Below are 72,089 nucleotides of genomic sequence, written 5' to 3' on the forward strand. Positions count from 1 at the left end.
CGGTGCAACCATGCTCCCCACCTATGGGGCAGAATGGGGATCGGGAGCCCAGCCATACCGGCACCCGCGAATGGGCAATTACCGGCACATTCAACTCGTAATGGGCCGGTAATGGCCCATTCGCGGGTACCGGTAGCGAGTTTGGATGTAGCCTTGCCCTTAGTAAGGGCACGGCTACCGCCAAACTTGTAATGAGGCCCATTGTCTCTTGAAAATGGTTCTCTCCCAGAGTCTTCTAGGTATTCCAGGCCTAAGAGACCTTGCATGCCTAAGGAAGCTGTGAGTATGTATGAGGTGAAGCTTGATATTTTGGATTGGTTGGATGCTTTTGAGTATAACTATGGGATACAGGGTTTTACAGGGAATCAGTTGATTCCTTGGCTTTAATCTAGTTTCCCTCAGGTTGCAAGTGATGCTGTAACGGATGTGGGGGAGCTTGATAGATTGGAGTATGAAAATGCGAAGCTAGCATTGATAGCTTATTTGGAAAAACTCCTTCCCAGTACCTTAAGAGGTTTAGGACACTCAAAAAGACTGATGGTACCCCTTGGGCTACCTGGGTGTGTGAATGTTTGAAGAACCTAGATGGTTGGGTAAAGGGTTACAGAGTTAACACTTTTGAAGGAATGAGAAATCTGTTTTTATTGGAAAGTATTTTTGATGCCCGCTCTCCTGAGCTGAGACAGAACTTGGTTGACTCTAAGGAACTTGATCCCAAAAAGTTAGCAAGAGCAGCTGACTCATGGGGAGCCAACAGGCCCACTTATAAGGATTCTGGGGCTGCTCACAAAAAGGATGAGGGGAAGCAGAACATAGATGAGAATAAAGATAATTCTAATTACAACCAACCAGAAGAGGCCCCCAAACCACATAAGGGTAGGTCTCATAGGAAACCTGGTAGGTCTAGTGAATCCTCTGGTGCCCAACCAGAGGGAGGTCAGCAGAAACCCCCATTCCAGAGAGCATTTGGTAAATGCTATGTCTGTGGGTCTGTAGACCACTTAAAAGGAGATCCCAGATACCAGGGTAAACCTGCAGGGGTCAGCACTTCCTCCTTAACCTTCATTCCTGAGGGAGAAGTACAAATGGCTAGTGCCCATTTTCACCTATTGGCTGAAGAACCCTCGGGTGTTCAAGCCAATGTATCCTTAGAGCCCGTGGGTCTGGGTAAGAAGCAGAATATGGATGTGCTCCATTCCAGAAAACTCTAAAGGGTATTATATGGACAGTGTTCTTGTCAATGGCCAGGACACTCCTGCCATGAGAGACACTGAGGCCAGCAGAACAGTTGTAGATGAAAGCTTTTTCAAGCATGAGGATATTGCTAAGTCACCCAAAGGTCCCACTAGATTTGCTGGAGGCCCCTTCCAATCGGATCCAATTATACCAGCTCTCATTCAGTGTGACGCTATGGCAGTGAGGATTCCTGTCAGTATTCAGAGTGAGGTGCCTGGGAAAGTCCTGCTGGGGAATGACTTAACAACTCTAGTAGTGTGCAGTACCCCCAGGCCTCCCAATATGCAGAAACAGAACCAAACCAAATTGGGTAGAGAGGTAACCTTAAGAGACCCCTCTGAGCCTGTGGGACCCTCTACAGATACCCCCACTGTAAGCCCATGTGTTAGTAAGTTGACCTCTAACCAAGGCAAATCTGAGGCTAGAATACTAGGGAAATGGGAGTCCCAACCAAGCTACATCATTGCCCATCCAATTGTAAAGTCTCTGACCCACCCTGCTTCTGAGGAAGAGGTGGATAGACATATTGGAACCCACTCTAGGCCTGTGAGAACTGAACATTCTCAAAGCTGGTAGAAAACCAGGAAAGATAGGTCTAAGGCTAAACACCTTAAGACTGTTGGATCTTCTACTGAAGACTCCAGTGTAAATACTAGTGTTATGAGGGAAACTTCTAAGCCAGGTAAACTGAGATCTCAGAGGGAGTGGAAACATGTACCTTGCTTGACCACAGCCCCTCCAACCAAGATACCCGAGACCCAACCTGCTCTTGTGAGAGAGGTGGTGAGGAACCATGGAGGCCCCTCTAGGTCTAAGGGATTCCTATCTAAGGACCCCTTGAAAAGCCTATTGTAGGTTCAGAGGTTGTCACAGCTTCTGAGGGACTGTTAGATCAGATCCCCTATACCTTAAATAAGAGAGATGTACCAAACAGGGTGTGTAGGTCATATAGCTTACAATTGAAACCAACTGATAAAAAGTGTCATAGCAAAGGTTACAAAAGGGTGCTGGTATACTCAGCAGGCCATTTAACCGACTTGCAACGGGAGATCCATCCTGGTGGGGATTAGATCCTCGTGTCCCTTAGTCTGGAGGGGGCAATGTGTTAGGGAGAATTCTCAAAATGTGCTAATTCCTCTCTACCTTAGAGACCCCCAGCTCTTTTGCTGATCTTTGGGGCTTTGTACTTTTAAATCAATGTGTTTTCTGTGTTTGTTTCTTTTTGATTATGGAGTTTAAGACAACTCCATAGGCGTCATCTTTTCATTTGTGTCACACATCATCCTCAGTGCAATGACACAGGGGAAGCCTTTTTAGGCTGCCCCAAGGTTTAGATACCTTCTCTGGGATAAACTACTGTTTCCCAGAGAAAGTAAAGTGAAATAGACTTTACTAGTCTTTCCAAATTCCTAGACCCAGCACACACTATCTTACAATAGAGTGCTGGAGGGGTCACCTAGTATCACCTATGTCTAGAAACTCATGTAGCAGTCAAATATGGCCCCTTCCTCTCAAAATGGCTGGTGGCAGTGGTTTAACAACGAACTACCATGATTTTCCCGACCGCGAACACCGGTAGCGTTAAATTGCAGCAGCCATATTTTTCATGATGGCGTCTCAGCCTCCTTTGTTTAAACGGGTTCCGGTCTTCTTTTTTCGCCACTTCGTTTTGGAAAGGTCCTTCAAGAGTTTGTCTCTGTGCGCCAAACCAGGTTTGGTCCCTTTGTTCCTACGCCTTTGGCGGGCTTCAGGACTGAAGACCGCCTCTGGCGCTAGAGTGTCTGGGGTGGGCAGGAAGTGAGGGAGGTGCCTGAAACGTCCTGTGCTTAGAGTCCTAGGAGACCCAAATGCACTTTGGCGTGATTGGCTGGCTGACTGTCCGGCAAGCATAGCCACCCTAATGGGTGAGTGGCAGCTAGGCTGGAATGAATGGGAGAAAACTGCTTAAAAGTTGAGTCTCTTGACTTGGAAGGCAGAGTCGACCACTGGAATGAAAGCCCGGAAGATGAGCTGGAAGAGGACAGCTGCTGCAACTCCTGGACCGTTGGTTTGCCCGGTGAAGTCCTGCTGCAGGTCCGATTTGCCAAGTTCATCTCGACAGAGAAGCCCTTCAAGGACGACTTCTCCCTTTGAGTTGGTGGGACTATCAACACGTAAGCCATCTGGATACCATTCTCAGAGCTGGTTGTATTTTCCTCAGAGTGCTGCAGGAAACCGAATAGCCAGGGAGAGGAACACCAGTTTGTGTGCTTGACTACAGCTACTGGAATTGAAGATTTGCCTTTGCCAGCTTTTTGACCAGGCCCAGTGCAGAAGTCCCCTGACGTCCTCCCTCTTGTCCCCACGACTGATGCTCAGGAACAGGTTTTGTACAAAAAGACTGTATCTAAACGGTCGCATGTACAAAAAGTTCTAAAAATGCTAGCACCAAAAGTTCAAAAACCAAAAGTTTGACATTTTGGTGCTAGCATTGCAGGTAAGTAAAAAAAAAAAGAAATGCAGTGGCTGTGGGGGTGTCTATACTATGTGGTATAGTGAGCGGGTTGTTGCGGGGGACACCCCCACAGGACACTGTCACGCTCACCTGGTCTCCACGGGGGCGTGCTCGTGGGCGTAGGGTGTTGTCTGTCCTGATGCTGCTCTGCTTGGCTGGTGATGCTAGCTTGTGTCTACCCTTAGTCCTTGCTTCAGGAGATGTTAGCCTGCAAGTCGAAACAAGATATTAGCTACCGAAGGGAGCTGGTCAGTGGTTTCACCTCCTTCCGGTCCATCCTTCACTTCTTCTGGCTCACCTCTGTTTTTTAATGGGCAAGCTCTCCGTCCTGCACACTCTAGGAGGGGCACGGTTCACAGTCTTTCCGGGATCGAGTTACGTCACTGATCCGAAGGAAGTTGCTGAAGTAGAAGGCCCGGGAATAAGCAGGTAAGTCTCTATTCCAAAAACTGCTTGGAATGACTGATTTTAAGTCTTTCTGTTCAAGATAACTAATGTCCGTTATTGTTTTACAGGTGTGGCGTTAAGCGACCTTCGGATGATGGAAGACCCTCCTGACAATGATGCTGAGGCTTTCTGCCGGTAAGTATTGCGCTGTGCTGGGCGCGCGAATGTTCGCCTCTGTAGCTTTCCTTTGCTATGTGCGACTAACCTGTTTTGTCTTTTTCTGTTCAGCAGGTATGGCGCGAGCCCAGGAAGAAGAATAGAAGATCTGTGTAGCAGTGTCGAGCTACGGCACGCTGCTGAGTGAAGAACTGTCCGATGAAGTTCCTGGAGCCGGCCGATCAGGTGACTAGCTACCCGAGAGGGTGCTTTTCGTTCTGTTCTGCAGATGCGGTGCTCCTGGTACTAGGTCGATCTGGCAGTCATACGACCGTGGGAAAGCAGGAGATGAGATCTGGATGCACTGCAGGTAAGGCCTTCGATGCTTAAATAACTCCTATTATTCTCTGTTCGCAGGTGCCGATGGATGGAAGACTCTGGACGGGCGTGGCAGAAGGAAGCAAGAACTGATCTGACACGGTGAGCGTTTCGCTGCAGGATTGCAGAATAACGCAAAGCGTGTTCAGATTGTTGGTTGCGGTTTAAATAGCCTTGCAAGTAGTTCCAAGAAAATAGTCCTCTTCTCTGTATCCATTCTCTCAGGTAAAGTAGTTCCAGGCTATTTTTTCTTTTGGGCCTTGTTTTGAGCGCAAACTCCACAGGTTAGCACAAACTGCTTGATGTCCTTACGCCATGTTGGCCACCAAAATTGTCGTTTGACCTTGGCCTCAGTTTTTGTAATTCCAGGATGACCTTCTACTAATGAGTCATGGTAATGTGAGATGACTTTTCCCTGAAGTTCTCTGCTGGGTAGATAGAGACGTCCTCGAAAATAGGGTAGTTGGTTAGTGACCGAATGGTGAGGACTTTTGGTCGGCCAATCCTTTAGGGTGTTGGAATCCATGAGATGAGAGATACTCTCTTGAACGTCTTCTAATGTTAGAGTCGTAGTAATCCCAAGAATCTTCTCACCAGCGATGATAGGCACTGGGTCGGGATTGGCGTTTTCCTCATCTACTCCTATACGGGACAGTGCGTCTGCTATGCCATTTCAACAGCCAGGTTGGTAGGTAATTACAAAGTCAAACTCTGCAAAAAATAATGCCCATCGGAGTTCACGAGATGATTGGGCTTTTGCCACCTTCAAGTACTGTAAATTGCGATGATCGGTGATTACTGTGATGGTGTGTCTAGCTCCGAGGAGGTAATGTCGCCAGGCTTTGAAGGCCGCCTTGATGGCTAACCGTTCCTTGTCCGTAATCACATAGTTCAGCTCGGGAGCCGTAAATTTCCATGACCAAAAGGCTTCTGGGTGCAGTTGACCAGTTTCGGGATCCGTTTGTGAAAGGACTGCGCCCACTGCCAAACTGAAAGCATCCATTTCGACCACGTACGGTAGATCTGGACGAGGGTGTTTCAAGATCGGGGCTGAGATTAATCTTTGTTTTAGTTCCTGGAAGGCTTTCTCAGCTTCTTCGGACCATTGAAAAGGCTTGTTTTTGCGCAACAGAGTGGTGATGGGGTGCACTAGTTGAGAGAATCCTGGAATGAAGCGCCGATAGAAGTTTGCAAATCCGAGTATACTCTGAACTCCTTTAATCGAGGTTGGCGACGGCCAGTTGAGAATGGCATCCACCTTTTGTGAATCCATGCACACACCAAATGAGGGGTAAGAACAAATCCGAGGAACTCAACCTCAGTAACATGGAAAAAACATTTCTCCAACTTTGCAAATAGCTTGTGTTGTCGAAGTTTGTCCAAAACTGCTCGGACATGTTTCACTTGTTCTTGCTCTGAACGGGAATATACCAGAATGTCGTTGATGTATACTATGACATACACATCAATCATTCCTCGCAAAACATCGTTCATGAAATATTGAACGCCGCTGGGGCGTTGCAAAGGTCAAAAGGCATCACCTGGTATTCAAATAGCCCATATTTAGTGCGGAAAGCGGTCTTCCATTCGTACCCTTTCCTGATCCGCAACAGGTGGTGAGCTCCAGTGTAAATCCGGGAATCTTTAACTTGATCCAATAAGTCAGGAATCAGAGGCAACGGGTAACGGTTTTTAACAGTGACCTGATTCAATGCGCAGTAGTCGATGCAAGTCCTAAGGTTACCTTCCTTTTTAGGCACAAAGAATAATGGTGAAGCCGCCGGGGACTTGGATGGGCAGATGAAACCGTTAGCTAGATACTGGTCTAAATATTTTCTCAAATGCAGGTTCTCTGGTTCTGTGAGAGCATAGATTCGACCGCACGGAATCGGTGCTCCTGGTACCAGGTCGATCTGGCAGTCATACGACCGTGGGAAAGCAGGAGATGAGATCTGGATGCACTGCAGGTAAGGCCTTCGATGCTTAAATAACTCCTCTTATTCTCTGTTCGCAGGTGCTGATGGATGGAAGACTCTGGACGGGCATGGCAGAAGGAAGCAAGAATTGATCTGACATGGTGAGCGTTACGCTGCAGGATTGCAGAATAACGCAAAGCGTGTTCAGATTGTTGGTTGCGGTTTAAATAGCATTGCAAGTAGTTCCAAGAAAATAGTCCTCTTCTCTGTATCCCTTCACTCAGGTAAAGTAGTTGCAGGCTACACCCTGAAATGAATGGCTCAACCTCTCAGAGCCAAGTTAATGGACCATGTAACTAACACCTCCATGAGCCTGGCGCCAGCGGCGCCAGGTCTGAGTCCAGGTGAGCCTGGCTGGGGCCTGATAAGCCCCCAAGGGGGCCAAAGTCCGGGATGGCCCTACCAGTTTCAGGGTTTTGGGTGTCTGCACCATGACACACACCTGTGAAAAAATAAAAATAAACAGGGGCTGCGGGGTTGTCCCCCGCAACGCCCCGCTCACTATACTGTTAAGTATAGTGAGCGGAGCGTTGCGGGGGAAACTCCTGCAGCCCCCCGTAAAAGAAAAGGACCCAGCAGCGCCAGCTCCCGATCACGGAAGTGAAAGGGAACTGGCGCCTCAGGGACCCAGCGTGAAGAGAAGGTGAGTGGGGTTTGTTTATGTTGGGGGTGTGGGTGGGGGTGTGTGGAGGGTGTGGGAGTTGGGTGTGTCATGGGTGTGTTGTGGGTGGGGGTGTGGGTATGTATGCATGTTCACATGAGAATGATGCAAACTTTTGGTAGTTTGCACCTTTCTCATGCGAACATTCCAGCCGCTGTAAATTCAACTGCGGTCGGATCACATGGATTCTCAGGAACAGCGAGATCTACAGGAACTGCCAGGAACAGACGTCTTCAGCTGCATCTTTTTCTTCATTGTAAGGTACTGTGAAAACCCGACCGAGAGAACTTACCTCTCACTGCAAATGTGCGTGAAACTTTGGCAACTTGCAGGCCTAGTCAGCTTGTGACCCGACATGAATCTTTCTTTAATGAACTACTTCTGAGAACTTTGGCAAAGACTTTTCCGTTCAACTTTCAGAACTGCTTTATCCTGTACAAGACTTTAGCCCATTGACTTTGGCCTACCCTATTGCATTGACTCAACTCCTCTGGTGAACTCAAACTATTTGCACTGTTTTCGAGTAACTGTAATATTTGTTTTTTTAAGTTATGCCTTTTTGCTCCTACTTCAAATGCTCTGAATGCCATTTTGCACCACCTCCTTCAAAGTAGTTTAAATGCCTCAGAACCTGATCTTGTGAAGTATTGAAGTATATTTTTGTGTGATATAAATTGCCTCCTTCTAGTGAATGTTTTGTAAATGACTGTGAAATAAATTAATAAGTGTTTTACCAAGAAACCTTGAGTATAAGAGTCTATTTGAATACTTGTAATTATAGACCTCTGTGTAACACCCTTATAGCTCAAATTCCCTCTTGAGATAAGCCTGACTGCTCAGCAGTGCTACCACAAAACTGTGCAGTACAGACTTGTACCAAAGGTTGGTTTTGCTTACACCTGTAGTCCTAGTGGTGTGTAGTGGTCCCAAAGGGTACTGCACACAAACTTTGCCTAACAGGCTCTCGCAAAAAACAGGGAAGAACATAGACTTCCGAAGATGTGGGATGGCATGTTACGAGCGGGGAGACTAGCCATAGCCCAATGTTGGAAAAACGGAATGCTCCCCACGAAAGGGATATGGGAAGGAAAAGTGCAAAACATGATGGTAATGGAGAATCTTACTGCAGTGGTGAATGATAGAATGGAGGGATTTCATGCTGCGTGGTCTGCCCTACTGCTCAAATGGGGGCGGAGGAAGACAGCTATGTAGATTATTCCAGTATGTGTGTGAAGTGGAACAGGGAAGAGTGGAAAGGGGGGTAGGGGAGGGCCCAGGAAGGGGGCCAATAAGGGATATATACAGACAATATGAGAACCTTCACATCTGAGACATTAATAGTGAGAACTTGCACCATTGAACAATAGTTGATTTGGACGAAGGGTTGCGGGTTGGGGGATTGAGGGGGTTGGGGAGGGGAGGGAGAGCGGGGGTTGGGAGAGCTAGATTATTCTTGCCAAAGTGGGTTACACGTTTCTTGTTATACTGAAAATGTTTGATTCTCTTTATAAATGCTAGTAAAATCAAGTTTTTTAAAAAAAAGAAAGGCATTTGCAGTTAATGCCGTCATATGCCTCAATGTTTCAGCCGTTGCCATCTTTTCGCAAGGTAATGCCATTATATTAGTGCCTATCCCATACTTGCACAAAAGCCCAAACTCTCGGCTTTGCCAGTGCTTGTTTATTATTCCAGGCAATGTCTAGTTTAGACACAAAGCAACAAGAGACATTGTAGATGGCAAACCAAAGGCCAAACCCCATCCGACAAAGTCCGCTCCTCCCCCATCTCCCACCATCCCACTCCCACCTTTTCGGATGCAGAGTACCACAAGTTCCTTTTTTCCACTTCCACCAGTGTTCTGCATACAGCACTTTTAACACGAATAAACAACTTTCTTGGCACAGGATGCAACGTTGTCTCTACTTGAAATTGTCTCCCTTGCAAGCTGTTTTTATTAGAAGAAGGTGTGGTTTTGCAATCTAATGTAAGCTTTGGAATTTAAAGGCATTGTGACGTGCATCAGGAGTGAAGGTGCTGACAGGCGGGTGCAGATCAAAAGCACCCGAGGCTTGAGCGATGATCTTCTTCAATGGGTTTGGGGATATGTTATGAAATGCGGAAAACCCGAGGTCTGATCCCTTGAAGTGCTTTGTGGAACCCTTAGTTATGTAAAGCATTTCATAGTTGGCACCTGCATTCATATGCATACATTTTTTGGCAATTGAAATCGTGATGTGGGGTTAGTACTTACATGCCAGGAGAGTGATTGGAAGGTTAGGGACGACAGGGGACAGCTCATTCTCTCAGCAGTCCTTAAGTGGGTATTTTCAGACTTAACGGAGAGAGTTAACTGCTTATCACATTGAAGCAGCACTGGAATAGTCTCCTTACAATGCGTAAAGAAGATAGATGCCCCAACCCAAGTAAGTTTGCCACTCCCCCACCGTCACCGAAGTTAGCCCCTCTCCCAACATTTGAAGGGTTAGCCTCTGCCCAAATTTTAACCCAGGTGCACCCCTGGATGTGTGCACTTGCATTCTGTTAAGCAGAGGGGTGAGGGAAGCCTTTCCCGAAACTGGCGATGTTAAAGTTTTCCTGTGTTTGTGCAGAAAAACGTACTTGAACAAACACAGTAAAACCTTAAATCTGCAACTGTCAAGAAAGACTTCCATCGCCTCTTTGCATATTGCCTTTAAAATGTACTATTTGATAGGAACAGTGGGGGTGGAGCCTCCAAGTTTGCCACGCCTATTTTCTGAAGTGGCCCCTCACCACTTAATGCCACAGCCCCCGAAGTATAGGTTATGTTTCGCCCCAGACCCAGTCTGTTTGTCCACACTTCATATGCCAGTTCCTTAGTTGCCTGTGCTTTGTAAACCATGAAGCCCTGTGGTCTTTAGGGGAACCAGTGGTCGAAGTGAGCGGGAGCGGTTGGGAGTCGTGCTCCTCTACTTTTTTAAACTACGTTTTACAGCTCCTATAATTTTATTTGAAAAAGAAACCATTCTGGAATGGTTTCGTTATAAAATAAAAGTGTAAGAAGAAGTTGAAACTAGCGATTTCAATGCACTGTACTGAACGTTCCCTTAAACAGCAGGCGCATGTGTTTGGGGGGTTTGTATTGTGCGTGGGGGGGCGTAATGAAGGGGTGTGTGGGGAGTGGGTGCAGACCAGCATGGAACATAGTTCCACTACTTCTTTTCGTACACTTCGACCACTGAGGGGAACACCTCCTGGATTTCAGATAGCACTTAAAGCGCTGACGTTTCGTAAAGTCATCGGCTTGTTCAGTCATGTCCTGGTTCATATGAATGGTCGCTTATGTTAGTGTGTATGCAGAAACACTGCAGCATATTAAACCGTAAGTGAGGCCGTGTTTACATAACGGACACAGTCAACTGATTCACCTTATATGGGCTCTCCATTTTGTCAAAGGTAACATGCTAAGATTTCCTGAGAATCGCACACCTTAGGTAAGTGGTAAAGTTGACATTTGGGCACTTGACAACATATCTTCGCTGCGCCAGTTGGTTATATTTGTGTACCGGTTTGACTTTCAAGAGCTGAGGTAATGCTCGATTTTACAGACAGGACATGGAAACACAAATCACCCAATGAGGGCAATCCAGATGTGGAGTCCTTGCTCGCAGTGGCTAAAGAAGCGCTGTACCTCAGCCACGCCTCACTGACATAAGGCGCTATAAAAAAAATGCAAATACAAAATACTGATGCAAGACAAAAAGGCTGTTATGTTCCTGTTCCCGCATTCAGAAAATTACGGCCCCAACCTGCTCTGAAATCGACGGACACGCTACTGTTTGCACATGGGTGCAAGACTCCACTGCCCATAGTAGGCAGATTCCGAACCACACTTAGCAAGGGTGGAAAATCCCTGCAGTCGAAAATCTACGTGGTAAACGCAGGCATTGAATGTCTTCTGAGCTGAGACGCAGCAGAGGACCTGGGGAGAAACACGTGTCTATGGTTGCTGGTGGTCCTCTTGTTCAAAGGAGCATTGCCTGGCATTTTGGCACTGAACTGTCGTCGTGGGCAGGGCCAGACGACTATACAAATAACTATTTCTATTCTGATATGGCAGAGAGTGAGAATGTGAGTGCCAGCCCCCATGAGTGCGCGGCATCCCATTGATCAGACTCTTTGTGTGTGTTCGTTATTGGGGGTTTTGATATTTTTGGCAACTTTCCACATTCAATGTCCTCACACTCCTCTATGGCACACCTTTGTGAACATTCCTCTCTGCCCCTGTGTTCAAGCTATGAGAGGAGTAAGCCCACAGCTAGGCAACAGGGTTACCCCCAAGTCCACCTGACACACCTGGTGGTACTAAACATTGGGGAGCAGTGAAGAGAAACTCTCAGAAGGCAAGCAGGGCCAAAGACATAGTAAAAATGCTATAACGTTCAGAAAGGTCATGATCACACAATATATTACTGAAAATATATATGTGCCTTGTTTCTTGTGCAAGAGAAAAGGAAATGTAGTGTTACAGGTGAGAAACTTCAAAAATGGGTCTTTGCGGTTCATAAATCGGGACACTGCCAATTTAGGTTCACAAGGAGAGTTCAGAAACCAGCGCCTAGACCAGAGATATTCAAACTGTGGGGTGCGCCCCTACAGGGGGGTGCGGCCACATCCCAGCGAGAAAGCCCAGCATGAAAATTAAAAAATAATTATTTATTTTCTTTTTAGATTGGAGGAAATAGGCAGGGGCGGCTCCCATGGGCGGACTGGACCATAAAACTGCCTCAGGCATCAATGAAAAAGTGGCGGCAGTTGTAAATGGGAACAGACTGTTTGAATAGTACCCAAGGGGGTGTTTTTTGTGAAAATGTAAGGAAATTGTGATATTTAACAAATATTTATTCAGCAACAATCGTCAAAACTACTAGCTGCATAGTGAAGTAACTCATCAAACTGGCCCACATTGGCCAAAAAAGTGACCCATTTTGACTGGCCTACACTAACATTTTGCATTTTTGGTACAGGCATTGCCCTATTTCCCTAAGTGCAACAATCCGGAAGCTCCAGGATAGGGACAATCGTATCCCTTTCCAATCTATGGACTCTCTCTATTTTTATGACCTAAAATAAGGCCAGTGAATATTTTGAACTGGACCCTGCAGAATTGTTTCTATCTATATCCAGAAAAAGATAATCATTCTACCAGCTAATATATTTAGTTTGACAATATAAGGACATGAAACTCTCTTGAGGATCCGTTTGGATTTTAAAAAAGGGTGAAACACGTGTAGAGAGTAGAAATCATCTGCGAATAAAAAATCTTTGACTATTATCACCAACAGTATGAGACTATATTTCTTTGGCTCTCACCTACTGAAGCCTTAACAACAGACTATTGGATTGGCACAATTGGGACTGTACTTCTCACTAAGCTATTTCCCTATAGGCCAGTCCAAGCCAGGCGGCTCATCCATAATGGGCGAGGGGATGCGTCCACCCAGTGGCCCCCTCACCCATTATGGAGTAGCCGAGGAGCCAGCTGAGTGAATCACCGAGCATTCCCATAGCTGCTTTTTCCAGCTGAGGGAGTGCTCCTGGGCTGGCTGAACTGTTTCGGGAAGTGGTGTGAGGGAAATTTGGTGGCCCTCCCCCGTTCTGAATTTAGTTGGTTGAAGACCTTTTTTCGCCAGGAGTGCGGCTTCGGATCCATTATCCACCAGAGCTGATAATTCACACTGACCCTGCACCTTGACCAGTGCATAAAATTGGCCTTCTTTCTCCTCCAAGGTGCAAAGAAAGTGTGAGCTATTTGACAGCACAGTGGTCATTTTCTTAATATTGAACTCCGACACTTTGTGAGCATGGGCAGTTTTCTGTGTCAGAGTTTGGGAATCTGTAAAAGAAACTTTGCAACTCACCATGGGAGTTGCTGGGGAATTCTCCTTTTCCCCGACACCTTGGCTGTCCACCTTTACCTGGCAACAGTTCTCAGAACCTGTTTGGAGCAAGCACACCCCTTCCGTTTCCATTCTGTCTGGCTCACATGTTTGGGGTTGAATAGTTTCTGGTTCTGGGTCGGTCTCCAAACTTACCCTGTCCCACTCAGGGTCTTTTGGAACCCATTTTTCTTTGGGAGGGAACCCCTCGTTTTTGAAAGAGAAGTGCTGTGCTTACCAGAATCATCCAGGGATTCTTCTCTTTCAAAGGGGATAATCCGGAGTTCCTCCACAAAGTAGGTTCTTCTTTGGCCTCTCCTACTTACCCTTTGCTCTTTGGGTTCTAGAATTTCAGGGATAGAAGGGACACTTTCAGGCTGAGAGGTTTTTAGGGGTTCTGTTTGGTGAGAAAGGAAGCTTCCTCTAGGGCTTGACATCTCCCCTCCACCCGGACCCCCTCCTCAGGAACCTGTGGGTTGTCTGACATTTCCTCCTGTCATTTCCACCCCGAGGCTTCAGCCCTGGGTGTTGGAGAATTCTGGGAAGAAGGGTTAGGCTGAGAGTTAGACTGTAACCTCAGCATGGGCCCAAGATCATCTGTCAGTTGCTGGACCTGTCGCTTCACTTGCAAGACCATGTCTGGGTGGTAGGGAGGTCTCAAGTCAAATCTCTGCTACTCCCGAAAAGGGTAACTGTCCCTTCTCCCGTAGTAGCTCAGCTACTGGAAATTCCCCCCACAATTTTCCACCCTGAATCTCCCTTCTCCCGGGTTCAAGGATCTATTGTCCTGAAATCGGGGACAGAGAGGAGGATTGTTTTGGAAGTTGTGGTTCGGGGGATATCAGGGGACAAACTTCATATTTAGAGGTGGAGTGATACCTCTCTCCTGAGGGAAGTTTGGTGGGAAGTTTTCCAGGGCAGTACTTACCTGATTGGTTCTCCCCCCTTGTGCCAGGGCAGTGTATAGATACCCCAGGAATGGTTTGGTACCCTTGTACCTAGGGCTTATATAGGTGACAGGGCCAGAGGGATCATTGTTCTGGGCCCCTTGCTTTTACAAGGCGTCCTTACAGGGTCCCGCGAGGGGACAGGGTAATATTGCAGAATGTTGTTAACGGGCCCGCCACCATTAGCGGAGCCCGTTAACCCATTCCGCAATTCTCGTAATGAGGCCCATTGTAAATTATATGCAGCCTTACCAGCCTCTTGTGGGTTCAATTGGGTGGAAAAAGGTTTCAATAGGGTCGCCTTATAGGTGGACCATTTAAAATGATCCTGGACCTCCAGTCCTGCAAAGAAACTGGAGTACTCAGGTTAGAAAGTCCATTTAGCAAATTGTAGTGTAGGAGGATGGTGAGAAGACATCAGGAATCAGGTAAGGCACTGGAGACTTGGGTATATAAAAGGAGTAAGTTTATTTATATGTTACAGGGCTAGTTGGTTAGAAAGGCAGGGAGCTAAATAGATGACATCCTTTCAGTAAGGTTCTCCCATCCTGTTTAACTGTAGCTCTTGGAACCCTCAGGTCCCATAACATTCTAGATGACATCGCTGTATTCTACTACCAGCACTGTGTACACCCAGTGCAGATAGATACAATCAATACTACACATCTCCCTCTCTTCAAACGAACACACAAACAAGATATCACAAACCAGGCATTCAGAGACCATCAAGATTTCCACACTCCTGCACATCTGTAAAAACCATACAACATTCACATCCATAAAAGTGTATGCCACATTCACGTAACTAACATTCAACACAATCAAATGCACAATTCACACCTGCCCGGGACTGCCACTCCCGGGCCTCACAGCTGCCACCTGCGAGCACATACATTCCTTGCTACACTTTCATCCATCAAAGCGTATCTCCTCCCATTCCATCTGTCACCTGGAAACAAGGGTCTGCCACACCCAGCACAACCACGTCTTCACGCAACCATCAGGAACTAGCTAACAAACATATGACCCAAATCATTTACAACCTTATCACAACGACATCGCAACCATAACTACAATACACCACCATTCCTCTCAGAAACACCTGTCATTTGCGTCATCCGGTTATTCATTCACATACACACCCCTTCCAAAGGAAAACACTGAAAAGTAGGAAAGGACAGAAAAGAAAACTCACAAAACAAAGATAACATATAAACAACGCAGCTGGGAAAGAACAGCGTGAGAAGAAACTAAACACTGCGACAGAGATTGATCAGATCTGAGTCCAAGTGCAAACTGAGCTTTCATAAAACTGAAATGCAGTCAAAACATGAAAGCATTAAAAGTTTAAAACATGTATGGCCAAAGAAAATGAACCAGTAATATATTATAATATGCATGCCAATTTATAAAATGCCCAAATAGTCGCATGCGTATCATGCAACATTCATGTCACATTTAAACATAGGGCTCACTCTCATTCAATATGGAGATCATTCGAAATATTCACTAATCTGTCACACCTCATTTGAAATATGTAGTGCCAACATCCAAAGCACCATCCATCCGAATCACAACATGACATAAATCATGTATTCCATGGCATCAGAACGATGCTGTGCCACTAATATTATACTTTTATGTGGCATCAGAACGCCCAACATTATTCTGTTGATTTAGGTAATGAAATCATGGGACCAATCCCAAACAACTGTTTCGACATCAGCAATGGTATTCCTTCAGAAAAGATCTTTACTAGGCATGGGTGGAATTTCTTGGTGTACTCTTCCTGCCCCTACGGGGTGGAGGAGGTGACATGTGACATTAGGAGGCAGGAGGTAGTGTTCAGAGTCAAGGACCACTACCTTGAATCCCCTGTCCAGGTCAACACCATCAAAAGAGAGTTCCACCCAACTGGAGGATACCGCTGAAACTGCCATGCTCGAGGTCTTTCCAGGTTTCAAGCAGATGGCTGAGGAAAGGATCAATCTTGCTGATGTCTGTGAGACCGACGAACAAGGACAAAAGCTGAAAAAGGTCTTCCTGGAATTCCGAGATATCTTTTCAGTGGACTCATATGACTGTGGACTCACATCCATTCATTCAACCACCATTCCCACAGACCCCGAGATGGTTCCAGCATTTGTGAAACAATACTGATTACCTCTTACGTCCATGGAATTACTCACAGAGATTATTAAGACTTTAGAAACCTGTGGGATAATTTGTCCTATCCACAGTACCTTCAATTACCCGGTACTGGGGATACCAAACAAAATGGCCAATGGAGATTATGTGCAGACCTGAGGGAGTTAAACAAACGGATCCACATGTCAAGATAGCCCCTTCCCTACATCATTCAGGGACTGGCCCAGATTCAAGGTTCTAAGGTGTACACCGCCATTGACCTGACCAACGTTTACTGGACAGTACCCATGAGTAGGGAAGACCAATACAAGCTTGCCTTTACCTTCGGGGGGCAGAAGTAAATGTGGACCCGAACCCCCTTTGGATACATAAACTCCAGCAATGAGTTCAACATCTTCCTGCATAAGGTCATGCCCAATTTGGGCAAAAGGGGAAACTTGGCCTATATGAATGATGTTTTGATCAAGAGCTCAACTGTGGAGGAACATATAGCAGAAATCTGCTATGTTCTAACCCAGCTGCAGAAAGCCGGAGCAAAACTGTCCTTTCAGAAGGCACAATGGTGTAAGACCCAAGTGAACTTCTTAGGGCACGACATCACCCCTGAGGGTCTTAATGACCAGGTGAAGAAGGTGGAAGAGAATTGTACAGAGGAAGAAATAAGATCTTGAAAATGTCAGGTTTACTCAAAAAACAGAAGCCTATAAAAGTTGGAGAACAGGGTGGCAACAGAAAGGACCAGCACGAGGTCCTACAACGAGAATGGCGACCGTACGGTACACACCCGGCCGTAAGACTGTATACGTATACATTGAATCATAATGCAAATACTACAGTCGGGCTGGAGTTTGAAAGTAGATGTTTGAAGAGTCAAGTTTGTTTGTTTGTTTATTTATTTGTAGGGCGCCCAACCCCTTAGGTGGCTGGGAGCACAAAATACCAAGATTACTTATACCTTAGTTACAGTTACATTTGTTATAGATGAGGCATATACATATATATATATATATATATATATATAAATATATATATATATATTTACAATTTTACAAGAATACAGATATATACAGGATCACAGAGTGATTGCAGTTATTGAATCTTTTGTGCCTAAGATGGAGGTGGCGAGGGCGAGCATGTGTGGCACTGGGTTAGTGACCATTGTGGCATAGCCAGGTGAGGGTATTGCGCCTGAGACTGTCATATGATTGCTCCCTTCTTAGCTCGACTGGTAGAGCATTCCAATGCTGGGCAGCTTTTATAGGGAAGCTGTTGCCGCCTGTTTTTAGTAGGCAGAATATTGGAATTTGGATACAAAAGGAGTTAGCTGCTCTGGTTGGTTGTGAGGATAGTTTCCTAGTAATTCTTTCCTTCAGGTATGGTGGAGCTGCATTATTTAGGCATTTGAAGGTTAACGTAACCGTTTTGAAGAGGATCCGATCTGTGATTTTTAGCCAGGTATGATTTCTTCTGGTATTGGATATGTGCTCTCCAGTGGGGAGGTTCAAAGGCATTCTAAGCGTGTTGCTTTGCAGTGTTTGTAATTTGTTGGTGATGTATTTATTGGCTCCTGCATAGAGTGCGTTGCAGTAGTCCAATTTGGATACGATAAGGGTATTGGCTAGAATAATACAACTCGCTGGTGAGAGGAAGGGTCTGCATGCTTTGATAAGTTTGCCAGTATAGGCGGTGGATGAGGCCAAGTAGTTTTCTTGTTTTTTTAGGGAGAGTGTGGAATCCAGGTAGAAGCCTAGTGTCTTCACTTGTTTGTTTGTTTGTTTGTTTTATTCATTTGTAATGCGCACCAGACCCGATGGTATAAGGGCGCAGCAATATTCAAAATGCGAAGCTTGGGTTACATGGTTGCAGAAGATAAAACATATAATACACATCATGCACAATAATACACAATAAGAGCTAATACACATCTACATGTAGAATACATATACAATGACAGTAGAAAATAATGTACAGGCAGTAATGATGAAATGGAGTATGAAATACAAATAATAATGTACAGGGAGTGGTAAACACAAATAATTAGGGTGAGGATAGGAGGGTATATATATGTGTGGAAGAGGAGGGAATATATACAGGTGGATAGAATAGGGATTGGTAGTGTAAGGAGCATAAGGAGCTGAGCAGTAATGTCTAGTTATTAGAGGAATTCACCTGGTTGATGTAGCTGGCTCAAAATTTCTGGTAGGATTGCTCGATATGTAGAGGATGGGGTAGAGAGTTCCAAACTTGGGCCGCCCGTACGGGGAAGCTGGCACCTCCGGCCGTAGTCAATTTGTATCTGGGGATTATGAAGCTGTTGATATGGGAGGTTCTAGATGGTCTGGAAGAGTTTTTAACTGAAAATCTATCCATCAGGTAACGAGGTACAGCGTTATTCAAAGCTTTATGCATAAGGGAGGCAATTTCCAGGAGTATCTTGTCTTGGGTTATTACGTCTTATCTTTGATATATGTGATCTTTTGGAAATACCTAAAGCTGCTCTCAAGGCATTATTTTGGAGAATTTGGATTCTATGTGGGATGGTCTTATTGGCACCAATGTATAAGGCATTGCAGTAATCGAGCCTAGATAGAATAAGGGTTCTGGCTAAAATAATGCAATTGTCATCGGAGATAAAATGTTTGCCAGCTCTGATAAGCTTACATGTATATGCATTGGATGATGCCAATGAGTTCACCTGTTTATTGAAGGAGAGGGTGGTGTCCAAATAGAAGCCAAGTGTCTTGACCTCCTTGGCCACCTAGATGATGTTCCCATCAATCTTAAAGGACGAGTAGTCTGGGCCTAGTTTTCTCAGGTTGTAGTGTGTGCCCAGGATGATTAGTTCGGTTTTATCATCATTCAGGCATAGACCGTGAGTTGCCATCCATGCCTGGATGATGAGATACACCCTATTTACCAAGGCCAAATCCTCGTTGTAGTCCTCTGTAAGTGGGAGGAGAATCTGAGTATCATCTGCATGATTAGTGTAGGTGATACCAAGAAGGTCCAGATCATCAAAAAGGGGCTTGGTAAATATGTTGTATAAAGTGGGGGATACGCAGGATCCCTGAGGAACGCTGCATAAGATGGGGATTGGGTCAGCTGCATCTGAGGGGGAGAACACCCTCATAGTCCTGTCACTGAGGAATTATTTGACCCATGTAATGGCTTCTGTGGAGAAGTGTGCAGCGGAGTTGAGATGGCTGCAGAGGACCTTGTGATCAACGAGGCCGAAAGCGGCAGAGAGATCTAATAGTAGGAGGAGGGCTGTTTGGCCTTTATCACGAAGCTCATCTATTTTGGCCTTCAAGTCAATGAGGGCTGTCTCGGTGCCATGTTGTGTCATGATCTCTGCTTCCAAAAGATCAGGACTTGCCCGACTCCCTTGGAAGCAGACCCATAACCCCGGTTCAGAGTGCCAGCCAGTCCCAATTGGGACCTTTTGGACCCTGTCCTGGCGCCAGTGGCACCAGGCTCATAAAGATGCCCAGTCCCAGCGCTGGAAGCGCCGGGCTCATAATGCTTGGGTGGACTTACCTGCAGCAGACCATGCTGCTTACTTACCTGCCAGTTGAACCCCTGATCCTCTTCTGTTTGGGACTACTTTTCCTGTTGGGTGGGGCAGGAGCCACTCCCTAGGTTCAGAACACTGGAACTCTTCTGGAAAGCAGGAACTCTTTTCTTACCTAGGCGTGGCTGTGGAAGGAGAGGACCTAAGCACTACAGGAGGCTATTTAAACCACACCCGATGGATGAATCTTGCTTTGCGTTATTCTGCATTCTCTGCAGCAGAACGCTCATCGTGTCTTCTGCTTCTGATCCTGGGCCTAAGGGAACAAAGGCTTACCATCCTGGAATCCAGTCTTCAGAAGCACCTGTAAAGACAAAGAAAGAACAGGTTAGCACTACGGTCTTCAGTGGCAGCGCATCTCTTACCTGGTCCATCGGCTGTCACCAACGCCTCGCGCTGCATTCCGGCATCTGAAAGACAAAGGCTTACCTACTCTTCGCATGCTCCGGAGGTCTTCACACTGCATTCCGGCATCTGAAAGACAAAAGCTTACCAGCTCTTCACACGCTCCGGAGGCCTTCGGCGCTGCATCCCGCATCTGAAAGCCAAAAGAAGGTGCGTTTAAAGACATTGGGCAACTTTATTACTCACGTGCCATTACTCCTTCCCACGCCGAATCCAGTGGGTATTCCAGCACCCTTCAGCTTCTCTAAAGCTCCGAACTTGTACCTGTAAGATAAAAGGGACAGTTAGTGCGCATCGTGAAGCAGGCTACAAGCGCTTACTTACGTGCTTCCAGGCGCTTCTATTCCTCACGCGGGTTCGATCCTCAACTCTCATCAGCCCGCCATCCGCCATCGCCGGAACCCTGCAAAACAAGAGATAGCATTACAAAAGACTTTTAAGACATTTGAAGTGCCCAGAACTTACCGTTCGTGCAGTTAACGACGGACAGCAGTCCTCTGAGGTCAAGAGGCCTGCACCCTTATCCAGTGAAGAAACTGGTTACGGCACCCTGCCCCGAGGCAGATGGAGAGCTCGGCGTTCACTTACCTAAGGTGAGGTCGTTAACCTTTGGGGTTCTACAGGAGAAGAGAAAGGGAAGAGGAGAGAGGCACCCAATAACCCCAGTTCATTAATCCCATATTTTCTATCTGCAGACATCTTACTCTTCGAGTGAGACATACAGTGCACAGAGGTCCAGCCCAAAGAGCCAACCGTGTGTTACACATCACCTTTGAAGATACGGCATTCACCCAGTCAAGACCGGCGCCTCTGCGGGAATCAGGTGAGCGTTACAGAACGCAAAGCCTACCGCAAAACTCCCACCCAGGCGCTATGGAAACCTCGGATACCGACCAGCTAGCCCAGTTACTTGGGGAACTAAGAGCAGAAGTGCATGCAGCCCGTCAGGAAACGAATGCTCTAAGAAGGGAACTGATTATTTCCAAGGAGCGAACAGACGATCTCGCTAGACAATTGCTACAGTCACAAGCCGGACAAACTCCGTTACCCGCATCAGGGGCAAATCTTCCTTCAACATCCTCTACGAACCCAGTGCAGATCAACCTACCTGGGAATGTACCTCTGGCTCCGCCCGAACGATTTTCTGGTGACCCAAAGAGGTTTGCAGTATTTATTAATCAGTGCCGGTTGCACTTCTTATGCCGGCCAGCAGCCTTTCCAACTGATCAAGCTAAGGTAGCTTTCGTGCTTTCATACCTTAGTGGCAATGCGGCAGACTGGTCGATCCCTCTAGTTAATCAAGATGATCCGGTTCTCCATGATTTTCAAGCTTTTCAGCTCAGTATGGAAAAACTGTTTGCAAGACATTCACAGGGGCAGGCCTTGGACAATGAGCTCCTTTCATTGCGACAGGGTAATCAAGACCTTTTGGCTTATATTGCGTCTTTCAACAGACTGATAGTGGAAACTCGATGGCCTGAGGACAAAAGGATTACGCTGTTTTATAGAGGTCTACGTGGAGAGCTCAAAGATGTGTTAGCCCAAGTAGTGAATCCCCCGCAAGACTGTTCGGACTATATTGACTTAGTCGTTCAAATTGACCACAGACTGCAGAACAGGAAGGCCGATCGTTCCAAGTTTGATGCTCGAGTATTTTCCAAACCACCAACTCCTACCAAAGGAGTAGACTCCGGGGAACCCATGCAAATAGGGGGCCTGAAAGGACCACTAACACAAAAGGAGCGGGAAAGGAGAAAACAGCTGCAATTATGCCTCTATTGCGGAAACTCGGGGACTTTCTTCGAGATTGTCCGGTGAAACCAGCCAAGAAGGCAGTAGGAGCTGCAGTTACCAGGGTCACAAACTCTGAGCAGGGAAACGACCTCGCCCGACAAGAATAGAGGTCCTCTTGCCGAGCGTTAAAACCAGTTCCGTGACCTCGCATTTCGTGATACCTATGGTCCTCATTAGCCCTGAACATCCGGATCGATTACATGCGATTGAAGCTTACGTCGACAGCGGTGCCATCGGCAATTATGTGGATCATGAAATGGTTTTGAGGATGAATCTGACTCTTTGTCCAAAGGCTGTAAAGGACGTCATTACTACGGTGGATGGTACGGAGATAGCCTCCGGACCAGTAACGCATACCACCCAAGAAGTGACGCTAGTAAGTCAAGATGGACACCATGAGAAGATCGTGTTCGATGTGATCAAGGCCCCTCAGTTCCAGATTATTCTAGGAATTCCTTGGTTAGAGAAGCACAATCCTCAGATCGATTGGCGAGCAAGAACGGTTCAGTTTCCAGAATGTGTCTCTACTTGTCACCCTCGACCTGGTGTTGCACTGGCAGCAATTTCCTCGGAGGCTCCCCAGTTACCTCCTGAATACCTAGAATTCCAAGATGTTTTCCGGAAGGATCAGGCTAACTCTCTACCTCCTCATAGGTCTTATGACTGCCAGATAGACCTGATACCTGGATCTACTCCTCCTTGTAGTAGAATTTATGCCCTCACCGAGCCTGAGAATCTTCACCTCCGACAATACCTGGATCAATACCTAGCGAATGGGTTTATTCGTCCTTCCAAGTCCCCTGCTTCCTCAGCTTTGTTCTTCGTTCCAAAAAAAGAAGGGGACCTTAGAACCTGTATAGATTATCGCACCCTGAACCAGATCACCGTTAAGAATAGATATCCGTTACCTTTGATCCCTGAACTCCTGGACCAAGTCAGAAAAGCATGCATATATACAAAGCTGGATCTTAGAGGAGCCTACCACTTGGTACGAGTAAAAGAGGGCGATGAATGGAAGACGGCCTTCCGCACCAAGTATGGGCTATTTGAATATCAGGTCATGCCCTTCGGACTTTGCAATGCCAAGGCCGCCTTTCAATATTTTATGAACGATGTCCTCAGAGAGCTCATAGATGTGTGTGTTGTTGTTTACATTGACGACATCCTCGTTTATTCTTCATCGGAAATTGAACATCGGAAACACGTGAAAATGGTCCTCAAGAGATTGCGTCAACACAAACTTTTCGCTAAGTTGGAAAAATGTGTTTTCAACGTGACTGAAGTTGAATTCTTGGGATTCATATTATCACCTAGCGGAGTGCGTATGGATTCAAAGAAGGTCGATGCAATTCTCAAATGGCCATCGCCATCCTCCGTAAAAGGTGTTCAAAGCATGTTAGGCTTCGCTAACTTTTACCGCAGGTTTATCCCCGAATTCTCTCGAATAGTCCAGCCCATCACCGCCTTGTTAAAGAAAAACAAACGTTTTGAATGGTCTACCGAGGCGGAACAAGCTTTCCAGAATTTGAAGACTAGATTTATCTCTGCACCGATCTTAAAACATCCTCGCCCAGAACTCCCCTACATCGTTGAAACTGATGCTTCGAGCCTTGCCATGGGGGCAGTTCTATCACAAAAGGACCCAGTAACCAATCAGGTGCATCCCGTGGCATTTTGGTCCCGCAAATTCTCGCCTCCTGAAATCAATTACACTATTACTGATAAGGAACTTCTAGCTATCAAGTCCGCCTTTAAGGCTTGGAGGCATTATCTTCTGGGGGCCCGACACACTGTTACTGTGATTACAGATCACCGAAACCTGCAATATTTGAAAACCGCAAAAGCTCAATCCTCTAGGCAACTCCGTTGGGCACTATTCTTTGCCGAGTTTGACTTCATAATTACCTATCGACCTGGTACAAAAAACGGTAAAGCTGATGCCCTTTCTCGGATGGGAGAGGAAGAACATTTGATCAATCCTAAACCTGTACCTATCATTCCCGAACAAAGAATTCTAGGTGTAATCGCCACACAATCCATAGAGGAAGTTAAGGATACAGCCAGGCTACTGGTAACTCCAGCAGACATACAGAATTGGCATCTGCAGGGAAAGGACTTTACGGTGAAGGACAACCTATTATATTTCCAAGAACGGTTATACCTGCCCAGCACAGATTTACAGAAAAAGGTAATCTCTTGTTATCACGATTCTTTAATGGAAGGACATCCCGGTATGACCAAGACCTCGGAAAAGATCAAGCGCTACTTCTGGTGGCCGTCTTGGAAAAAAGATATCAGAGACTTTATAATGTCCTGTGGAGTATGCGCCCAAAACAAGAGTCAAAAGGAAAAACCAGCCGGCCTCTTACGCCCTATTGACATCCCGCCTCGCCCTTGGCATACGCTTTCTATGGACTTCATCACCGATCTACCTCCATGCTCCGGATACAATACGATCCTAGTAATCGTGGACCTATTCTCCAAGATGGCGCATTTCATTCCACTCAAAGGCTTACCAACAGCAGCAACTCTGGCCCGAGAATTTCTCGAAAACATCGTCCGACTGCACGGTTTTCCTTCAGTTCTAATTTCGGATCGAGGTAGTCAATTTATTTCTCATTTTTGGCGAAGTTGCTGTCGGTCAGCTCAAATTGATGTGAGACTTTCGACCAGCCACCACCCTCAAACCGACGGACAACCCGAGAGGACCAATCAAACTCTGGAGCAGTATTTGCGCTGCATGCTACAACAAACTGAAAAAACTTGGAAAGATATCCTTTGGATAGCCGAATATGCCTACAATAACTCTGTCCACTCGGGAACTGGGAAGACCCCGTTTTTTCTTTTATACGGTAGTCACCCTCGAACCTCGGAGTTGGATCCACTCCAAGATCTTGGAACACCAGCAGTAGACCACCTGCATTCTACAATCACCCAAGCCTTTAAGGAAGCCGTTTCTCACCTTCAAAGGGCTAAAGAACAATACAAGAAAGGAGCAGACCAACATCGGAAGGAAGCCCCCCAATATCAAGTAGGAGATCAAGTCTGGTTATCCACCAAATATCTACCTCTAAAAGGACCACGCACATTCAACCCAAGATACCTTGGTCCCTATTCCATCACTACCATAGTAAATCCAGTAGCGGTCAAGTTGGACTTGCCCCCTCACATGAAGATACATCCGGTCTTCCACGTCTCTCTATTAAAACCCGTGCAACCTCAAACCCGACTGACTACATCTCCAAAACCTATTCTAGTTGATGGAGAACTCGAGTTTGAAGTCAAAAGCATCCTGGATTCCAAGATCTCCAAATCTAAACTATTTTACCTGATTGACTGGAAAGGCTACGGTCCCCAAGAAAGATCCTGGGAACCTGCAGAATATGTCCACGCGCCTCGTCTAATCAAAAGATTTCATCGAACATTTCCTAACAAGCCCAAACCCCCGGAGAAGCCCGGTTTGGGAGGGGCCTTGAGGGGGGGTGCTGTCATGATCTCTGCTTCCAAAAGATCAGGACTTGCCCGACTCCCTTGGAAGCAGACCCATAACCCCGGTTCCGAGTGCCAGCCAGTCCCAATTGGGACCTTTTGGACCCTGTCCTGGCGCCAGTGGCACCAGGCTCATAAAGATGCCCAGTCCCAGCGCTGGAAGCGCCGGGCTCATAATGCTTGGGTGGACTTACCTGCAGCAGACCATGCTGCTTACTTACCTGCCAGTTGAACCCCTGATCCTCTTCTGTTTGGGACTACTTTTCCTGTTGGGTGGGGCAGGAGCCACTCCCTAGGTTCAGAACACTGGAACTCTTCTGGAAAGCTGGAACTCTTTTCTTACCTAGGCGTGGCTGTGGCAGGAGACACCTAAGCACTACAGGAGGCTATTTAAACCACACCCGATGGATGAATCTTGCTTTGCGTTATTCTGCATTCTCTGCAGCAGAACGCTCATCGTGTCTTCTGCTTCTGATCCTGGGCCTAAGGGAACAAAGGCTTACCATCCTGGAATCCAGTCTTCAGAAGCACCTGTAAAGACAAAGAAAGAACAGGTTAGCACTACGGTCTTCAGTGGCAGCGCATCTCTTACCTGGTCCATCGGCTGTCACCAACGCCTCGCGCTGCATTCCGGCATCTGAAAGACAAAGGCTTACCTACTCTTCGCATGCTCCGGAGGTCTTCACACTGCATTCCGGCATCTGAAAGACAAAAGCTTACCAGTTCTTCGCACGCTCTGGAGGCCTTCGGCGCTGCATCCCGCATCTGAAAGACAAAAGACATTGGGCAACTTTATTACTCAGGTGCCATTACTCCTTCCCACGCCGAATCCAGTGGGTATTCCAGCACCCTTCAGCTTCTCTAAAGCTCCGAACTTGTACCTGCAAGATAAAAGGGACAGTTAGTGCGCATTGTGAAGCAGGCTACAAGCGCTTACTTACGTGCTTCCAGGCGCTTCTATTCCTCACGTGGGTTCGATCCTCAACTCTCATCAGCCCGCCATCCGCCATCGCCGGAACCCTGCAAAACAAGAGATAGCATTACAAAAGACTTTTAAGACATTTGAAGTGCCCAGAACTTACCGTTCGTGCAGTTAACGACGGACAGCAGTCCTCTGAGGTCAAGAGGCCTGCACCCTTATCCAGTGAAGAAGCTGGTTACGGCACCCTGCCCCGAAGGCAGATGGAGAGCTCGGCGTTCACTTACCTAAGGTGAGAGCGTTAACCTATGGGGTTCTACAGGAGAAGAGAAAGGGAAGAGGAGAGAGGCACCCAATAACCCCAGTTCATTAATCCCATATTTTCTATCTGCAGACATCTTACTCTTCGAGTCAGACATACAGTGCACAGAGGTCCAGCCCAAAGAGCCAACCGTGTGTTACACATCACCTTTGAAGATACGGCATTCACCCAGTCAAGACCGGCGCCTCTGCGGGAATCAGGTGAGCGTTACATGTTGGGGGCGGAATCCCGATTGCCGTACTCCCAGGAGCTTGTGTTGTTCCAAGAATTTCTGGATTTGGATATATGCAATCTTATCAATGATTTTTAGCAGGAATGGGACTGTTGTTATGGGTCGGTAATTGGTAGGGATGAGGGGGTCAAGGGTTTGTTTTTTCAGTAATGGTAGTACCCAGGATTGTTTCAGGTTGGTTGGTACAGTGCCTGAGGCGAATGAGGTATTGACCAGTTTGGAAATGAAGGGGGGGAGTTCTCTGGCGGCATCTTTTATGAGTTGAGCGGGGAACGTGTCACCTTGACAATGGGATGGTTTAAGAGTTAAGATTACTTTTTCAACCTCCAAGATGGATGTTCTAGCAAATCTGAATTGAGTAGCTGGGATTTGTTCTTTGGGGGGTGGATTAGAGTTAATTTGGGATGGTTGATTAAGTAAGGCTTTCTTGGCGGCTATTTTCTTTTGGAGCATGCATGCTAGTTTTGTTGACTAGTGCATGCTGTATATTTGTACACCATGTCTTGTCTTTAGTGCATGAGTCTGGGATAGGAGTGGGCGACTCTAGTTCTTTGAGGATAGAGAATCGTTCCCTGTCGTAAGTCCTTCAGTTCTGGAGTGAATCATTTATTGAGGTGGGATTTAGGTTTGCTTGGTCTGACTTTAACGGGGCGATGCTGTCAAGCGTGGTTAGCATGATTTTGTTGTATTCTTCCACAAGCAGCTCCGGCTCTAGGTATTCCTCAAGTTGATTTAGAGTAGGTAGGATAGCAGGAATTACTTTATCCTTAGTAATACTCTTTTTATTCCTGGTTGGACATGGTGGAGCAATAATAGAGACTGGCGGGAGTGGTCTTTGGCAACTGTAATTATATTGCCATCGATATTGAAGGCACTATAGTTTTTGTTCAGTTCTTTAAGGTCGTTGGCTGAGCCAAGGATCAGGATCTCCGTTTTGTCGTCATTCAGGCAGAGGCCGTCGGTTGCCATCCATGCCTGAATGAGGGTGTAAATCTCATTCACTAAGGTTGTATCTGACATGAAATTGACCGTAAGAGGGATAAGGATCTGGGTGTCATCAGCGTAATTTGTGTAGGTGACGCCCAGCCTGTCCAATTTGTCAAATAAAGGCTTAGTGAAGATATTATACCTGGTGGGTGAGACGCATGAGCCTTGGGGGACACCGCATGTTGTTGTGACTGGGTCTGCAGATCCTGTCGTGGAGAAGACTCTCATCCTTTATTATCAAGAAATGATTCGACCCAAGCTATGGCTTCACTTGAAAAGTGGGCTGCCGTTGCAAGGTGTTTGCAAAGCACTGCATGGTCCACCAAGTCAAAGGCCGCCGACAGGTCAAGGAGTAGTAGCATAGCTGTGTTTCCTTTATCGTTAAGTTCACCGATTTGGGCTTTGAGGTCTATCAGGGCTGTCTCCGTGCCGTGTTGGGGTCTGAACCCAGATTGACGGGAGCCTAATAGTTGGTTAGTCTCAAGTTATTTTTGAATTTGTAAATAGGCCACTTTGTCGATTATCTTCAGGAAGAAAGGGGCGGTGGTAATAGGTCTGTACTTAGTGGGTATGGAGGAGTCTAAGGTTTGTTTTTTAAGAAGGGGTAGGGCCCAAGATTCTTTTAGACTGCTTGGGACAACTTTGGAAGTAAAGGAAAAGTTAATGAGTTTTGAGATGAAGGGGGCTAGCTTTCTAGATGCATGAGGCAATGATTTTTTCTATTTCTAGGATGGAGATTTTAGAGAATTTGAATGGCACTAAGCTAGGATTGTTACTAGGCTGGGGATATCGGGGGTTTCTGTTAGTGGGAGCGAGGCTTTTTTTAGGCGATTTTGGTTTGCAGTGTTTTTATTTTGTTTGCTACAGCGTTTTGAATATTAGTACACCATTGTTTATCTTTAGGTAGGTTGTCTGGTGGAGGTATAGGGGATTCTAGTTCACGTAGGATTGCAAACAGTTCCTTCGTGTTAGAACCTGCTTTAGATATTCTTTCATTATAGATTTCTTTCTTGGTTTGAATGATTTCAGTTTTGTATTTAGTGGCAAGGAGTTTGAATTTTAATTTATTTTCTTCTGTGGGTGTATCTTGCCAGATAGTTTCTAGATTCCTTTTTCCCATTCTAAGTTCTTTTAAGTGGGGGGTGAACGGTGTTCAGGTAAGCCTGTTGTTTGCTTTTGCAGTTTTTGAGTGGGACGATGGAGTGTAGGATCTTGGTCATAGTTTCATTATAGTGATCTACTAGCGTGTCTGGGTCAGAGTTGCTTGGAAGGGCATTAATCACTGGAAGGAGGCAAGGTAGGATGTTATTGGTTGTGATGTTTTTCCTTTATCTGGTGGGGTGAGGAGGTGCCATTATTATTTCTTTGTTTGCTTCTTTCTTGAGTGTTAAACTAAATGCAATCAGGGAGTCGTCAGTCCAAGGTTGGGGTGTAATTTTAGTAATCCTAGTTGGGCAGTTTGAGGTGGCTACCCAGTCTAGGGTCCTGCCTTTGTCGTGTGTGGGGGCAAGGACTTTTTGGGATAGCCCATGTTCATTGAGAATGGTGGCTATTGCTTGGGCTTGTTTATCGTCAGGGTCTTTTAGTCCTAGGTTGAAGTCGCCTTAGAGCATTATCTGAGACGATTCTTTAGTATTACTAGCTCGCAAACTGGTTATATCCTCCTTGAATGAACCTAAAGGCCCTGGAGGCCTATATATGAGGTAGATAGTCAGGGTGTGACATGGAGATATGGGCAGTTTAGCTGATAATAATTCACAAGATTTTAGAAGTGGTAACTTGGAGAGTCTTAGTTCGAGATTAGATTTGGCAATGATGACTAGTCCTCCTCCTCTAGACCCATTGGGTCTGTCCACTCTTAGGAGTTGGTACCCTTTTGGCATGGCCAGAGACAGCGCTGGGCCTGCTGCATCGTGAAGCCAGGTTTCTTTGACTGCTAGGAGATTCAGATTATCTAGGGTTAAGATGTCTGCTATATCAGGGGCGTGGGCCACAGCAGATCTGGCGTTGATTAGAGCTCCTAGTACAGTAGTCGTTTTAGGTGGGTATTTAGAGTCCACTGTTAATGCGGTATGAACATATAGTGTATCTGTGGTGGAAGTTTGTGAATTGGCTTGCGACCAGTTCCAAGTAGTATTTTCAGGGTTGGTATGACGGTTTAGATATGTTTTGTTTGGTGGTTTAGGCTTGTGGAGGCGGGAGAGTCTAGCCCTAAGCCTGGTGTTTCTAATTGTGGTCGGGCATGGTGCGTATTTGATTTGGTTCATAATTGTCAATGATAGGTGTAGGAGGAGCAGGAATGCAGCTACCAGCAGGGAGGTGCTGAAGTACATATTGCAGCGATTAATGCTGGTTACTGAGAGTGAAGGCGATGAGGTTTAAGGCAGAGTGCCTGGAGTTCAGGATGGCTGAGCTCAGTATTTACGCAGTTCCAGAGGTAGCTGAAGAGAGAGGAGACAAAGTGCCCATGTTGTCATTTTTCAAGTTTCTGATGAGGGCCTTTAGGGCCAGTGGATCGTTGAAGACAGATGTTTTGCCGTTAATGGTAACTGTGAAAGAGTATCGAAGTAAAAGACCATGGGCCTCATTATGACCCTGGCGGTACGCTATGGACGGTGCCGGTATGGCACCGCCACGTCCATACTGTACCGCCTTATTCCGAGATTCCCTCGTGGGTCCCTGACAGCCTGGCAGGTCTTACCTGGTGGGCTGTGCGGTGCAACCATGTCCCGACCCCCATTGTGCCCTATGGGGCAGAATGGGGATCGGGAGCCCGGCATTACCGCCTCCCGCGAATGGGCAATTACCGGCCCCTTCATCTCGTAATGGGCAGGTTATTGCCCAATCACGGGAGGCGGTGCCGGTAGTGAGCATGGCGATACCGCCATGCTCGTAATGAGGCCCCATATCTTGCGTTCAATTGTTTGAGTGCCGGACAGTAGGTTAGGAATTCTTTTCTTCACTGGGCAGTCTTCTTTGCCACGTCTTTCATAAGGTAAACCATGTTACCAAGCCAGACAAGGGAGTTCTTTGCTCTTGCTTTGGATATGATAAGTTGAAGCTGAGTGTATTCTAAAAGTAAGAAGATCATGGTACGTGGTGTTGGTTGGGATGCTTGGAAGTTTTTCAATGAACCAATGCGATGTGCACGTTAGATATTAATCGGAATGTCACTGTGGTAGATGAAGTAATGCTGAAAGCATTTTTCGGAGAAACAAGATGGCATCATTCCCCTCACAACTTTCTGGAAGGCCTGATATTCGAAGATTTTTATGTCACCCATGAGTTTCCAGGTCCTCATGTTTTTGTAGCTCCCTTACGGTTTTATAGTGAGACATCCTCTACTGCACTAATTCTGTTTTCCAGCTCACTCAGCTTGTTTTCAAATGCACACCACCTATCATCAAGTTGTTGAATTTTCTGATTTGTGGTCTCGATAAATGGTTTGAGAGACCTAATTTCAGGTAATAGTGCCACGTTAGGATCTTCATTGGTAATTGGTGGAGGAGAGTCGTGTTTGGGGCGTTTCAAGGCGGTCATTGGATTAGGTCCTTGTTGTTTCTTAATATTTGTGGAGTCTTTTTGACCATTCCTTGCTGAGGCCATGATAATGGGTAGTATATGATATATCAGTAAATATGATAAATGCGAGGTGTGAGTAAGGGGGCGGTTCCTGAAAGAAGACCTAGGCTGATTAGCCTTCGGTGTGGGCCGCACACCCTATATCCCACTTGGGGTTCGTTAGTTTTATCTTTAAGATTATTTAATTTTTGTATAGCTTTAATTGTCTAATAATTTGATGCTTCCAGTATGCAAGTGTATAGATTTTATTTCATAAAAATAAAATTAGTTGCAAATGCGAGTTTGGCTAATGCATTTTGGACTTAACGGTCCTTCGTCAGGTCCTTTGTCGTCTGCTCAAAAAATAAGCATGAGTTACATAGCAATTCAAAAGCAAGATAATAAAGTCCATGTGCATGTAAAGGCAACATATTGTTGTTAGGGAGGACCCCTAGGCAGGCAGAGCCTTTGTTAGGAGTCCGCGGATGTCTTACTCATGGAAGGCCTAACTCCTTCCTTTCCCAAAAGAACGCATGGTCCACACAAGTAGCAAGGTACGACTGGGGATTATTACAGCCAACAAATCACAGGGATAACATGCACAGAGGGAAGTCCAGGCTCATCTCGCTGCACTCTAGGTCACAGGCCAGTTTTGATGATGAGTGGCATCACAACTTGCGTCACGTTCCAGGCCTTTCTCCAGAACCTAACACAACTCTGGATAGGTTACTGAGTAGTATTTCCCATATAGGAGCCGATATAGAAATTATTTTATTGGACAAAGCTGCCTCCAGAGTTGGGCTTGGACCATCCCTGAATACTGATACTATTTGTTACAGTATGCAGACCCCGTGATTGGTCAGTGACCCCAGCTACCCACCCGTAGTGCCATGATTTGTGATTGGTTAACCCACTGACCCCCAAGCCTGGGACAAACTCGGTTCCCAGCCCGCTAGACACCTGTTCACTGTGCATGTGCAACTATGTGTTTGTGAGGTGCAACTATGCGTCAGTGCCCCAACCGTGTGTGGACCATTACTACCATGAGAGCGTGCCATTTCCCAATGCAGAACTGTAGCTTGGGTGTAACAAATTTGTTGTGACCATTGTCTTGCCCATGCGACAGTTTGCTCTCCCCAGTCACCATATCGTGGCTCCCCATCAGCTCGGCCAGATCACGTGATTGGAGACCACGTTTTTGAGCACAGGAGCTCTGAATTATTCTGTATATGTCGGAGGTTGTGCCTCTACCTGCAGCTGGTGTTACTTCGGTTTAGGGTGAGGAATGTCATTTGCAACATTGCGACCTTGGCAGTGTCTTCATTCAAGCGGCAGTGGATCTGCTAGCACTGCGTTCTGTGTAGCTTTAGCTTTTTCTAAGATGATCATGGCCTACTAGATTTTCCTAAACTATGGTTTGGCTTTTACTGTGTGAGTCCTCCATAGTATCCATAGGTTAGTGCGTCATGGCTGTCAGGTCCCTCGAGGGCTCCTGCCATACCATGGGGTTATTTGCATGTAAGCATCTGCAAGCATTTGCACAAGCCATTCTTGCTTCTTGCGTTTCTGCCTTATTGCAGCAAGCCTAATGGCAAAATAATAAACATGCAGGCAGTATGTATATGTCACTGTCTTCTAACTCTTAGAGCTGTACACATGGGTTCTTTGTGTAGTTGGGTGTGTGTGTGCCCCGAATGGCGGATGGCACGTGTGCTTCATGTCTGACATAGCTATGTCATTGTGATGTCTCTAATGACTTGAGGAATGGCTTCTCAATGCTTTAGTCGATTCTGTCCATGTAGCTGTTTACAGCTCCCTCATGTGCGTCTTCGTCCGCTCTGGGTAGTGTTCGTACTGCTCCTGGGAGGTAGGGTCTGGTGAAAGGGTATCTCTCGTAGTAATTGTCCAGTAGGGGAGCAGTGGGAATTGGTGTGAGATCATATGATCGGCGGCCATATTTTCTTTGCTACTTCTTCCGGTTGGAGGGTCTTCCGATGAAGGAGGCGTATTCTGACCTTCCCTCTTCAGTGTTCATGGAAGTGTCCATTGTAACCTCGAGAGGTAAACCATACAGTCACATTTTCATTCCATTGGAGATCCACATGTGTGTGAATATGCACGGTTATGTCTACGTTTGCATAATGTGGAAATTCTTCAGTGACCATAACAAGGACACTCACAAGATGTACAGACATATATTACAGAACATGTATGAGAGAGAACCTAAGCATAAACACTATCAGTTGTCTTCTTCAATCAGAGTTTCCATGATCTTTTTCAAATGGTAATTGTTGATTTACATTATATTGTTTGAGATAAACAAAAGCTTTCTTCATTTGTGTTGGTTAAGTTATTTTCCCCTTAAAAGTCCTTTCACCGTCCTGTGTATTGTAAGACTCGGTTGCTGTATTGTTGGGGGCCCGATCCCTGGATTTGACTGATGGTTCTAGAATACTATGTTTTGAATTCATTTTGGTGTTCTAACCAGGCGGAGCTGGGGATATCATTTTCCCCAATGTCCCATTTCTTTAGAGCCATTTTAGTGGGAAGCTGTGGGTGTTAGTCGGGGAACGTTGACACTGACCTGTATCTGATGCGGATGTCGCGTGTAATGCTGACAGCTCACGTACGTATATCTGTTGCAGCATAAATCTTAGTAAGTTATACGTTCCTCGTAGTATGAGTTCTGTGCTATTTCGCTCGCTGTGCGCATAATTTCCTTTAGTTTTTCATCATGTATGTTCATACTACGCAGCAGTAGTGTAGCGCGTATCAGGCTGTCCGCCTCGGTTTGTACCGTACTGTGATTGAGTAGCTATGGCAACCATCTTACAGTTTGCCTGACAAGATGGCCGATCAAAAAGGACATGAGCGGCCATCTTAGATCAGGGTGCTCCTGCTCGCAGCAGCTTTGTGTGGTTACTTGGGAAACTTATGAGTCTAATCGGCGTAAGACGAATCAGAATATTAGATTTATCAAGCTTATGTGTAAGTGGCGATGCAACTGAATAAGGTATCTGTCACGCTCACCTGGTCTCCACGGGGGCGTCGCACGAAGCTGCACAAATGACGTCTGCACTCGCGTTGCACGGGGATGAGTGATGATGCTTGTATGCGTCTTCTCCCTCACTATTACTTCCCAGGAAGCGTTTGTCTAAAATGTCGAAACAAGATATTAGGATTTAACAAGGGGGGTCTAGAGCAATGCAAGAGGTCAAGATTTATTCTAAACCTTCCAGCCATCAACTCTTTTGTTTTGCTATTGTCACCCCGAGTGGGAAGGGTATGCCCAGACGTGGGTCCCTTGCCTGCTGGGCCTAGAGACCCAAGCTACTCCTCACTGATGACGCCCAACAAGGCTGAAACATGTCTGGGGATGCTTGTGGTCTCGTGCAGAAGGGATGTGACCTAGCAGTTCGGGCTGGACTACCCCTTTGGGGGTGGGACCAAGCCTGATTTGCATATGGTTTTTTCCCCTTTTGTAATGGCTTGGCAGGCGAAGAACGATGGTCTGGAGGGTTGCCCAGAGCAATGCCAGAGGTCAAGATTTATTCTAAACCTTCCAGCCATCAACTCTTTTGTTTTGCTATTGTCACCCCGAGTGGGAAGGGTATGCCCAGACGTGGGTCCCTTGCCTGCTGGGCCTAGAGACCCAAGCTACTCCTCACTGATGACGCCCAACAAGGCTGAAACATGTCTGGGGATGCTTGTGGTCTCGTGCAGAAGGGATGTGACCTAGCAGTTCGGGCTGGACTACCCCTTTGGGGGTGGGACCAAGCCTGATTTGCATATGGTTTTTTCCCCTTTTGTAATGGCTTGGCAGGCGAAGAACGATGGTCTGGAGGGTTGCCCAGAGCAATGCCAGAGGTCAAGATTTATTCTAAACCTTCCAGCCATCAACTCTTTTGTTTTGCTATTGTCACCCCGAGTGGGAAGGGTATGCCCAGACGTGGGTCCCTTGCCTGCTGGGCCTAGAGACCCAAGCTACTCCTCACTGATGACGCCCAACAAGGCTGAAACATGTCTGGGGATGCGTGTGGTCTCGTGCAGAAGGGATGTGACCTAGCAGTTCGGGCTGGACTACCCCTCTGGGGGTGGGACCAAGCCTGATTTGCATATGGTTTTTTCCCCTTTTGTAATGGCTTGGCTGGCGAAGAACGATGGTCTGGAGGGTTGCCCAGAGCAATGCCAGAGGTCAAGATTTATTCTAAACCTTCCAGCCATCAACTCTTTTGTTTTGCTATTGTCACCCCGAGTGGGAAGGGTATGCCCAGACGTGGGTCCCTTGCCTGCTGGGCCTAGAGACCCAAGCTACTCCTCACTGATGACGCCCAACAAGGCTGAAACATGTCTGGGGATGCTTGTGGTCTCGTGCAGAAGGGATGTGACCTAGCAGTTCGGGCTGGACTACCCCTTTTGAGGGTGGGACCAAGCCTGATTTGCATATGGTTTTTTCCCCTTTTGTAATGGCTTGGCAGGCGAAGAACGATGGTCTGGAGGGTTGCCCAGAGCAATGCCAGAGGTCAAGATTTATTCTAAACCTTCCAGCCATCAACTCTTTTGTTTTGCTATTGTCACCCCGAGTGGGAAAGGTATGCCCAGACGTGGGTCCCTTGCCTGCTGGGCCTAGAGACCCAAGCTACTCCTCACTGATGACGCCCAACAAGGCTGAAACATGTCTGGGGATGCTTGTGGTCTCGTGCAGAAGGGATGTGACCTAGCAGTTCGGGCTGGACTACCCCTTTGGGGGTGGGACCAAGCCTGATTTGCATATGGTTTTTTCCCCTTTTGTAATGGCTTGGCAGGCGAAGAACGATGGTCTGGAGGGTTGCCCAGAGCAATGCCAGAGGTCAAGATTTATTCTAAACCTTCCAGCCATCAACTCTTTTGTTTTGCTATTGTCACCCCGAGTGGGAAGGGTATGCCCAGACGTGGGTCCCTTGCCTGCTTGGCCTAGAGACCCAAGCTACTCCTCACTGATGACGCCCAACAAGGCTGAAACATGTCTGGGGATGCTTGTGGTCTCGTGCAGAAGGGATGTGACCTAGCAGTTCGGGCTGGACTACCCCTTTGGGGGTGGGACCAAGCCTGATTTGCATATGGTTTTTTCCCCTTTTGTAATGGCTTGGCAGGCGAAGAACGATGGTCTGGAGGGTTGCCCAGAGCAATGCCAGAGGTCAAGATTTATTCTAAACCTTCCAGCCATCAACTCTTTTGTTTTGCTATTGTCACCCCGAGTGGGAAGGGTATGCCCAGACGTGGGTCCCTTGCCTGCTGGGCCTAGAGACCCAAGCTACTCCTCACTGATGACGCCCAACAAGGCTGAAACATGTCTGGGGATGCTTGAGGTCTCGTGCAGAAGGGATGTGACCTAGCAGTTCGGGCTGGACTACCCCTTTGGGGGTGGGACCAAGCCTGATTTGCATATGGTTTTTTCCCCTTTTGTAATGGCTTGGCAGGCGAAGAACGATGGTCTGGAGGGTTGCCCAGAGCAATGCCAGAGGTCAAGATTTATTCTAAACCTTCCAGCCATCAACTCTTTTGTTTTGCTATTGTCACCCCGAGTGGGAAGGGTATGCCCAGACGTGGGTCCCTTGCCTGCTGGGCCTAGAGACCCAAGCTACTCCTCACTGATGACGCCCAACAAGGCTGAAACATGTCTGGGGATGGTTGTTGTCTCGTGCAGAAGGGATGTGACCTAGCAGTTCGGGCTGGACTACCCCTTTGGGGGTGGGACCAAGCCTGATTTGCATATGGTTTTTTCCCCTTTTGTAATGGCTTGGCAGGCGAAGAACGATGGTCTGGAGGGTTGCCCAGAGCAATGCCAGAGGTCAAGATTTATTCTAAACCTTCCAGCCATCAACTCTTTTGTTTTGCTATTGTCACCCCGAGTGGGAAGGGTATGCCCAGACGTGGGTCCCTTGCCTGCTGGGCCTAGAGACCCAAGCTACTCCTCACTGATGACGCCCAACAAGGCTGAAACATGTCTGGGGATGCTTGTGGTCTCGTGCAGAAGGGATGTGACCTAGCAGTTCGGGCTGGACTACCCCTTTTGGGGGTGGGACCAAGCCTGATTTGCATATGGTTTTTTCCCCTTTTGTAATGGCTTGGCAGGCGAAGAACGATGGTCTGGAGGGTTGCCCAGAGCAATGCCAGAGGTCAAGATTTATTCTAAACCTTCCAGCCATCAACTCTTTTGTTTTGCTATTGTCACCCCGAGTGGGAAAGGTATGCCCAGACGTGGGTCCCTTGCCTGCTGGGCCTAGAGACCCAACCTACTCCTCACTGATGACGCCCAACAAGGCTGAAACATGTCTGGGGATGCTTGTGGTCTCGTGCAGAAGGGATGTGACCTAGCAGTTCGGGCTGGACTACCCCTTTGGGGGTGGGACCAAGCCTGATTTGCATATGGTTTTTTCCCCTTTTGTAATGGCTTGGCAGGCGAAGAACGATGGTCTGGAGGGTTGCCCAGAGCAATGCCAGAGGTCAAGATTTATTCTAAACCTTCCAGCCATCAACTCTTTTGTTTTGCTATTGTCACCCCGAGTGGGAAGGGTATGCCCAGACGTGGGTCCCTTGCCTGCTGGGCCTAGAGACCCAAGCTACTCCTCACTGATGACGCCCAACAAGGCTGAAACATGTCTGGGGATGCTTGTGGTCTCGTGCAGAAGGGATGTGACCTAGCAGTTCGGGCTGGACTACCCCTTTGGGGGTGGGACCAAGCCTGATTTGCATATGGTTTTTTCCCCTTTTGTAATGGCTTGGCAGGCGAAGAACGATGGTCTGGAGGGTTGCCCAGAGCAATGCCAGAGGTCAAGATTTATTCTAAACCTTCCAGCCATCAACTCTTTTGTTTTGCTATTGTCACCCCGAGTGGGAAGGGTATGCCCAGACGTGGGTCCCTTGCCTGCTGGGCCTAGAGACCCAAGCTACTCCTCACTGATGACGCCCAACAAGGCTGAAACATGTCTGGGGATGGTTGTGGTCTCGTGCAGAAGGGATGTGACCTAGCAGTTCGGGCTGGACTACCCCTTTGGGGGTGGGACCAAGCCTGATTTGCATATGGTTTTTTCCCCTTTTGTAATGGCTTGGCAGGCGAAGAACGATGGTCTGGAGGGTTGCCCAGAGCAATGCCAGAGGTCAAGATTTATTCTAAACCTTCCAGCCATCAACTCTTTTGTTTTGCTATTGTCACCCCGAGTGGGAAGGGTATGCCCAGACGTGGGTCCCTTGCCTGCTGGGCCTAGAGACCCAAGCTACTCCTCACTGATGACGCCCAACAAGGCTGAAACATGTCTGGGGATGCTTGTGGTCTCGTGCAGAAGGGATGTGACCTAGCAGTTCGGGCTGGACTACCCCTTTGGGGGTGGGACCAAGCCTGATTTGCATATGGTTTTTTCCCCTTTTGTAATGGCTTGGCAGGCGAAGAACTATGGTCTGGAGGGTTGCCCAGAGCAATGCCAGAGGTCAATATTTATTCTAAACCTTCCAGCCATCAACTCTTTTGTTTTGCTATTGTCACCCCGAGTGGGAAGGGTATGCCCAGACGTGGGTCCCTTGCCTGCTGGGCCTAGAGACCCAAGCTACTCCTCACTGATGACGCCCAACAAGGCTGAAACATGCCTGGGGATGCTTGTGGTCTCGTGCAGAAGGGATGTGACCTAGCAGTTCGGGCTGGACTACCCCTTTGGGGGTGGGACCAAGCCTGATTTGCATATGGTTTTTTCCCCTTTTGTAATGGCTTGGCAGGCGAAGAACGATGGTCTGGAGGGTTGCGCAGAGCAATGCCAGAGGTCAAGATTTATTCTAAACCTTCCAGCCATCAACTCTTTTGTTTTGCTATTGAAACAAGATATTAGCCAGCAATGAGGAGTGGGTTTGGCCCCCACCTCCCGTAACCTCCTAGTGCCCCTCTCTGTTTATGCCTCACCTTGGGTTTTTTAATGGTGGGCTCTTCGTCCTGCAATCTCTATCAGGGGCGCGATATGTTCAGCCTCTTCCTTGGATCAAGTTGCTTCACTGTTTCTGCAGGGCTGTAGCGGAGTCTTGAACAGCTTGACTCAGTGAGTAAATATCTATGCCAATAGATGCTTGGTATAGTTTGCTTAATGTCCTTATTGCCCAAGATCTCACTGTTGTTCTTAATTTCTTTCAGGCGCGGCCTTGGGCGGTTTTCTGATGAAGATTTGCCTCTTCCTACGACGCTGAGCAGATTTCCTGCGGGTGAGTATTAGCGCGAGTGCATGGCGTTGAATGTCTTTTAAATGGTTTCTTTCCTGTGCGCAACTAACCTGCTGTTCTTTTCTTTTTCTGCAATGCAGGTGCGGCACAGCTCCGGAGCGGCGATTGGATGACCGCTTCAATGGAATCCTAGAAGGAAGCAGTCTCCGGGTGAGTATTGGCCCTTCATGCAAATGCCTTCTTTTCTGCTGGTGCGACGATCCGGAAAGCAGCTGAAGGCGCGGCCTTTCGGATGGACTGCTTCAGGTAAGGCCTCAATCGCTGTTCTAATTCCTGTTCCTTTCTTTCCTTTCTTCACAGATGCTGATGGATTGTGATCCTAGGACAGGCGTGGCAGTTGAAGATCGGGTACAGAAGCTGAGCAGACACGGTGAGCGTTACGCTGCAGGAGTGCAGAATAACACGAAGTGTGTTCTGTCTGTAGGGTGTGGTTTAAATAGCCTTGCGAGTAGTTCCAGGTAAAGTAGTCCCTCCAGCCTCACCCTGCACTAGTAATCCCAGGTAAAGTAGTCCCTCAGCCACACCCAGGGTAGGCTGGGTGGCTCAGCCCCATTAGGCTGGGCTGTATGTAGTCCCATGCAGTTTACCACCAGATAGAATACTATGAGCCTGGCACCAACAGCGCCAGGACTGAGTCCTGGAAGTCCTAGGGCAACCTTTTGGGGCTTTACCCGTTGAGCATGAATGTGATCACTAGGTTCCCATGATCTTTCTTGTGGTCCGTAGCCTTACCAGTCTTTTAGATAAAATAGTTTTCATTTGATAATCTTTGGGTCAAGAATATCCTTAACTTCAAATTCAGGTTCCCCGTCGACCATGATTGGTTTTGGTGGTTTCAGAACTCGGATCCCAGGTTGCACTGGTTTCAAAAGCGTGACGTGAAACACAGGAAGAATCTGCATATGTGGAGGTAAGTCCAATTTCACAGCTACCGGATTAATGATGGCCTTTATGGTGTATGGACCCAAATATCTGGGATTGAATGTATGGGTTCCTTTCACTGGTATGTGTTTCGAGGCCAGCCAGACTTCATCCCCAACTTGATACCTTGGAGCTTCACTTCTATGTACGTCTGCCGATTTCTGGTATCTTTCCTCAGCTTGCCCCAGATGGTCTGTCGCCTGTTTAAAGGCTTGAGTGATGGTAGTGTGCAAACTTCTTACAGCTGGCATTTCTAGAAGTTGAGGTGGGTCAAGATTGGAGGTTTGTGGATGCATCCCGTATATTGTATAGAAAGGACTCTGCCCAGTGCTGGAGTGTAAGGAATTGTTATAGGCATACTCGGTTATCCACAAAACATCTTTCCAACTGCTTTCCGTTTGGTGTAACATACATCTTAGGTATTGTTCCGATGTTTGGTTGGTCCTCTCGGTCTGACCATCCGTTTGGGGATGGTGGCTAGTGGAAAGTCTTACATCGATTTGAGCTAACTTGCAAATTTTCTTCCAGAAACGTGAAATAAATTGACTGGCACGGTCTGAAATCAGGATGGAAGGAAATCTGTGTTTTAGGACTATCTGTTCTAGGAATTCCTTAGCCAAGAATGAAGCTGAGGGTAAGCCTTTTAGTGGAATGAAATGGGCCATTTTGGAAAACAAGTCCACTACCACTAAAACGGTGTTGAATCCATTGCAAGGAGGGACATCAGTGATAAAATCAAGAGATAACGTATGCCAAGGTGTAGGTGGAATATCCAGAGGTTGTAGTAGGCCTGGTGATCTCTTCTTTTGAGCCTTGTTTTGTGCACAAACACCACATGATAGTACAAACTGCTTGATGTCCTTACGCCATGTTGGCCACCAAAAGTACCGCTTGATCTTGGCTTCGGTTTTAGCAATTCCAGGATAACCTTCTACCAGTGATTCGTGGTAATTTGAGATGACCTTTTCCTGAAGTTCCTTGCTGGGTAGATGGAGACGTCCCTGAAAATATGGCAAATGGTTTGAGACTGAGTGGTGTGTACTTTTAGTTGGCCATTCCTGCAGAGTGTTGATATCAATGAGATGCGTGATTTCCTCATGGATGCCATCTAATGTTAGAGACGTCGTAATTCCTAGGATTCTTCCTCCAGGGATGATGGGCACTGGGTCTGGATTTGTGTATGCGTCATCTACCCCTATATGGGACAGGGCATCCGCCTTTCCGTTTCGACAACCAGGCAGGCAAGTAATTACAAAATCGAATTCAGCAAAAAACAACGCCCATCGGAGTTGGCGAGAGGATTGTGCTTTTGCCATCTTTAGTTATTGTAAATTGCGGTGATCTGTGATTACCGTGATGGTGTGTCTTGCTCCCAAGAGATAATGGCGCCAAGCTTTGAAAGCCGGCCTGATGGCAAAAAGTTTCTTGTCCGTCACGGCGTAATTCAGTTCTGGTGCCATGAATTTTCGTGACCAAAAGGCCACCGGGTGAAGTTGACCTGTTTCAGGGTCTCTTTGCCAAGCTGGAAGCGTCAGTCTCACGTACGGGAGATCTGGACGAGGGTGTTTCAGGATTGGAGCTGGGATAAATTTTTGTTTTAAGTTCTGGAAAGCTTTTTCCACCTCTTCAGACCATTGAAAACATTTATTCTTTTGCAGTAAAGAGGTGATGGGGTGCACTAGTTGCGAAAAGCCTGGTATAAAGCGACGATAGAAATTTGCGAACCCGAGCATAGTCTGAACTCCTTTGATTGAAGTTGGAGAATGCCAGTAGAGGATGGCATCAACCTTTCGCGAATCCCTACGCACACCACCAGGTTTAGGACAAATCCAAGGAACTTGACCTCAGTAACATGGAAGAAGCATTTTTCTAATTTAGCATATAATTTATGTTGCCGGAGTTTGTCCAGAACAGCACGGACGTGTTTCACAACTTCTTGTTCAGAAGGGGAGTATACCAGAATGTTGTCGATGTATACTACGACACAGACATCGATCAAATCTCGCAGGACGTGATTCATTAAATATTGAAACGCTGCTGGGGCGTTACAAAGGCCAAAGGGCATCACCTGGTATTCAAATATCCCATATTTGGTACGGAAGGCAGTCTTCCATTCGTCCCCTTTCTTAATTCGTACAAGGTGGTACGCCCCTCGCAGGTCTAACTTTGTGTAAATGTGAGCGTCTTTAACTTGATCCAATAGTTCAGGAATCAGAGGAAAGGGGTAATGATTTGGTTCAATGCGCAGTAGTCAATACAAGTGCTAAGGTCTCCTTCTTTTTTAGGCACGAAGAATAAGGGTGAGGCCGCAGGGGACTTGGACGGACAGATTAAACCGTTTGCCAGGTCTTGGTCTAGATACTTCTTTAAATGCAGATTTTCAGGCTCAGTGAGCGCATAGATACGGCCGCATGGAATCCGTGCACCCGGTATAAGGTCGGGCTGTATGTAGTCCCATGCAGTTTACCACCAGATAGAATACTATGAGCCTGGTGCCAACTGCGCCAGGACTGAGTCCAGGAAGTCCTAGGACAACCTTTTGGGGCTTTATAAGCCCTTATGGGTGCCAGTAACTGGGGTAGGCCCGTCGGCTCCTGATTTTTGGGAGTATGCACCATGACAGTATCTATGAGAGTGATGGGTGACCATCGGATCAACTTAATAAAATGTGTCTTACCGGCTCACCACCTTGTGGCTATAGATATACTCTATTTGAACTTATGGTATCTGCTAATTCTCTCTTATTGGTCAGTTAAGATGCAGTTATGTCATGTATCTTCAACAATCAGTTGTGTCTAGCAAATTAATTATCCACTATGGAAATGACTAAGGAGGAGAATATGGTCAGTCCTGATTGTATCCTTATTGAAAGGATAGATGCACTTATATCATCAAACCTCAACATTCGATTCTATTTGAGAACTCATTATCCATTAAATTGCAAAAGAAAGTTAAGTACAATTAAATCAGTCCAAATTGTATAGTTACAAAAAGCAATTAAGATCACACTCTTCGTTCATGCCTTGTGGTGCTAGGTAGTCATGGTGATCAACCCAGTATGCTTCTTTTTGTCCTCTCAATTTCTTCATGTCTTGCTTTCGGTCCCGTTCTTGCATCACATCTAATACTTGAAATTTAAGTTGTGCCAAGCTGTGGTTCTTTTCTACAAAATGTCTTGCCACTGCTGATGTTATGTTTTTATTCCTGATACATGACTTGTGTTCATTCATGCATGTTCGAATCCTCCTTCCTATTTTTCCGACATAATATATGCTGCATGGGCAGCTCAATGTTCTCAGTGTTGCATGTGGCAAAATATCTGAGTTTAATTTTTTCTCCTGTTCCTTGCTTTATGATCCTCATGGTTGTTCTTTTTTCTTCTCTGGAATTCACCAGTAGATCTCTTAGGTTGCTAATACTTTGATATGTAAAGACTGGTTGATCAGCAAACCGTTCCTTTGTTCAGTTCTCGCTTGTTAGAATGTTCCAGTGTTTGGAAATGCATCTTTTGATCTGGGTGCCTTGAGTGGAGAACTTGGAAACATACACCACTGTGGGTGCTTCTTTCTTGGGTTTAGTTTGTAAAAGGCTCTCACGTGACCTCTCGGTGACTTTGTTGACGGCTCTTTTAAGATCTTCATCTGGGCCTCAGTCCTGGAGTCTCTTCTGTAGCTTGTCTAGTTCTGCTTGACATTCATCTGCATCGCTGATTATTCTTTTTAGTCTCCGCATCTAGCCATACAGTAAGTTCCTCAGGGTCTTGTGTGGATGGAAACTCAATCTGTGCAGGAGGTTGTTTCTATCTGTTGGCTCTGTGTATAATGTTGTAGATATCTTTAGATCTTGTACTTTTAGTGTGACATCCAGGTAATGTATGCCTAGATCGCTGATTTCGGCTGTAAATTGGATCCTCTGGTCTATTGTATTAATGTCTATCAAAAATGGTGTCAATGTGCCCTTATCTCCATGCTATATACCGAAAATATCGTTGATGTATCTCACCCAGGTATTTCCATTGTGGGGTCTCCACTATATGAGCTGTCTCAAACTGGTTTAAGTTCGTTCTAGAGACTCTGGAACTCGTTCAACGACTGAAAGTCACCCTGAACCCATGCAGTTGGGTGAGTTTGAGGTCTCATCTCTAAAGAAGAATGAGACAGAAGAAGACAGCAGAATTTATGTCTCTATTGTGGCTCAGCGTGTCATCAATTGCGAAACTGTCCAGTGAAACTGCCATGGAAGCCAGTGGGAGCAGTAGACAAGAGGGATAGAAAAGTCACACAAGATGAACAGCAGGAAAACTCCAACGCCCAACAAGTATAGAGGTCCACTTGTCGAGCCAAAAGAAGGAAATTCAGATCTCTCATTTCGTTGTTCCGGTCATCCTAAGTAGCGACCTTCAACCGTCCAAGGTGTATGCTCTGGAAGCATATGTGGACAGTTGTGCAATTGGAAACTATATGGATTACGAACAAGCAGGTAAGATGGGTATTAGTATACATCCAAAGGCTGGAGTAGAAAATGTCACTGCGGTAGATGGAACACAATTAATATCCGGACCAGTGATGAAGTGTACTGAAGTTTGCAGCTTGCTTTGGCAGGAAGGACATCGGGAAAAGATATCTTTTGACCTGATTTGTGCTGCACAGTTTAAGGTGATTTTAGGAATTCCATGGTTAGAAAAACACAACCCACGGATTAATTGGCGAGCCAAGACCATTGTTTTCACCGAGGAATGCAGGACTTCCTGCTACGTTCAAGGTGGAACCCTGAAGAAAGAGTTACCAGAGATTTCTTTCAACACAACCACTTTAGGGGTGATAGGGACCCTTCCTCTGGAATATCAAGACTTTCAAGGGGTATTCAAAGAAGAACAGGCTAACATGCCGCCACCTCATCGACCATATGATTGCCAAATCGATTTGATCCCTGGTTCAAAAAACCCATGCAACAGAATCTACACCCTAACTGAACAAGAAAATATTCATTTGAAGATGTATTTAGATAATTACCTGGCAATGGGTTCATTCGCCCTCTAAGTCCCCAATGGCGTCTCCTCTATTTTTCGTGCCCAAGAAGGAAGGGGACCTTCGTACCTGCATAGACTACCGTGCCCTAAACCGGATCACCGTCAAGAACCCCCTTCCGCCTATCCCAGTACTGATGGATCAAGTTAAGGATGCCAAAATTTCTACTAAATTAGACCTTAGAGGAGCCTACCTCAAAGAAGGAGATGAATGGAAAACTGCCTTCCATACAAAATACGTATTATACGAATATCAAGTCATGCCCTTTGGCTTATGTAATGCCCCAGCAGCCTTCCAATATTTTATGAACAACGTTTTATGTGAATTACTCGACATCTGCACCGTAGTGTACATGGACGGCATTCTTATATACTCAAGGTCGGTCCAAGAGCACATAACCCATGAAAGAGAACTCCTCCAGAAACTGAAACAACTCAAGCTCTTTGTAAAATTAGAAAAATGTTCCTTTCATGGACCTTAGTAGAGTTTCTGGGATTCATATTGTCACCCAAAAGAATCCAAATGGATAACATAAAAGTCAAAGCAGTTCTCAATTGGCCTTCTCCTACCTCAGTGAAAGGAGTCCAAAGTTTTTTAGGATTTGCACATTTTTACAGACGTTTTATTGCAGGATTTTTACAACTGGTCCACCCGATAACTTCATTGCTACGAAAACATAAGACCTTCTCCTGGACCAAGGAAGCAGAAGAGGCCTTCCAGATATTGAAGAAACAATTTACCACAGCTCCGGTGTTGAGACACCCACAACCAGAGTTACCATTTGTAGTGGAAACCGACACGTCCAGTGCTGCAATGGGAGCAGTACTATCCCAGAAAGACCCCGAAACTGGACAGCTGCATCCATTGGCCTTTTGGTCCAAGAAGTTCTCAACGGTTGAACTGAACTATAGCATCACAGACAAGAAATTACTAAGCAATAAAACACGTGTTCAAAGAATGGAGACACCACTTGTTAGGGGCTCGGCATACAGTTACTGTTTTAACAGATCACCAAAACCTGCAATATTTGCGCAATGCCAAGGCTCAATCATCACGACAACTCTGTTGAGCATTATTTTTTGTAGAATCCGATTTTGTTATCACTTATCACCCAGTGGTACGTAATGGCAAAGCAGGTGCCCTGTCAAGGATTGGAGAAAGAGAAGAGATTCAAGGCACCACAGAACCTGTGAATATAATCCCTGAAGAAAAGATGCTGGGAGTCACTGGATCCCCCGAAGAAGACTTAAAGGCACACATTCTACTTCACTTAACCACATCTGAATTAGAGGCTTGGGAATCAAGAGGACATAAGTTTAGTCTTCAAGAAGGTCTACTTTATTTCCAGGGTCGACTTTACCTACCGCATCTGGAGTTACAAAAGAAAGTTATGGCATATTACCATGCAGCCACTTTGGACGGTTACCTCAGGATCGCTAAGACCACGGCCAAGATCAAGAGATATTTCTGGTGGCCAACATGGCCCAAGGACATCAAAGATTATATTCAAACTTGTGGAATTTGTGCTCAGAACAAAAGTTCAAAACAGAAAGCAGCAGGACTACTGCAACTGTTGCCCGTCCCACCAGCGCCATGGCATACCATTTTCCATGGACTTTATTACGGAACTACCTCCTTGTCAAGGATATAACACTATTCTAGTTGTGGTGGACTAATTTTCCAAGATGGTGCATTTAATACCCCTAAAGGGACTCCCAACTTCCTCAGTTTTAGCAAAGGTCTTCCTGTAACAATTTGTGGGTCTTCATGGATTTCCATCTACTGTGATCTCAGAGAGGGGGAGCCAATTTGTATCCCAATTCTGGAGAAAATGTTGTGAATTGGCCAAGATTGAAGTGCGTCTATCTACCAGAGCCAATCAGACCCTTGAACAATATCTTCGATGTCTCCTTCACCTGATAGATTGTTCTTGGGTGGATGTCCTTTGGATCGCAGAGTATGCTTATAGTAACTCAGAACATACTTCCAGGGGCTATTCTCCTTTCTACACTCTGAACGGTTTACATCCTCGGACCTCCACTTTCGATCCCACAGAGTCTTTAGAGATGCCAGCAGAATAGAGTCTCCATGATAACATTACCCGAGTACAGGAAGAGGTTCTACAACATTTGGCTACAGCAAAGGAGGACCAAAAGAAATTCACAGGTAGACTTCGACGAGATTCACCAGAGTATAAGTTGGGAGACAAGGTTTGGTTGTCTTCCAAGAACATTGCACTCAAAGGCCCATGTAAATTCCAACCAAGATTCCTAGGCCCATTTGCAGTGGAGACTATTGTCAATCCTGCAGCAGTAAGACTAGAGTTACCCTCTCACATGCAAACCCACATAGCTTTTCATGTCTCTCTGATCAAACCACTGAATCCAGGGACCAGATTACAGCCACCACCAAAACCCCAAATCATCAAAGGTGAACTAGAATTCATCGTAAAGGAAATTTTAGATTCTAAGATAGTTAAAAAGAAATTGTTCTACCTGATAGATTGGAAAGGTTTTGGTCCACAGGATAGGACTTGGGAACATAGCTCGAACATTAATGCCCCCAGACTACTCCAAAATTTCATCAAAATCACCCGACTAAGCCAGGACCAGAGGGTTCATCCTTGGGAGGGGCTTGGGGGGGAAAACTGTCATGATCCCAGCACAGGAATACAGATCCCATTCAGAAACATTAGGGAGGCAAGGAACTTCATATCCATCAGTGGGTCAACAGTGGCTTCAAGCTTGGTGCAAGAGGCATTTACCTCACTCTTAGCATTGTACCCATAGGCTCATTACACTTACATTGCCTTCCCTACCCTCAACATGGCTGCCGCTAATTCCAGAGATAACTCACAGTGCATTCTACACCTGTTGCAGAGGGAGCTACTTAAGCCCTGCCTCTGCTGAAGCTCTCGCTTCGAGTTTTCTCAGCTGACAGCGGTTAATGCTTCCAGCGATCTCCTGACAGAACCTGTCAATAGAAGAAAACGAGCCAAAGATATTAATTTCCACAGCAATATCAACAGAATATCAGTAGAATTGTACTTACCGAACCAAAGTTTTTCCAAGTATTTTCCTCATTTTGCTGTTATATTCGAAGTCTCTGTATCTTCTGTCAGAAGCTCCTTCGCATCCACAGCATTTCTTCTCTCAGCAGCTTTCGTCTGCGGTCGCAGTATATTCTTCCTAAAGTTTTCCTCAGCAGTCTCTGCATCGTCCGAAGGTATTTTCTTCAACAGTTTCTCCGAAGACCTGCAAAACAAAGGTATTTAATGAATGAATGAACTTGTAAAATGGAAAGAAAGAAGAAGTTACATATTATGTGCTTACCTGAAGTCTCAGCAGGGCTTTTCTTCACTTATTTCTTACCGCACTTGTTTCTGAAGGCAGCTATTACTCTGTTTTTTGGACGAACTGACGTAAATTAATGTTTCCTTAAAACGAGTATAGCTGCACCCATACCACAGCCTCAGCCCTTGTTAGGGAACCACGAACCTGCAAAAATTAAAGGAAATTGTATCAAGAGAGATCTCTCCAATGTAGGGACCATTTAGTATCTGATGCACAGTATATGATTATTATTTTCACCAAAAGACTTGCCCAGGATACCTTAGAAGATGTTTTGGACATTATTCAGATAAGAATCTTTCGACACCACGGCCCCCTCAGACTAAGTCACCTACCCAACGCGCCCCTGTAGAATACAGAATGGAGAGCTCCACAAAACAAAAGCACAGGTGAGAAGGGAGGGTTATTTCAAGGTACACTGTATCACAGTTTTCAGTTTGTGAATGGGGATTACAATAATGGTTTTGTTTTAATTGTTGTTTCCACAGAATCAGTGCCCCAACAACAGGTCCTCAGCTGAAAAGGCATTATGTTCCAGCGGAGACCTAAGGTAAGCATTACATGGGTCGTTTTCTATTTATTTCTACTAATTTATTTGTAAATGTATATACAGATTATATTATAGTGATCATGTCTTAGATATATTTTGCACACATAGGAACATTCTAAGCAGTGCACAATTTATAATTCAGATATCATCTTTTACCAACGTACTACAAAGGAAAGCTTCCCAAGTAGTGATATGATGTATAAGTAGCTGTTTACTGTTTTGAACAATGTACTCATTGTTATGAACTATTTTAAAATGGCAATATCACATTTGTAGAAACGTAAGGGTGGTCTAAATATGGGCAAATACGTAGATAGATCTTATGTCTGATGCCATTAGTTAAATAATCATTGATGACATTTATGATGCTATTAGTGGCATCACCAGTGATGTCATCAGTGATGCATTCCATGATGCCATCAGTGTTGTCATAGATGATGTCGTTAGTGATGTCACCTGTGATGTCATCATTGTGGTCATAGGCTGTGCAACAGAGGGTGCGGAGTTATGGTGGCTTTAGCTGAATTGCAGGGGTTTTGTTGCGTTAAGTTCTCACCTTAATCTCCCTGCAACTAACGTTTTTTCCTTGAATATAGATATATATATAGTTTGCTAAGACACATGTGTTGGCGCAGCATGGGAAGACACACGGGAGGATGGGAAAGTGTGTGTGAATTTTGCTTAGGGGTAGGGCAGCTTGTATGGCGTGGGGATAGGGGTAGGAGCTCAAGGGTTTTTATGGGGTATCGTGGTAAGGGGCTGTGGAGATGTTTGAAAAATATGTAAACAGTAGAGATGTCATGTTATGTAGGCCCAGGTTAGGAAAGCATTTTGGAAGACAGCTCATAATAAAAGGCTGCAGGCTTTTTGTGACAGCAATGGTCATTTCTTGAAAATTAAGCAGAAACAGTTCCCAGGAGAATGCAGCCATACTGAAATCTCTTCATGAGAACATTTCGAAGTCACCGAGGTAGGCACCTGGGTGCCTGGGCAGGAATTGGCAGAGGAAATCCTGGGATTACCTTTTCACTGAGGTCCCCTGGTACACTAATATGGGCAGTTTGCATATACAATGCATTGCAATCCTCCCTAAGAGAAAAAAACAGAAGAGTTGGGGCTTCAGGTGGCAATATAACATGTACCATGCTTGTCCTTTTCGAGGACTACATGTGGGGGACTACCCCTCCTGTTGTACAGGCACAACTAAAAAAGGTATCCACATTGACATACAGTGGCCCAGACAAGGTTATCCCACAGGCAGCTACTACCACTTTGTAGATTTCATGTCACGTTTTCATGTTGAAACGCTACCTCAAGTGCGTCCAAGGCCTCCTGGTCCAACATCCCATTCCTAGCTTCAACGACTGCTCTATAGTCCCCCCGTGCCCTCTACCAATTAGTACGGCCCTAATGGGAAATGGGTGCTAGTGGGCATTAATGCAATACCTTTTGGCCCTTCTACATTCCCAGTTACGTCAGCTTTTAGGTTCCTCAGCTGTTTCTGTGTCATAAAAGAACCCTAGATGTCTTTTTTTTAACAGTTCCTTGAATGCCCTCATCATACAGAGTTCCTGATTGATCCGGGAACAACAATATATCCCCATGCCAGCTGAGACCACTTTAGTGTATATCATTTGCGCCCAATTACTTGCCACATTTAATGTCTCCAAGGAGTAGTAAGCCCACTATAATCGCTCGGAGTGTCCTTTACTAGGGATCTTTCCTCTCGCCCTATTTTCTATGATGGGGAAAAGGGTTCATGATTGTTTTCTGACCTCCATCTTCTCTCAGTCAGATACCCAGATAACGGGACGATCTATTGCACTGGAATTGTTGTGTGTTAAGCACCCAAAGGGTAGGGACTCCTTATTGGTAACAGCTCTACCTGGTCATTGTTAAGGGCCATCACTGCACTTGAGCCCTTAACTCGGGCACGCAGGCCATTATGAACAGGAATGGCCTACCCTGTAGGTGCTTATCCTCTCATTACAGACTTTATATTGTAGAATCTATTGGTTTGGGTGCTGCTGACTATAAATCTAATGTCTAGGTGTTATTGGTGTAAAGACCGGATTCTTGTTACAACCTCACATTGGCAGGAGAGGATAAGGCACAGAGGCAATGCAGTAATGACCAAATGGTAAAGGTAATCTTTACAGCACCAAGTCCTATTCTGCCTCAGCCCAGTCCTTTCCCTGCGGTCCCTCCATTGACGGGGCCACCCTTTGCCAGCACTTAGGAGCTCAGTAGAAGTGCATGGGGTTCTGCAAATGAGATCCAGCTTATTTTTTAAGAATGCCACACATTTATTGGAATCTATTGACTTTAGGAAAGTGTCTCTGGAGCTATTGACTTTGGAATGGGGTCTCTGGGGGCAAAAGTGCCCTAAATTGCCAGAACTGGGACGAGGAAGGAAGAGTCGGAGACTGTGAAATCAAGATTAGTAGTAGCAATCCTGGCACTAGTCAGCCGGGATATCAAATTGGCGGCACCAGTAATAAATGTGTGAATTTTCCAGAGAAGGAGGTTACAAAACACTTTTTAAATGGTGTCAAGAACCCAAGCACTGCTCTTGTGCCCTTGTTCCATTTTTAAGCAGAAGCTTACGCCCAACACCGGTTCACATCGTGTTCTGAATGTTTCCAGCAGGGTGGATAAGCATCCCTTTTGATTTCTTCCAGTGTCCAAGGCTGCTACCCTGGCCTCCCTGCGGAATTATGCTGCCCCAAATGCAGAGCTATTCTACCACCCCATCTCCCAATCCCTTAGAAAGGGACCAGCTTTGAAGTTTTTTTAGGTTCATGTGGTGTTCTCATGTTCTAACCGCATAGAATTCCTCCCAAATTGTATCACTGGTCAGGGTGAGGGACTCATTAACATACCATTGGAATGTGGAATTGCCAGAAATTAGCATATGAAGGTGAAGTTTTCCCTGGGACATGCAGTCCCGAAATGTGACATTTCACTTTTAGTTGTGTGTTGTGTTTCATTAGGCTATATGGTGCAGTGGTGCAATGCCTGGACTGCGAACCGTGTGGTGACCGCCGTTGGTATAAAAAGACAGTTAATGGCCCTCATTACAAGTTTGCCGGTACGTTAACAACGGTGCCGGTAAGCTACCGGCACCGTTGTTACCGGACAGGCAAACTACAAACTTCCGGTGCCCGGCAATAGGGAATTAATTGGGACTGCCGGGGCTGTAATGCCCCGGTAGGTCCCCATTGCCGGGCGCCGGAAAAAAAATTACTCTGGCGGCAGCCGTGCCGGTATCTATTTATAGATTTCATGTCACGTTTTCATGTTGAAACGCTACCTCAATTAGTCGTGCCGGTATTTACCGGCACGACTACCGCAAGACTCATAATGAAGCCCAATGTTTCTTGTTTTACACACACCTTTAAAATACTTTGTTGGACGGTGTCTACCCTCAGAAAAAAAAGTGGATGGGCTCCGTCCACCCGTGTGTGCCCTCGACTTGAACCCTGGCCTGTGAGAGTAAACACCGGCGTTAGACACATGACCTGCAAAAAACGAAGTCTTAGATATCAAGACGAGCAAAGCCCCGGCGCAGCTACGACGGATCCAATGACAAAGAAACGGAAAAAAGACAGTGTTTTTTTCTTGAGGGTTCAGCAGACCTCGACTTCCTGCTGCCTCCAAAAATCAAGCAAGAGCCAAAAATAGACCAGACAGTCCCGTGCGTGTGGTGAGCGCCGCAGACGAGTGCTGGCAGTTTGTTTTTGTGACACAGTTAATTCCCGGAATCCTCTTTTTTCGTAGGATTGTTCTGCAGATGCCGTACATCGTTTCCTGCCTTTTCGGCTGACGTGGACTGAATTATGGGTGCCATGTGTACCCAAAAAAGACACATTGATGCGAGAGGCAGCCCCTCAACCGTGGAATGAGATTAAGAGGCCAAGACAAAAAAAGCAACGTTTCACATCTCAAAACACACATTACATATAATAAGTGCACATCTTTTGAACGAGCTCTCCTTCTTGGTTCTAAAGTTGTCTATTTCAGTGAAATTCTGGGAGTTGGAAAGCTAAGAAGGATGCGTTAGAATGCACAATTGCAGTAAGGCAGTCTAGTCCCCCCACCATATAGCCCTGTTTACAACATACATTTTGTATGTGTGTGTTCATCCTGGCAATCAGAAGGTTAATCTCTTCCCTTTCCCTGTTTTGACATTGACATCACTCCCAAGGGTGAATTTGTGGCATTTTTTACATACTTGCCAACCCTACAGATTTAGGCAGTAGGCTACTGCTTTTGAAGCAGTGCTACCACCTACAGATTTGGGTGACAGATCCTACTGCTTTTTTCAGTGGCAGGTAATTTATGTGACTCTAAGGCATTTAATCTGTCTGTGCTGTGGGTGGGTAAGTGATAAATGTGAGTGATGGGCTCAGATCAATCCACTGACCTGACAGCTACATGACTCTGCCCTGCACTCTTGCCGGGACAGACCTTCGGTGAACCACCAGTGAAGGCAAGTGGCAGAGCGTACCACCATCACAGAGCATCTGCCTATCAGACTGAGGAGGGTATCAGTCTCCATGTAGTTCAGTGTTCAACCACCACTGCAGGAAAAGATATGTACTGGCCGGGGCTGCTGCCACAGAGCAGCGGAAAACGTTGCCCACCAGCACCGTGTGATTATTTTCTGTGAAGTTAGGTTATTGAATTTGGCGTTAACCTACCATTCAAAATTATACATTTTAAACATTTGAGCATCTTTCCATGTTGTGCTGTTTGATGGGTTGTGTATTTTAGAATGCTCAGTGGTGCCAACAATGTATGTTTTGTAATTTCCTGTGATGTCATTGTTATGCTAAGTATTATTTTTGAAACTTGAAAAATCCTACATCTTTTTGGTCACAGAATGTTGGCAAGTATGTTTTTACTGCAGGGGGCAGAGCTGCCTCTGATGACATCAGCAGGTCTGGGGCGTGGAAGCTGACTGACAGGTGTAAGTGACCTATGGTAAGGCAATATTCTGACAGTTGTTTTCTGGCAAGAATCTTTCAGCTAGAGAAAAGCGATGGCTGAGGGCGAGTGTGTTTTGGGACAAGGTTGTGTAACAATGTCCCTGCACTATGGGCTTTTATCCCTACTTCACTTATGGGAGGGGGGCACCCACTACTTAATGCAACTTCTAGTAATGATACAATAGCGTTGTAGGGTTCACTGAACAGCTTGGAAGTACTTCTGCAGGTGGAATGTCTCTGCATGAGGCAGAACACAGCCCCTGGCGAGCACTGCACACTGATGGTCAGTGGATGGACTCAGTACTCCTGATTGACAATATTAACTAGATTTCAGAGAACAAAAGCACACCAATGTTCTACGTCTTCACTCTGTGTCCCAATTGTTTCTCCTGTTCCAGGTTGAATAATGCGCAAAAGGACAGCAGGCCACCTGCTGATCAATGGAACACTTTCATGCGTTGGTCCAATGACTATAGGTTGCTCGAAAACCAATCATCCACTTAATTTTTTTTTTCAAAATCACTTTTATATAGTGTTCAGTGTGGAATTTTGAATTTCAAACTTCATTCAAATACAACCTCTTCTTTTCGTATTCATTAGGACACAAACCATGATTGTTTTTCTTTTTTTTAATTTATTTATTTATTTATAAAGTTTCACAAGTAGACAGACGATAAAATCAGTCAGAACAAATAGTACAATACAGTAAAAATATACAGAACAGCAGAACATTATATATTCATAACTAGCAATAAATTTAGTAGAAATTCAGGAAGTCATTCCAAATTTTCCCATATACACTCAATTTCTTTTGCCTCTTAAAAACCATTTTTTCCAAGGATGCCAGGGCAGACATTCCCTCAATCCAATCATCAAGAGTTGGAGCATTCTGTGATTTCCAGCCCCTCAAAGCCAGCTTTTTGCCCATACTAGCACCACAGAGTAGAAACTTCTTCCGTGACATAGAGAGATCCTCCAGCAAAGCCCCACCTCCCAAAATCATGGTCATAAAATCCAAATCCACATCCAGATTCAAAACACGCAGACAGGCAGAACAAACATCATGCCAGAATCCCTTTACACGTACACATTCCCACAGTAGATGTTCCAAACTTCCCTGTCCATTCCCACAACACCAGCAATCATCCGAGTCCATCAATCCCCTCTTAAACATCCGTTCCGGACTCCAAAACACCCTATTGAGGATCTTTATCTGTCTCGATCGTTCCACCAAATCAATAGCACAATGTTTAATATTCATACACATATCCAACCACATCTCGGGCGAAACCTCCCACCCCAATCTCCTCTCCCATTCCTCTCTCAACACAGAATTTTCCTTATAAGCAGACACCATACAATGGTATAACCTGCTAGCGATTGAACAACCACCTGGATCCCTTTCTCTAAGAAAGAGATTTACCATTGAACTTCCTTGCTCCGTCACATCACCGATACACCTCTTCAATTTTCTGAAGTCATTAGATCTGAAATTATCAATGTGAAATTTCGCTCGCAACTCACGCTCTCCAATCCACTCCCCATCCACCAAAACATCACCAATCCAGAGAACTCCACCTAGAAACCAATCCGGCCAAAATAAAGGCTTACTCCCGACGGAAATCAGCGGATTCAACCAAATGGATGCATGGATGGTCTTTGAAGCAACCGATCCCATCAGTTCATGTATCTGCCTCCACGTTTCCCTCAAAAAGACAGTCGAAGGTGATTTCTTACAAAACTTGTTAGTTGCCGTGAGAATTGCCCTCGGAGGGAGCAGGCCCAACAAACTTGCCTCAGCAATTACCCATTAATCAGGATCCATCAGAAAGGGAACAATAAAATGACTTGAAAAAGCCAAATGATATGCCTTAAAATTCGGCACCCCCAGCGCTCCTTTTTCCGCTGGCAACTGAAGTTTCCATAGTTTTAGCCGTGGCGGCTTATTATCCCACAGAAACGACTGTAACAAGCCATCAATTTTTTTCCAATACTGTTGGCCAATTTTCATCGGAAGCATTCCTAGAACGTAATTAACCTTCGGAGCTGCTGTCATTTTTATAGCATTCACCTTGCCCCACAGGGACAAATGAAGCAAAGACCACCTCAAAATGTTCGTTTTCAAATCATTACACACTTCACTCATATTCACCACAACCATCTCATCCACCATTGGGGTTAACCGGATACCTAGGTATTTCAATTTCTTCTCACACCACTGAAACCCAATCTCAGTAATCAGATTCTTGTCACAATAACCCGAAATCGGCAACACCTCAGATTTAGACCAATTAACCTTAAATCCAGCCACCGCATAAAATCTATCCAAAACATCCAGTAATGCCGGAAGGGACACTGTTAAATTCCGCAATAACAATAACAAATCATCCACATATAACCACAACTTCTGTTTCGCACCATGAAATTTCAGACCATGTATCCCAACGTCACACCTCAAGGCAATCGCCAGCGGTTCCATGGCCAAAACAAATATCAGGGGGGATAAAGGACATCCCTGTCTTGTGCCCCTCTGTAGTACAAACGAGTCTGACAATAGCCCATTAGTTCTGACAGCGGCAGTCGGAGAAGCATATAACAAGGTGATCCATGAAATAAACTCCTCTCCCAAATTCATAGCACGCAATACAGAAAAAAGATAGTTCCAATCAACGCGATCAAATGCTTTTTCCGCATCCAATGAAAACACTGCAACATTATCCTCCATATCCTGAGCATGTGTCATCAATAACAATAAGTTCCTAATATTACTAGATGTCCTCCGGTCATGAACAAAACCTGACTGATCAGTGTGTACCAACTTCACAAGAAGGGTCTGTAAACGCAGGGCCAATAATTTCGCTAGAATCTTACTATCTGTATTAATCAAACTGATCGGACGATAGTTTGAAGTTAAGCAACCATCTTTACCCTTTTTAAGAAAAACAGATATAATGGCATGACTAGTAGAAGCAGGAAGCATACCCCCCACCCTGGACTCTAGGAACACATCTCGCAGAAGTTCCACCTCCGAATCAGGCAACAATTTATAAAATTCAGCAGGCAGGCCATCCGGACCAGGAGACTTGCCTGAGTTCAATTTCCCAATCGCAGACCTCATTTCATCCACAGTCATAGCTTGTCATCCCTGCGCCATGGACACATCCATTTACTCTCAATTTGGACTATATGTTTATCATTTAGTTACAACAGACTCTTGGATCCATCTATATTTACTTTGGAAACTTTATTTCCCTTTTGCGAGACTTTGCTGCTTAATTATTATTTCCAACAAACTACGCATACCATAATGCACCTGGCTACAAGCATTGATTCCTGGCTGTTCCTATTGGTTATCAATGGAACTACACCCCCCAGAAGCCCTAGAGACTTGCCCTGCTTCCACCAGCCCAGGAACAGAAAGGGAGGTGGCCGATTGCCTGCAGGTGTGTTTATCCAGGTGCAACCAATTAGCCTGCCTCTGTGCTGGGCTAGGCAGTATAAAGGCTGCTGCCTGCAGTGGCTCAGCCTCTTGCATCTGAGAGTCCTTCCTCCACCTTTTGCATCTTCCTACGGATCTTGTATGCTGCTTACCTTCACTCCTGCTTGGACCCTGCCTTGTTGCTTGCTCCACCCTGCTGCCTCCAGCCATAGCCTTCCAGGCTCCCTGCCTCACAGCCTTGCTCCTCTGGGCTCTCCACACTGCAGCTGATCAGGCTCTGCTGCCTTCCAGCCTTCGCCCTTGCCCTGCCGGGCTCTCCACATTGCAGCGGATCACGCTCTGCTGCCTTCCAGCCTTCGCCCTTGCCCTGCCGGGCTCTCCACATTGCAGCCGATCACGCTCTGCTGCCTTCCAGCCTCCGCCCTTGTCCTACCAGGCTCTCCACATTGCAGCCGATCACGCTCTGCTGCCTTCCAGCCTTTGCCCTTGCCCTGCTGGGCTCTCCACATTGCAGCGGATCACGCTCTGCTGCCTTCCAGCCTTCGCCCTTGCCCTGCCGGGCTCTCCACATTGCAGCCGATCACGCTCTGCTGCCTTCCAGCCTCCGCCCTTACCCTGCCGGGCTCTCCACATTGCAGCCGATCACGCTCTGCTGCCTTCCAGCCTCCGCCCTTGCCCTGCCGGGCTCTCCACATTGCAGCCGATCACGCTCTGCTGCCTTCCAGCCTCCGCCCTTGCCCTGCGGACCCTCTACATTGCAGCTGATCACGCTCTGCTGCTTTCCAGCCTCAGCCCTTGTCCTCTGGGCTCCCTGCCCTGCAGCCTGCCTCACTCCGGCTGCCTTCAGCCCTTGTCTTCTGGGCTCCCTGCTTTGCAGCCTGCCTCACTCCGGCAGCCTTCAGCCCTTGTCTTCTGGGCTCCCTGCTCTGCAGCCTACCTCACTCTGGCTACCTACAGCCCTTGTCCTCTGGGCCTTCCTACTTTGCAGCTTATCACGCTCCGCTGCCTACTACCTACCTTTTCCGCTGGGGTCTCGGCCTAGCAGCTCTCTACAGTCCTCTGCTACCTTCTACGTTCATCGGCCCTGTCCCTCAGGGTTCACTCCTTACTGCCCGGCCCTTACGGGATCCTTGCCGTGCAGTCTGCTTTACTCTGCTGCCCTAAGCCCTTTTCCTCTGGGCGTTCTACCTTACAGTCCTACCCCTGTGGGTTTACTCATTGCTTTCCTGCTCCTCTGAGCTCTCAACCTTGTTCCTTACTGTCCTCTGCTATCCTATCCTGTTTACACGACTTTCCTTTCATTTCCTTCTGCTAGTTTGCTATCACCCCATTTACTGGATTTGTCTGTAGTATCTTCTCTTGTACTGTTTGTAGACCCTTTTGTACAGAGCTTGTCTGTTGGTTCCCATCAGTCAACCTCTGCCCCTTCCCTTGTCCTGTTCCTACATTACAGACACCCAGAGCTGCTGTTCCAAGTCATGAGCAATCAGCGTGGGCCTCTGTTATAGCAAACTGTGCAGAAGGCTAGAGTATTTCCAAGGTTCGTGGAATACTCTTTTCCTATATCTGCATACACCCCAAGAGGGTATTCATTCTGTATCTTTTCCCTTGCTACTCTTGCTTACTCTTCATTCTCTTTCCTTTACGCTGTGTGTGTTCTTATCTGTCCACTTATTTGGCACAACCACCCAAACCCTTTCTGGGTGTCCTGTGCCACTCTTAATAGAGTGCCACTCCTGACATAGCTTCACCCAGCATGGCTTTCTCCAAATCATTCACTCTAGGTAGTTCCAATCCTTCCAAAAACGACTCATTTAATCCATTGACACCCAACTCATTCTGATACAGCTTCGTGTAATATTCCTTAAATGTCTCATTAATCAATTTCGGATCACAGGTCACCTGACCATTCTCTCTTTTAATAGAAGTGATAGACCTTTATGACTGTTGCTGTCTTAATCTATAGGCAAGTCAGCGATCACATTGTTCGCCATATTCAAAATAAGAACATTTTAATCTGAACAAATCCTTTTCAGACCTTGTTTTCAAAATCTCATTCAGCTCCCTCCGCAGTTCCCTAAGTTTTCTTCTTTTCTCCAGATTAACTGAGTCATTTATCAAATCCTTTGAAAGCTGCTTAATATTTTGTTCCAAAACCAAACTTTTCTTCTCCATACATTTCCTCTTGCTACTAGACAAACCCAAGATCAAGCCCCGCATCGTACATTTGAATGCCTCCCAGACTGTCCCAACACCAATTCCTTCTGTCCTATTTTCCACAACAAAATGATCAGCCTCTGATCTGATTTTTTCCACAATCATTTCATCCTGAAGGATCGAGGTGTTCATTCTCCAACAAAAAGATCTGGGAGCATCAAACTGCAAACCCATATTCATAAACACAGGTGCATGATCAGTGACAGCAATACAACCAATCTCACAACTTGTCAGTTTCAAGGTTGCTGAACCAGCAGTGAGAAACATATCTATACGAGAATGCGAGCCATGAGAGTTAGAATAAAACATATATTCACTCAAATCAGCATGAAGCAGTCTCCAACAATCTTCTAAGGCAAATTCAGAAACAAGTGAGTTAAAAGAACAAAATGTCGGGTCCCGTCTGTAAGCAGCACTGGATCCACTTCGGTCTTTGACATTATCAATAACCAAATTAAAATGCCCCCCCCAGAATAACATTCTGGCATGCAAAATCCTGTAATATTTGAGCCACTTTTCCAAAGAAAGAGCCATCATCCACTGAGGGAGCGTAAATATTGCAAAGGACATGTTGAACTCCCTGAACTTCCACCAAGAGTGCAACAACCCTACCCTCCTTATCAGAGCGAGATTTCAAGACCCTGATTGGGGAATCCTTCCGAATCAAGATAGCTACCCCCCTACTCCTGGATGAATAGCACGAGACAAAAAATTCCCCAATCCACCCTTTGCGCAACATGTTCACTTCATCCAACAATAAATGGGTCTCTTGAAGAAAAGAAACATCATTGTGCATATCCTTCAAACAATTAAAAATCGTTTGCCTCTTGAGTGGATTGTTCAGACCATTTATTATGCCATGAGGAAACAGACAACTGGTCACTCCTCTCAGATGGCATTGCAGTGAAAAAAAGAAGACAACAAAAGACCAAATAAAAAAATCGGTACTTATAAAGATCAAAAACCCACCCCCGCCCCCACCTACAGAAGTATGGATCCAACGTCAACAAGAACTCACAAACCCCAAGCCACCCCCGATACCCCTCCCAATCATATATAGACATCACCAACCAGAAAACACCAAAGTTAAAAAACCATGTAGTCCCTAAGGATGCCCAACATCAAAACTTATTCTGAATCATATTTAAAAGCAACACAAACATTAAAGTAATAGGTACAATAGAAATACCTACCCCCTCTAAAAGAAAAGAAGAAAAATATACGAGAATAGCAACATAATAAAACAGTAAAATAAATAATAGTGCAGCAAAACATAAAACTCAAAATCATATTATAAATCTGCAGTCCTATCTAAGTCCAGCCTTTTAATGTAGCATTGTAGAAATCCATCCTGCCGCCACAGTTGGAATCATGAACTATCAGTCACAGTACCTGAATAAGTTCCTGGATGCAGTTAGTTAGGCTGAAATGAATCTACTTTACGTGGCCATTAACCTTCCCTTTGCCGCCCAAAAAAAGGCTGCCACAAATCCGTACTGTCGCATGGCCCTCAAATCAGCACTCAAGACCATCCAAGCACCACATTGTATGGCAGAGAAAGGGCAAGTGAATTGGGTAGGCCAAACAGAGACAGATGAAGTAGCCCAGGAGCGCTTGTGTGTGATGAGAACAACTGCAAAATGCCGGGATCAGAGACGGTGTAGTGTGTTGGGGAAGGGCAGGACCAAAACATTAGGCTGGGCGAGGCGCAACTTACCTGTGCACCAGCCTCCCGACTGCCTGTAACCTACTCCTTACATCTAAGCAATCACCCCTTAAATGGCAAGGGCTCGATGGACAAACGATCTGGGGCCGGAAGGGTCGCTGGACATCTGCTGTTGAATTGGGAGCATTTCCAAGTGCATGGGATAGGAAATGGTAGTAGGCTGTGTCAGCTCCCTATCTCTGTATATGATCTTTCAATCCGTCAGTAATCCACATAACGAGCTGTACCTGTGAGCTACCGGACGCGGTAAAGGTGACAGTGGTGCTCCCAATGCCATGATGTTTGAGTCCCTTTTCCTGACCCACCAAATGGCGTGTTTACAGCATACTGAACCTAACCTCAGCGATGATGCAACACATGGCGTCTTCAGTATCGTGCTTGCATAAAGACGAGCCCCCCTGCAGTCACTGCTCATAGCCGACACGTTAGAATATTCGTTTGTACCGCCGTCACTTTAATAGCCATTTCTCCCATTAATACTGATCCAATACATCAGAGTACCTTAATGTCTTGAATCCGTCCACGCTAGTAGTCAGCCCATCCATCCATGATCAGCCGACTCCAATCCCTGAGTCCAGCGTGTCGAGCCGCCGCACAGCCACTCGCCAAAGGAGGGAGAGCCGAAACTTGAAACGCATCGGCTCCGATGCGTACGCCCTTCCCGACACGTGACATGACGCTCAATGAAGAAGAGTGAAACACGTCACACGGCAGCAACGTGCCAAAAATGCAGGTCCTTTTCGCCTTTTTACTACGGAACGTCGGCACGGGAAAACACAAACAAACAGCATCGGATGTAAATGAATTTTAAACCCGCAACTGAAACCCTCATCCGGCGCCATCTTTTTACATTCAATCCAATGGTAAAAATATATCCAAAAACACAAAAAAAAAATGAGGAGGAAGGCACTAATGTGAATCATAGTGAAATCAATCAGCTATTGTGCCAGATTTATCCCGTAGAGCCTCAAGCCAAGATATGGCTTCTTTTGGGTCAGAAGTCATTTTTTCACCCTCCGGCAGCATCAAAGTCAAAGCATTATATCTGTTCAAATAGGATTTCACCTTCATGGATTTAGCTAAGTCTTTCACACCCTTAAAGCTCCTCCTAGCCATCATAACTTCCTTAGGGTAATCTTGAAACACAAAAATAGGTTTTTCCTTTTAAAATGCAGATCCCTTAGATCTAGCAGCGAGTAGTAGACTCTCCTTCTTCCTGGCCAAAACAAAAACCACCATTATGTGTCTAGGTTTAGACCCTGGTTGTTTACCAATCCTGTAAATATGATCAATATCCTCTTCCTTAATTAACAGCAGTCCAAAGCAATCTTTGAAAATCCCAGTAACTACTGAAATCAGATCCTCAGCTCCATGGGTCTTCCTCTACTCCAACCAGTCTGACATTTCTCTCCCGCAGTTTGAAGTCCATTTCTAATCTCCGCTCTTTTTCAACATGGAGATCCTTCTTCAAATTTTTATAGGCCCTGTAGCTCCCTGCCATCTCCGAGGTCATTCAGTGTGATTTTCTTTCCAACTCCTCCACTCTGCCATCCAGATGACACACCTTAGAGTTCAGTTCTGCCAAAGTAGTCTTCACCTCAACCATATCCAGGGACACTTGCTTCAGAAGTTTATAGATGTCCTGACTGCTAGGATTTTCATCTTCCATCTCCATCAATTGTTTCTGTTTCTTTGAAGTAGGATTTTCTGGTTCATGAATTTTCTTTTTTGAATTCATTATCAAACATGAAATAGCTTCAGGGAGGGGATCAGGAGCTGCAGGTTCAAGCTGCTGTCACCTTGGCCAACATTCCGGAATCCCACCATGATTGTTTTTCAATGCTTCCCCACATCACAGCCACTACATGCACATGTTTCAATCAGTTAAGATCATCCTCAGGTGGACAAGCTTCCTGTTGAATGCTCTGCAGAATATGTTTAGTTGGAATCAGGAAGTCTATGAGGTTGCAAAGCGTCTGTGGCCTGAAATGGAGGAGAGTGGCGTATTGATTTTTGTGCACCAACCAGAGATAGCCAGACCCTGGTCTGCCAGAGAATAGAAAATGTCATCAGAGGAGGGGAAAATGGCAAGGGAAAAGAGGGTAAATACACATGCAAGATTTGTACAGGTAAGAAAGGGAATGAGGTGTAAGGATAGATTTCGTGATAGTTTGCATCACTGTACAGTCAATGACAAATGAGCAAATTAAAAGGCTGATCGGAAAAGAGCAAACGCTAAATGCTCCTGCGAACAAGCGCATACCTACGTGTGCATGGTCTAGTACTTACCGGGAAGTACTAAAATTAGTCAATGAGTGGTTGTGTGAAGGGTTTGGGATGTGCTCCAGCATATCCTCTAAGTGGGGAGGCTTGCCTGTCTGTTAGATGTTACTATAACCTGAGAGACCCCAGAGAGATAAAAATGGGGTTGTCCAGCCGACTGTCAGAAGTGACAGAGCGCATAGAGGACTGTGTGCAAACAAAATTAAGTGAACACACATGCTAAGAGAAATAAGGTGTAATGGCCCCCCTTTAAAACGCCATACTTGCATGGCCACAGATTGAAGGACAGGTGCAGTGGGAGGTAAGTGTAATATCCTGGTCATTTTAACAATATGTTGTCTGAGAGAGTAGTGGCTGCACATCTTGGGGTTTCTGTACAGGGGGCAGCAATACATGACTGTCACCACATACGATTAGGACATACTTGTTGCTTGCTTTCTGTCACAGTAAGGCGACTTCACGCCACAGATGGCGAGGAGCAGAGCGGGAATCGTTGAGGCTGATAGTCAACATTGTAAGCACCAATGCATTCAAACGTTTGGGTCCCTCAGCTCCAAACAGCACAAACAGCCAGTTCTATAGCAGGGATATGTGGGTGACCCTGAAGAAATCTTCATGAAAGGTGTGCCTTCAGTATGTAGGTCTCATGCTGAGAATAGGGCCCCAGAGCTACTGCTGGAGCATGCATTGGACACTGGGAGCAAACCTATCAATATTTCCAGAGACCCTGAATAGGTGGTTGCTGTGCTCCTCTGGGAATAATCTGTATATAAATATGTCCTTGTTTGGTTAGCTGGTGGCAGTAGTGTGAAGCCAGGTAACCTTGGGAAAACAACATAGTTTATTAGCCAACCTGCTTGATGTTCAGCACTGAACAGGGCCAGCAACATTGCAAGTTGGTTAGAGAGGAAAAGAGAAGGAAAAGTAGGGGGTGGTGGAGTAAGCCCAACATCTGCACACAAATCTTAACTTGGCCACTGTCGGAAAATAGATTGATCCATCTGTGGGAGTGGTTTTGGTATATTCCACTGAATCACTGGGAGTACTCTGTGTGTCATATGAATTCTAACTCAATTGAAAACGCAGGGTAGTCATCAGGCCTAAAGTGGAGAAAATGGCACTGGAGAATACATTAATTTGCTTTAAAATGGACTGTGACGAATTGCAGGTGTTCACCCCTTCTCCCCAAGGGGGAGCCAGCCCTGTGAGGCTAGGGAGGTGGCCTGCTCCCCAACGCACTCCCTAAGGACCGAGGCAAGTGGGACCTCACCGGGAGAGACTCCCCTTTGGGGACAAGGACTCACGTTCCTGTGAGAAACTCCCTAGACAAACCAATAAGATAGATTTTATGGGACTATCTGGTAAATTGAAGAACAGTACACCGTTAGTATCCCTTTAATACAAGATGTATATGTGACTTCACTGAGAAGGAAGAGGGGAGGAGAGCCTGATGCTCTGTGCAAGCCCCCTGACATCATTATGCTGATGAGAGGTAGAGACGAGGTTCGTCGAATAACCCATGACCTGTGGAGAGCGAGAGAAGGCGAGTGTGAGATGCTGGAAGGTCAGCATATGCAGACACGAAAGGAGCGTCGGTAAGACCGAGAGAGCAAGCAGAAACCTTGTGGTGGCGTGACCACAAAGTGGTGCGCAGCATGCCAAATAAACAATGCCAAAAACATCTGAATCGGAACCACTCGTCGCTTCCGAGCAGCCGTGCCAGAGCGAAGCAAGAGTCTGACGTGGACCCAAGGAAGTGAAGCAGAGAAGGAAAGAGCAAGATAGAATCATCCCCTGTGAGTGCCAAGCCCAACCACCTTCTCCCATCAAAAGAAATGTATCTGGAGAACCGGGAGAAGTGGGACGTCCACAAGATATAATTACGAATCAGCAAAAAGTCGCCCCAGTCACGAGAATGAGAAAGTAGGACTACAACTGTCTTATAAACAACTAACGAAGATCCGTGGTGGAAAATAACTATTGTATGAAGGTGAAGCCTTGTCCCAGTACTCAAGACTGGGTCATAGATCAAATACAAAGTCAGAACTGAACTCAACAGCCTGGAGGAAAGGGGCTGAAGAAAGTAGGAAAAAAAGTGTGTTGGGAACTAATATCGAAGAACCCTGAGGGGAAAGAGAACTATTTTATGAAGGTGTAGCCTTGTCCCAGTACACGAGATTGGGTCCTAAATAACAGTCAAAGTCAGAATAGAAGTACAGCCTGAAGAGAGGAGCTAAACCCATAACTCTGGGATTCAAGAAACACAGGAAACAAGAGAGATAAAAGTTTGCTTGAAGAGCTACAGGAACTGGTCAAAGAGACTGTCTGGCCCACAGAAACAAAAGACATAAACCTTCACTGGCGAATGAACTGGAGAGGCCAGGCGAAGAGAAGACTTCACTTGTTCTATTTAAGTTCGTTTAAAATAGTGGTAGGCCCCAATATGACAGTTGGATGGAGGACAATATTCTTTTGGACTTTACAAAGACAAACAATCATCGGTTACCAGTCATTTGGTCGAAAAAAAAAGGTCGACAGGACAAATGGTCGACACCATTTGGTCGAAAGACAAATGGTCGAATTTTTTTTTTTGTATTTTCACTTTTTTTTTTTTTAGGGGGGGGGGCCCAACCCCCTTTTTTCTAAAAAACCCTTTTTTTCCTTAAACGAAAACCTAAAAAATATATATATAAATAAAAAAAAATTCGACCATTTGGCTTTTGACCAAATTCCGTCGACCATTTGTATTTTGACCAAATGTCTTTCGACCAAATGACTGGACAGCCAATCATCCTTAGTTTCTTAGTTAGGAAGGGTATTCCATCTAGTGCTAGGGGTAGTTAGGCCTTTTCATATTAGTTTTATTAAAAAGAACCTGGTACATGTCTTCCGTGTGTCCGACTCCTTCTTCCGACCCGCATCAGGACTCACATGCATAAATGATCTTGGCAGCTGATACAATTCGAAACCCGTTAAAAACATAAGTGGGACTGCATTTAAACCTGTCAAAACGCAAAAGAATTTTCTCAAAAAATTGACTCGTAGGCTAGGCACTTTACCCGCAGTAAGGGAAAAGGGAATTTAGGTAGTAAATAAGCTTGAAAAACCTTCACAAAGCCTCTAGTACCCAACTTGGATTGTATTAAAACCTGTGAAAGCACAAATTAATTTGCACTAAAATGGACTCCCAGACTTGGGCCTTTTCCACCAACAGTTGGATTCCATATATCAACAGCTTGTTCCGGGTGGCTGATAACTTTGGTGCCATTCAAAACTTCACAAAAAATATAGATCCGAACAAATATTTTCGAAAGTTTTGTGCATGTCCATCTAGGGCAAGGTTTTAGAAGGTACCAAACCCTTGTTTTTTCATTCATGCTCCATATACAACAAGCTTGCTCCACCAAAAGCCAGAATGGGTGCCCTGCTTCTATTTTTCACATGTTACCTGTTCGTTTTTTTCTGAGGTGATACACTTCTCTTTTGCTCTGTTGTCACTGTAATCAAAGAGAAATCATGTATTTTTCGATTTGCATTTATTGTTGATTGTGGTGAAATTATATATGCAATTGGGCATCTTTCCAGATTCTTTTACAGCACTATGGGTGATATGTGGAGCCGATTCTGGGTAATGGTTTCTTACTCCTCCTGAGGCATTGACAATGGTGTTTCTATGAATAAATGTATGTTAATTACTGAATATGCATATTCTAACGTAGTTTTTTCTTGCTTTTGTTCTTTGCTCGTGGCCTGCTGGAGGAATGAACATTTCAGTGATTTTTCATATCCTTATTTGGGGTGGTAGAAAGCTGTGACAGATGCATATTTGGGTTTTGGGGATTACCAATAATTCCTTAAATGAAAGTACATGTTGCAAATTAAACTTGGTTACATGATAGTGTGTTTGGGGTGTGTTTTGTTAGTGTAGTATGTGCTATTTACATATATATTTTTGGGTGGTTTGTGTAGGAGTGGGCCCCTTAATCACCTCAACCCAAGCGGGCCCACCACTTGAAGAATGAATGCATACTTGTACATACAGCCAGTTTATTGTACAATTTACCAGGGAGCAGTTAGATGGCTTTGCAGGACCAAACAAACCCAAGTCTCAACAGACTACATCAATGGATACATTTATATACATTTTTGCCAACAGTTAGCAAAGGGTTGCAGACAAAATACAAACATAGGGCGAAATATTCATTATCTTATTGGTTGATTTAATGGAATCAAACGGGCTGTCGCTGGTTGGACCCTTAAATTGTGTCTGCCCAATATTAAAATAATTTGCAAAGTGCAGGGCTCAATCTCTGCGCGGGCTAGCACAAATATCCCAGTGGGTGTGTGGCTGATATGTTGGTACAAATAAAAGTCCTCTGATGGCAGTGTGTTGTACCACTTTCAATTTTATTGTACAGTTAAAAGTAGAGCATATAGTTTTCCAAATATATCCTTAGTGTTATCTGAATTTTCTTCATTCAGTGTTGAAGTTTTCCAAATAAGTCCTTTGTCTGAATTAACTTCATTTAGAATTGATGTAATTGTTGTCCTCCCTTTGCTGATAATTATACACAAACTAATTGTCCAGAATAATTGTCCTTAATAATAATAGCTTTATTTTGTGTGTAATTATCAGCAAAAGGAGGACAACAATTACATCAATTCTAAATTAAGTTAATTAAGACAATGTACTTATTTGGAAAACATCAAATATGAATGAAGCTAATTCAGATAACACTAAGGACATATTTGGAAAACGATATGCTCTCCTTGTGACTGTATAATAAAATTGAAGTGGTACAACACACTGCCATCAGAGGACTTTAATTTGTACCAGCACATCAGCCACACACCCACGTGGATACTTGTGTTAGCTGGCGCAGAGATTGAGCCCCACACTTTTAAAAACAATGTTGACAATGGTTAAACACTCCCAAATGTTTTATTCCAATCCACCTGCCAAACATGATTGGTCAAAACATTTACAAAGCAGTTCCATCTTTTCCAAATTCATCTTTCTCATTAGTCACTGACAATCTTTACAACCATCTTCAGCTCGTGTTCGAAGTCCACCTTTACTGGGGATTGGTACGTGGTAGGTTATGACATCATGGTACAATTAAACATTCATATACAACATGATTCATTACTGAGTAACAACTTACCTAGAGCCTTTAACCTTAAGTGTGTTTGCACATGGTTTGCTTGAATATTTCAGCAATACGAGGAAGGCCTGCATAAACATCTCTTTCTTTGAACTACTGATTGTGATCTCATCTTCCCCAGACTCATGGCTCATCTTAAGACATAGGCCCTCATTACGACCCTGGCGGAGTGGGTTTCCGCCAGCGTTATTCGCGGCGGACCCGTCCGCCCTACTACGAGTTCCCGTAGCGCCATGGAGCCTTTCTCCGCCTGGTTTTACCGGGCGGAGAAATCCATGGCGCTAAGGGACCTCGTTGTTAATTACGGCACCGTACTTTACGGTGGCGTAATTAACGCCTTCCCCACTCCCATTATACCCTATGGGGCAAGAATGGGAATGGGGAAGGGCAAAATGGGGATTGGGGATTTACCGCTCCGCCAAGGTCGGCATGGGGTGGTAAATCCGCCAACCCCCATGGCGCTATCGGCGGCTTTCCGCCGTGCTCCGCGGTGCATTTAGCACCGCGAATTCCGCCAGGGTCGTAATGAGGGCCATACTAAATTATGCGACCACTCCTCCAGCAGATACAGCCTCTAGTTTCAACCTGTAAAAACAATTGACCACCGGACAGCCTGTCCTTGGGCCTCATCTTAATTGCCGACTTAAGCAAATGGTCAACCCCTCTGCGCGACTTCAATGCAATGAGCGAGATTGCAACTGTTCCCTTGCGGAACGGTTATATCATAAACCTTCATCCTGTTAGCAAACTGACCTTTTTACTAGATAACTCCATCTTTCTTCTGTCAAACCCACAGGCCCAGAAAACAAGAATGTCCCTGCTTTTTAAAATTCATCATGCAGCTGCTAACAGCGAAGTTTGTGAACTAACTCATTCACCTGCCCTCTGCCTTCTGAAAACCTGGCACAGTCAGTTTAAAAGTCAAAGTGCATTTTGTAAAAGAGCCCCAACTACCATGTTTTTTTATTCATTTCTGACATTCATGAATTTCCCATGTATTTGTATTATTGTGCATGTATGTTTTTACATTTGGTGGGTTTAACATTTTATCTTTCTGCACGCAAGCTAATATGTATCAATTTCTATAACACTAAAGTAACATATCCCATCCATAATTACCTACACTCAATGTATATAGAATTGCAACCTTGCACTCAATTTGCCACTGTCCCCCAGTCATCAATATGATGCATGCATAATAAACCCTTTGTAATCATGGGGACCCTTCCTGACTACCCCAACATTTGCTTTATGCGTAGGAGATTCCCAATGACTCTTTGTATGTAGGTACATCTTGCAAATTACATTTTGGTATGTGATATTGTGTTTGGGTGGATGTGAGTGAGTGCTGGGGAATGTCTAAGAGGATTCTCTGTCAGCATGTAACAGTATGTAACAAGTTGTGTGATGCATCGGCCTGTTTTTCTATGTGATTTGAAACTGATGTGTGTGTGCTTGGAGTGTTGTTTGTAAGTTGTAGAAGGTAGTCACTAACATTTGAACTAGAGAGGTGAGCCTGCTAAGATTAACACCCCATAGGGGAAGCACAAGCAGGATCCATCTGGGGGCGACCCCCACTTTGAGGACAGGAAATCCCCTCAAAGGGATATCAGGAATCCTCCCTATTCTCAAGACTCTAATATTTTGGTTGATATTGGACTAAATCTGTGTAATGACTCAACATTTCCTGTAAGAATGGTTGGTGTGGTTTCTAATCCCCATCGTACACAGCATTCATCTGGACTGAAGGAGCACTGGTCCCACCCGCTTTCAGAGAGAGATAAAAGGTCAATCCAGACTGTAGAGGGGACGCCGAGGACTCGAAGAGCCAGAGAGGAGAGAGGACCTTCTCCTGGAGGTATGGCAGGAACTGTGGGGATGTTCACCGGGTGTGGCAAGGAGATCTGCTCCAAAGCCCACAGAGCTCTCAGGGTCCGGGCATCGACCTGTAAGGCCAGGTCCACCAGTTCAGGGTACTGTGCCAGTAATAAAGGAAAAACAGAAAGCGCTTCTTTCATGTGGTTGTTTAGTCCTCTGTAGAAAACCACAGCCTTTTTACTCTCTGGCCAAGAGGTTTCAACTGATAATTGGTTGAAACGAGTTATGTACTCTATGAGTGTGTTTTTTCCTTGAACCAAATCGAGAAGTTCTAAATCTCGTGATTGAGCCTTGTGTCGGGTGTCAAACACCCGGGTAATTTCTGCCACCAGTAGGTCAAAATCATATAAGACTGGACTGTCACCTTCCAATAGGGGGTTAGCCCACGTAGCAGCAATGCCGGCCAGATGTGACAACATGAAGGCAGCATTAGTGGTGGAATCAGGGAAGGCTAGTGGTCTACAAGGGAAATGTAATTTACACTGGTTCAGAAATGTGCAGAATTTTCTAGGGTCGCCATGGAACCTCTCTGGAGCTGCTAAAGGGAAAGGAGTGGGAACCACGACTGGGACAGGTGGTGCAGCATTGGGTGCCGTGGGTTGTGGAGGAGCATCTCCGAACTCTGGGTCTGCGGGCAAGGAATGGCGCTCACTTTGAATAGTGTTGAGGCGTTGATGTATCGCAGTGGTGGCTGCTGCCATGTCATCCCGCAGTACGGTA

The sequence above is a fragment of the Ambystoma mexicanum genome, chromosome 1p, assembly GCF_040938575.1.
Source record: "Ambystoma mexicanum isolate Mex_15411 chromosome 1p, UKY_AmexF1_1, whole genome shotgun sequence".
NCBI classification, from domain to species: Eukaryota; Metazoa; Chordata; class Amphibia; order Caudata; family Ambystomatidae; genus Ambystoma; species Ambystoma mexicanum.